At 39.6% G+C, this 72,089-nt stretch overlaps 3 protein-coding genes across 4 annotated transcripts in view; 2 read left to right on the top strand and 1 right to left on the bottom strand.

Moving 5' to 3' along the window:
- Nucleotides 1–8,951, top strand: part of LOC124966109 (WD repeat-containing protein 87-like) — a 13,485-nt gene extending 4,534 nt beyond the window's left edge. The window contains 22 exon segments of the mRNA XM_047527183.1: nt 1–42; nt 863–1,128; nt 1,500–2,801; nt 2,871–3,119; nt 3,122–3,424; nt 3,427–3,633; nt 3,636–3,682; nt 3,684–3,843; nt 3,846–4,099; nt 4,101–4,212; nt 4,215–4,586; nt 4,589–4,683; nt 4,686–4,733; nt 4,736–5,003; nt 5,006–5,375; nt 5,547–5,632; nt 7,366–7,965; nt 7,968–8,054; nt 8,057–8,400; nt 8,402–8,537; nt 8,540–8,593; nt 8,596–8,951. The exon segment at nt 1–42 is cut by the window's left edge and continues 2,843 nt beyond it. Of these exon segments, the coding sequence (XP_047383139.1) occupies nt 1–42; nt 863–1,128; nt 1,500–2,801; nt 2,871–3,119; nt 3,122–3,424; nt 3,427–3,633; nt 3,636–3,682; nt 3,684–3,843; nt 3,846–4,099; nt 4,101–4,212; nt 4,215–4,586; nt 4,589–4,683; nt 4,686–4,733; nt 4,736–5,003; nt 5,006–5,375; nt 5,547–5,632; nt 7,366–7,965; nt 7,968–8,054; nt 8,057–8,400; nt 8,402–8,537; nt 8,540–8,593; nt 8,596–8,951 (5,758 nt within the window).
- Nucleotides 8,952–35,411: 26,460 nt separating this feature from the next.
- Nucleotides 35,412–46,684, top strand: LOC124966108 (WD repeat-containing protein 87-like). The gene is given in 8 exon segments (XM_047527182.1): nt 35,412–35,514; nt 35,917–38,196; nt 38,199–38,797; nt 39,431–39,602; nt 44,191–44,372; nt 45,305–45,644; nt 45,906–46,223; nt 46,226–46,684. Coding segments are annotated over 8 exon segments (4,377 nt in total). The 5' UTR covers nt 35,412–35,487.
- Nucleotides 38,412–71,766, bottom strand: LOC124967181 (zinc finger protein 420-like). 2 transcript variants are annotated; one of them, XR_007105477.1, is made up of 6 exons: nt 71,208–71,766; nt 67,762–67,832; nt 66,286–66,412; nt 64,472–64,567; nt 55,075–59,945; nt 38,412–38,765 (listed from the first exon to the last, which is right to left on the bottom strand). XR_007105477.1 is itself a non-coding variant. In XM_047529280.1 (5 exons), exons 1-5 carry the CDS (start codon nt 71,215–71,217, stop codon nt 58,507–58,509), a joined length of 1,743 nt encoding a protein of 580 aa, XP_047385236.1. In that variant the 5' UTR covers nt 71,218–71,766; the 3' UTR covers nt 54,632–58,506. The 2 variants fall into 2 exon arrangements, 1 of the variants encoding a protein (XP_047385236.1); XM_047529280.1 differs by lacking the exon at nt 38,412–38,765 and having other exon boundaries at nt 54,632–59,945.
- Between the last annotated feature and the right edge of the window lie 323 nt (nt 71,767–72,089).

The following is a 72,089-nucleotide window of genomic DNA, read 5'->3' as shown; positions in this document are numbered from 1 at the left end:
CTTAAACTTGATCCAGAAAAGAGAAACTTACAGAGATATGCAGTAAGTTTTTTGTGCCTTCCTCAATTATTTACTACTACTAATACTATTTGCAGTCTGGGAGTTGAACCCAGGAACACTGATCTAATCTCCAGCCCTTTTTATTTTATTTTGAGATGAGGTCTTACTAAATTACTAAAGCTGGTCTCAAACCTGTGATCCTCCTGCCTCAGCCTCCCAAGTTGCTGGGATTATAGATGTGCACCACCACACCTAGCTCTTTCCTCAATTCTTTACCACCTGCTAATTTTATTTTCCCCTTTTCCGATTTCCCATTCCCTTTCATTGCTAGTTTCCTCATCCCTGTTTATTAGCTCTCCCTGATCTCTCTTTTCTTTCATAACCTTTTTCTATTCCTAGACTATTCTTCATGATCCCCCAACTGCTCATTTATTTCTCCTTTTTAAAAATTTTTTGATTAGTTTTGATGGACCTTTATTTTATTTACTCATTTATATTTGGTGTTGAGACTCAAACCCAGTGCCTCACACATGCTAGGCAAGTGCTCTACCACTGAGCCACAACCCCAGCCCCTCGTTCTCCTTTTCTTTGCCTATTTCTATCTTCTGTCCTCTATTCCCTTCAAGTTTCACTTTCCATTCTTTCCCCCTCCTGCTAGAACCCTCATACAGTCTCCTCCAGTCATGGCCATCTTGGCTTCCTGGACTTTAATCTTTCTTTTTGGCCTTCATTTACCTCTACCTGTGCTATCTCTGTGGTTACTTTGCCAAGCCCCCTGCCTGTACCACAGCAGTTCTTTCCTTCCCATTCTCCCTCTTATTCTTGATTCAGTAAAGTCCTTCCTCTCCTTTGACTTTCATAGGCAAGAAATGGTTGGGGAGGAATCCCTGGATCATCTTCTGGGGATGCGACCCACAGACCTCCAAATTCTTCACACTCAAGTGGAGCAGCGACTAAATGAAAACCTGACCTTGGCAAAAGGAGATAAAAAGCCTGATTTTTCTCTGGATGTCTCAAAGGTTTCCGAACATCTATACCCTCCCACACAACGTCCCTCATTTTCTGAAGAGTATGAACTCAAGCACAGCAAAGGCCCAAAACGAAGCCGAGCAGCAGGCAGAAAGCAAAGTATGTACAGGGTGATCTGCTCCATGTCTCAGGGTCTCTAAGAGGCAGGGTAGTTAGGACTATGATGGGTCCAAGAGATACTAGGTGGGAAAAGAGAGAAATGGAAAGACCTTGTCACAGAAGAGAATTCTCTTTGGAATAATCCACCCAAATCCAGGAAGGCTCCAAGGCCTATCTCTCTACAATTGTGAAGTATGCTGAGAATACAGCAAGGAGAATGCTTTTTTTTCTTTTTTCTTTTTTTTTCCTTTAAAGCCCTCTCTCTTGCTACCTCTTCTATGGGAGTTCCTCTTAGCTCACATTAGATTTGGGAAGAGTTTCATTTAGCCTCCCATGCTTTACTTACCTCCATCTCCTGACTTTCCTTGCAGCCCGAAAGTTGTTGCGAAGTCTCAGAAGGATAAAAGAGGGAGAGTCTAAACAGATAAGCATAGAGCCAGTTCCTGTAGAGGGTGAAAGTGAAGAGGTACCAGTTGAGATGGAGGACACAGTTTCCAAGTCATCAACTGTCAGTTTAATAAAAGGCTCAAAAGATGCTGAACAATCAGATAAAGATTCCTCAAAGGAACATATTGCTCTGACCCTGAAGATGCTGAAGAAATTACATGGCAAAAAAGGCAAGAAAGCAACAGCTCAGAAACCCACAAAAGTGCTCAAGAAAAAAAGAAAAGAAACTGAAGATTTCATCGAGGAACCTCCAGTTCCTGTAGTGGAAGAACCAGTTATAAGAAAAGTTAAACCCTCTGGGCGGGGTGCTTCTGGAGTACCTGGCCACAGGGTTATCCCTGGAGATATCTCATCATGGCGGGATGACTTGTGTCGTCTTATGACTCTGAGGATATCTGGTTCCCAAACAAAAATGTCAGAAGATCTAAACAAGGAGCTAGTGACGGTGGCTCGGGAGATGCTGGTGGATCGGCAACCCAGCTGGGAACTCTTTCAGAAGATCTGCCCAGTGCTGAAGAAAGAAAGCGAGGAAGTGCTTGAGGACACTGACTGGGATGTAGTCTGGCCAGAGGAAAAAACAATTTTTATCCATGAAGAAGCAATTAGAGAGGACATGGTGATTGGGGGTGAGAAAGAGATATCAGAGGGGCAAGAGCAAGAGAGAAAGGAAGAAAAGGATATGCAAGGCTTGGAAGAAGTGATAACAAAAAAAGGCAAAAAAAAGAAAGTTTTATTTTTAGAATCAGGTGATCAACTCAAGGGAAAACTAAAATCAAAGAAAGAAGAAAAGAAATCCTCTAAGAAGTTATCTAGGCCAGAAAGGACAGTAAGTCAGGAAGAAAGGAAAGTAGGTAAAAAAGAGAGGGAAATGATCAAGGAAGAGAGGGATGTGAGTAAGGAAGGGAGGAAAACATCCAAACCAAAAGAGGAAGTGGTTGAGCCAGAAGAAAAAACAGATAAGGCTGAGAGAAAGCTAACGTGGCAGGCATGGAAGAAGTCCTGGGATCAGTGGAAACAGGCCTCCGATGAAACGAAGATATCCTGGGATGAATGGAAGCAAGAATGGGACAGAAGCCATCTTCAGGAAGAGGAGGATGAAGAGGAGGATGAAGAGGAGGAAGAAGAGGAACCATACCCAGATGAGGAAACACAGAAGGGGGAGAAGAAGAAGCGGACATGGGATGAGTGGAGACAGATCTGGGAAAAAATGTCATCCAAATCCAAGGGTGAGAAAGAACTGACTCTGGAGGAAGAAGCATCCCAGGAGTCTGAAGAAGAAGAAAAGCCAGTCACAGAAAAGCAGAGAGAGATCTGGGAAAAAATGTCATCCAAATCCAAGGGTGAGAAAGAACTGACTCTGGAGGAAGAAGTGTCCCAGGAGTCTGAAGAAGAAGAAAAGCCAGTCACAGAAAAGCAGAGACAGATCTGGGAAGAACAGAAACAAGCCAGGATAAAGAGGAAACAAGCCAAAGCAGAAAGAAAACGAGCCAAACAAGAGAGGAAACTAGCACAGGAAGAAGAGAAACTTGCACAAGAAGAGAGAAAACTGCTCAGGAAGAGAGAAAACTGGCCCAAGAATATGTGAAAATGTTCCTGAGAGATGGGAAAATGGCCCAGGGAGAGAGGATATTTGCCCATAAAGAGGAACAACTGGCTGAAAGAGAGGAGAAGCTACACCAGGAAGCAGAGCAAGTAGCCCAGCAAAAGAAGAAACTGGCCAAGAAATCAGAGAAAATAGCTCAGGAAGAGGAGAAGCTAGCCAAGAAAGGAGAGAGAATAGCTGATATAAAAAATGCCTTGGACCAGAAAGCAGAAATACTAACTCAGAAGGAGCAAAGTCTAGGAGAGCAAGAAAGGAGCTGGCCAAAGAACTGAAGGGACTAGCATGGGACATGGAGGAACTGGCTAGGAAAGAAGGTGCACTGAATGAGGAAGAAGAGAGACTTGTTGAAGAAAAGGAGGAACTGGCTCAGGATGAGGAGACACTGGCCTTGCAAGAGGAGAATCTGGTTAAGGAAGAGGAGAAGCTGGCCAAGGAAGAAGAGCTGCTGATCCAGGAGAGGAGAAGTTGGCCCAGGACAAGGAAAAAATGCCTGAGAAAGAGGAAAAGACTGGCCCAGAGAAGGGAGAAACTGATGGAGAACAAAGAGAAACTGGTTCAGGAATGGAAAACACTGACCCATAACAAGGATGAACTTGAACAGAATAAGATGAGACTGGCCCAGAAAGAGGAGAATCTGGCTGAAGAAAAGAAGAAGTTAGCTCAGGAAATGAAAAATTGACTCAGAAACAAGATAATTTCCTCCATATTAAAGAAAAACTCGCCCAGGGGAGAGAGCAATTAGCTCAGTTAAAGAGTAAACTGGATGTGTACAAGGAGAAACTAGTTCAGGGAGAGAAGAGGTTGAAACAGGAGCAGGAGGCAGTGGCCCAGAAGAAGGAAAGACTGGCTGCTGTAGAGAAGAAACTGATTCAAACAGAAGCAATTCTGGGTGAAAACCAGGGGAAATTAGCCCAGGAAAAGATTGCAACTGGCTGTGGAGAAGGCGTCAATGTTCCAAGAGAAGAAATTGCTCAAAGAAGAGCAGGATATTGCTAAGGAGGAAAAGGCATTGAACACAGAAATGCAGAAGGTGGCCCAGAGAAGACGAGGTTGAATGAGACACAAATTCTCTCCATGGAGGGAAGGACTCAAGAAATCCCCAAACAGGCAAAACTGACTAAGCATGAGATGGCACTAATTAAGAAGAAACTGTCACTGGAGGAGAAGATACTAGTCTATGAAGATAGGATGCTGGCTACAGAGAAAAGGGACATTGCCAAAGAAAAACTGGAATATACTGGAGGGCAGAGACTATATGTCCAAGAGGAAAGGAAGTTAGCCAAAGCATTAAGGAAGGAAAGTAAGGCTATTTCCAAGCAACCAAGAAAAGTCAGCAGAATCTTAAAGGTTCTTCAAAAACTTATCCATGATGAAAGGGATTTAACCCAGGAAAAAATAAAGTTGACAAAATTAAGAGGTCACTCTTTGTTAAGGAGAACATGTTGACCATGGAACAGAACAAACTTGATAGCAAACAGTGGGATTTTTCTAAGGAACATGAAGAAGAATGACCACAGATGAGAAGAAACTGGCTAAGAAACAGAGGAAAACTGGCCAAGGAAATGAGGAAAAGTGATAAAACTAGAGAAAAGAGTGGCTGAGGAAGAAAGAAGATTGGCCAGAGAACATAGAGAAGTCACACAGGCTGAAGAGAGGGAAGGAATAATAGAGGAAATAAAAGAGGCAACTCCATTTCCTAAACAAGAGGGGAGAAAAAGAAAACAGTTGAAGGGAGTTGTTACCCCAAAGGGAAAGTTTTATGGTCAAACAGATGAGGTGGAAAGTGAAAAGAAATTTTCTAAAGAAATAGAAAACCTATTAGATGAGTAGAACAAAAGAGTTCATCTGGGGAGGAGGAGGAAGAGGAAGAGAAAGAGGAAGAAGGGGAAGAGAGTGAAGAGGAGGAGGAGGAGGAGGAGGAGGAAGAAGAGGAGGAAGAGGAAGAAGAAGAGGAAGAAGAAGGGGAAGAAGAAGACAGAAGGGGAAGGAGAAGGAGTAGGTGTAGGAGTAGAAGAAGGAGAAAAAGAAGAGAAGCAGCTAAGGAAGTGGAGGAGATGGAGGAGGAGGTGGAGGAGATGGAGGAGGAGGAGGAGGAGATGGAGGAGGAGGAGAAGAAGGAGGAGGTGGAGAAGGTGGAGGACGAGGAGGAGAAAGAAGAAAAGAGGGATGAGAAGAAAAGAAGAAAAAGAAAAAGAAGGTGATACAGGAGGAGGAAGAAGGGTTGAGGAGAAGGAAGAAAGAATGAGTGTGGAAGAAAGGAAAAGTTTGAGTGGGACAGAAGAGGTGGAAAAAGAGAGATTACTGGGAGAAGTGGTCAAGAAAAAAGAGATTTTAAAAAGAGACCTACTACTTAAGTTACAAAAGAAAGAGGGAAGGAACTACTAGGAAGGAAAATGATCCTTTCTGTTGTAAAAGGTATCCCTCCAGAAAAAGGCCAGTGCTATAAAACTGGATGTTCTCAAAAGCCCTTCCAGGGAAAGCATCTCAGAAGCTCTGGAGATGGGAGGGAGAAGATACCAGCAACACTGTTGGAAAAACAGATATCCTTGGGAGAAGAGGCCACAAGCCCTTCCAAGGAAAGCATCTCGGTAGCTCTGAAGATGGGAGAGAAGATACCAGCACAGTTGGAAAACAGATATCCTTGGGAGAAGAGGCCACAAGCCCTTCCAAGGAAAGCATCTCGGTAGCTCTGAAGATGGGAGAGAAGATACCAGCACAGTTGGAAAAACCGATATCCTTGGGAGAAGAGCCACAAGCCCTTCCAAGGAAAGCATCTCGGTAGCTCTGAAGATGGGAGAGAAGATACCCAGCACAGTTGGAAAAAACAGATATCCTTGGGAGAAGAGACCACAAGCCCTTCCAAGGAAAGCATTTTAGTAGCTTGAAGATGGGAGGAGAAGATACCAGCACAGTTGGAAAAACAGATATCCTTGGGAGAAGAGGCCACAAGCCCTTCCAAGGAAAGCATCTCAGTAGCTCTGAAGATGGGAGAGAAGATACCAGCACAGTTGGAAAAACAGATATCCTTGGGAGAAGAGGCCACAAGCCCTTCCAAGGAAAGCATCTCGGTAGCTCTGAAGATGGGAGAGAAGATACCAGCACAGTTGGAAAAACAGATATCCTTGGGAGAAAGACCACAAGCCCTTCCAAGGAAAGCATCTCGGTTAGCTCTGAAGATGGGAGAGAAGATACCAGCACAGTTGGAAAAACAGATATCCTTGGGAGAAGAGACCACAAGCCCTTCCAAGGAAAGCATCTCGGTAGCTCTGAAGATGGGAGAGAAGATACCAGCACAGTTGGAAAAAACAGATATCCTTGGGAGAAGAGACCACAAGCCCTTCCAAGGAAAGCATCTCGGTAGCTCTGAAGATGGGAGAGAAGATACCAGCACAGTTGGAAAAACAGATATCCTTGGGAGAAGAGATCACAAGCCCTTCCAAGGAAAGCATCTCGGTAGCTCTGAAGATGGGAGAGAAGATACCAGCACGGTTGGAAAAAACAGATATCCTTGGGAGAAGAGACCCCAAGCCCTTCCAAGAAAAGCATCTTGGTAGCTCTGAAGATGGGAGAGAAGATACCAGCACAGTTGGAAAAACAGATATCCTTGGGAGAAGAGACCACAAGCCCTTCCAAGAAAAGCATCTGGTAGCTCTGAAGATGGGAGAGAAGATACCAGCACGGTTGGAAAAACAGATATCCTTGGGAGAAGAGACCACAAGCCCTTCCAAGAAAAGCATCTTGGTAGCTCTGAAGATGGGAGAGAGATACCAGCACAGTTGGAAAAACAGATATCCTTGGGAGAAGAGGCCACAAGCCCTTCCAAGAAAAGCATCTCGGTAGCTCTGAAGATGGGAGAGAAGATACCAGCACAGTTGGAAAAACAGATATCCTTGGGAGAAGAGACCACAAGCCCTTCCAAGAAAAGCATTTTAGTAGCTCTGAAGATGGGAGAGAAGATACCAGCACAGTTGGAAAAACAGATATCCTTGGGAGAAGAGACCACAAGCCCTTCCAAGAAAAGCATCTCGGTAGCTCTGAAGATGGGAGAGAAGATACCAGCACAGTTGGAAAAACAGATATCCTTGGGAGAAGAGACCACAAGCCCTTCCAAGAAAGCATTTTAGTAGCTCTGAAGATGGGAGAGAAGATACCAGCACAGTTGGAAAAACAGATATCCTTGGGAGAAGAGGCCACAAGTCCTTCCAAGGAAAGCATCTCGGTAGCTCTGAAGATGGGAGAGAAGATACCAGCACAGTTGGAAAAACAGATATCCTTGGGAGAAGAGGCCACAGTACTCAAGACATCTAGAACATTCCCAAAGATGGATAAAGAAAAAGAACTGTTACCAATATATAAGCCCACATCGCTACCTGTTTTAGATTCAATTTTGGAGTCCCAAGAGCGGGACTACATGTTTAAGGGACCCACGGGAGCTCAAAACGCAAAACTACTACGTACCAAGTGGAAGTGGTTTTTGCAACGTCATCCATCTCTCATTGGACAGACTAAGGTACGGTTCTCTCTCTCTCAAGTCCTGGCAGAGAAATATCCAGAGGCCAGCCTCTCAGATGTCGAGTGGCTCCACCATGTCCTAGAACGGATGGAAGCAGGAGAAGAGCTTTCCAGGGATAGTTTCCACAGACTATGTCAGCTCCTCAAAGACCTCACCTCAAAGGGAGACTTAGAATGGCTGCACCGGGCAAAACTTGAAGCCATTGCATACTATCACAAGCAGGCCCTGGAATCACGAGGCACAGGGACCTCAAAATCCAGTTGGGAGTTCATGAGTCAAAACGCCTGAAAGTGATTCCTCCAATAAAAGGGAAGGAAAAGCAGAGTCTGCTAGAACCTTTGGCTGTTCCCACCCCAGAGTCCCCATAGTTACCAAGAGGTTACCAGACCCAAAGGCTACAAACTGGCATCTTCTAGGAGAGCCTTACAGAAGTCAACGAATACAGCGGTTATCAGATGCTCTCAAAGAGATGGAGACAAGACACTTTTATCCTGCCGAAGAGACATTTCAGAGGTGCTCATACTTCTGTGGACAACAAACCCTGGCACTAATGTTTCAAAAGGACTTATGGAATTTTAAGGGTAAGGGCAGGTTTCCCAAATTACCCAAGTTGGAGAAGGAGACACAACCCATTTCAAAAAAAAAAGAGGAGGTACCTCCATGGGAGACATTTGTAGCCCTGTACCATGTCTTGCGGATGCTACAGCAGCAAATATGCCAATGATACCACCGCATGGATGGAACAGTTCCACCAGCTCATGGACCTGTACCAGCTTAAGTCCCCCCGAATCCAGAGGCTGCTACAAGAGCTGCTTCTGAGAGAGGAACCTCAATCCCAAGAGATCGTCGACAAGAGGCCCTGAAGGCCATGGATCTAGTGCCCTGGGAGCGGTTGTTCTGTTGCTGGTTTGTGGGGGCTCTCACACCCCAAGAAGCCCTCTGAAGTTCCAGGGTGTAATACCCCTCCCTGGACAGAATAATGTGCGTACTCTCCTTTCCATAGGCATTGCCCAGTATGGAATCTTAGAACTTGCCTGGAAGAGCCTGCCCCAGGCTGATACTCACTCACCAAGGACTCACTCTACATCATTGCTCCCACTCTCTGATTCAGGATGGGGCTGGATTGCAGAACTTTTCATTCTCAGCTGGAGAAATGCCTGGTCATTAGTATGTGGACCCTCATTGCTAGGGGCCCACAAAGATTTTAGAATCAGATCAAAGCCTTTTCCAACCCAGATGTGGAAACCAGTTTCTATATGAGGAATAAGAGGAGATTCTTGTTTGCCACAAGTGGTTTGATGTGTTTCCTTTCCTCCAAGCTTTGTTTCTCTAGGAAGGTACTCCTAAAAATGGGAAACCTCAAAATCCAGTGGTGCTCACTCTGTGTAGTCCTGGAGGCAGAAGAGTCTGTCCTTGTCCTTTCCATCTTCCTGGCCTTCACCATCTTCCTCCAAAACTATATGATGGAAAGCACCTGTCACAAAAACTAATGTATTTTTTGTATTAACATAAGAAGTACTGATGCGGCTCAGTGGTAGATCACTTGCCTCATCCGTGTGAGGCACTGGGTTCGATCCTCAGCACCACATAAATAATATATAAGGGGCTGCGGAGATAGCTCAGTTGGTAGAGTGCTTGCCTTGTAAGCACAAGGCCCTGGGTTCAATCCCCGGCACTGCCAAAAAAAAAAAAAAAATATATATATATATATATCTATATATATATAGAAATAAAGGTATTATGTCCATCTACAACTAAAAAAAAAAAGAAGTATTGATATAGTGGAAAAAGAATGAATTTTAGAATCAGAAGACCTTTCTGCCCTTAGTATTTGGGGGCCTACAGTGGGAATTGATTCTTATTTGCCCAGTCATACCTCTGCATGCTGTTGACTTGAGTTCCAAATAACTGGGTGTTAGGAAATAAAGGAAAAAGTTTCACCAAGGTCTAACCAATACCATCTGGTGACTTCACCACTGGCTCATATTAAGGGGTAAGGCCATTTGAGGTTAAAGCAAAAAGAAAAGGAGGAAAACCTATGCCTTTCACTTCCTTTTTTTTTTTTTTTCCTTTTACTTACTTTACTACCAACTGGACATGGGGTTTGAGAGAATGATACAATGAGAATTAGTCTACATCTAAGTAAAGACTAGGTGTAGGTTCAGATAGGTCCCAAGTTCTCTAAGGACCAGAACTATCAGGATTTTTAAATAGTGTAAAAAATGATACACACAGATACACACACAAATATCAAAACAATGGTAAAGCCTGAGGCATATTTGAAAAGAGCCAAATAGAAGTTCTGGAAAGTAAATGTACTGTCATCACAAAATAAAAGCAGCGTGGCTGGGAATGTGGCTCAATGGAAGACTGCCTGCCTAGCATGCATCCTTGCACCAAATCCCCAGTACCACCAGGCGTAAGTGTAGTAGATTAGATCTAAGTGAAAGGAGAAGAGTGAACCAGAAGATACTTCTGAGAAATTATCCAAGAGCAGAACAGGGAGAAGAAGGCAACAATGGATCCACGGAAACATGTTTATAGTGCCCATGGCTTATACGAGGTACGTGGGTGAGTGAAGAGTGAAGTAGAAATGGTGAAGGAGAACAAAGATCATGGCCAGGTTACTCACTGAATATTGGTATTATTGGTTATGAATAATTTTATAAAGGAAATTAACAGCTTAACATCTTTTCTAAGATTTGACAAATATTTACTGAGTACCTACTCTATGACAGACTGTCCAAAGTATTGGACTATACATTAATATTAATATTAATATTCTGAGCAGCAAGGTTTCTACTCTTATGGAGTACCACTGTTATGATGGGGAAGGTCAGGAAACTGCTAGAATATATATCAGGAAAACTGTCAGCAGGATCTAAGAGAGGGAGGTTTCAGATGAGCTTTAAAAGGTATAAAGGAGTTAGAAAGTTGGGGTATATGTAGAGGTGAGAGAAAGCATGGTATATTGGAGAAACAGAAAAAAAGGCAAATAAGTATGAAGAGTAGAAAGAGAAAGTTAAGGAGGCTGGAAAGGGCTAGATAATAGAGGGCCTTGAAGGTCTCTTTAATGACATAATCTGATCTGTTTTGAAGATCCTTTTGGCTTCCAGGTATAAAGTAGAAAGAGACTGGAGATAGATGCGATATTTTTAAACATTTTTTAGTTGTCAGTGGATTTTTTTTTATTTATATGCGGGTACTGAGGATCGAATCCAGGGCTTCACATATGCCAGGCAAGTGCTGTACCACTGAACCACAACTCCAGCCCAAGATGCGATATTTTAGAGATTAGAGTGGACTGGGGCAGGAGGTATAAGAGGATTCCCCCCCACCCTTGGTATCTTTTTTAGACAGTTTTATTGAGAAATAATTTATGTACCATAGAGTTCACATTTAAAGTGAATAACCCAATAGCTTTTAGTATATTCACATAGTTGTACATCTACCACTACAATCAATTTTAATATTTTCATTATCCTGAAAAGAAAACCCAAACCCCTTCATCTCCCAATCCATCCCCTCATATCCAGTTATAATCGCGTGAATAAACACAATTTTTTAGTTTAAGTGTATCCCAAACCACATCTGAAATGCAAATTTAGTTGGGTATCAGATTCAAATTTAGCTGTATTTTATCTAGAGTTCTACGTTAAGGCATTAAGAGACAGTACAGGGGCTGGGGAGATAGCTCAGTCGGTAGAGTGCTTGCCTTGTAAGCACAAGGCCCTGGGTTTGATCCCCAGCACCCAAAAAAAAAAAAAAAAAAGAGAGAGAGACAGTACAAACAAGGTCTGTTTAAATCCCACCACTGCAATATACTGACTTTTTATCCCCATCACAAAGCATTAGATTCCAACGTCCCAGCACTAGGCGTTCACAAGGGATTTTCAGGTTTTTAGTAATACTGGTCACCTGACACAGCCTGATGCATTATGATGTTGGAGCCAGTGACACACTTCTATAAGAAGCTGTAAGAAGAGTTCATCTCTTCTGGAATTAGGGATATATACTCTCTGAAGGCATTTGAGCTAGGAGGGAATGGAAAGTGAATGGAAACACTATGATATTGTATGATGTTAATAATAGGTTTTCCCAGCTGGCAGAAAGTATAGTGAGTGGAATCCATCCCAGTGGGCTCATTAAACATCTACCATATGTGAAACAAGACTGTTCAGACTGAGAAATCTGAAGGAAAAAGGAAACAGAAATGGCAGAACCTAAAATTATAAATGTAAGTCTGACTCTCATGTTTCTGTTTCATTTCTCTTGATCCTTTCACAGTAATAACACCTTGAATTTATATTGCATTTTTTTACTATAAAGCCTTTTGAAGTTCATTCTCTTACTTTGTTTTTCTAAATGGGTTAGTAGGGGAAAAGAGAGAGGCCCACCTCCCTGAAGTCAAGAGGGATTAAAGCGAAATGCCTCTCATTGCAAACCTCATCAGGAATTTTAGCCTAGGATTTAGAATGAAGAACCAGGCAAGCCCTGTTACTCCAGTCATAACTCCTAGTCTTAAATTACAAGAGGAAACGTTAGGGAGTTCTGAGACTAGAATCTAATCTCCCTCTCTCTCTGTTTGTCCCTGTCTGTCTGTCTGTCTCTCTCTTTTCCCACATTGGCTTGCTGTAGCAGCGCTGGCCTAGAACTTGCGATTCTCCTTCCTCAGCTCCTGAGTAGCTAGGGTTACAGGTGTGAGCCACCACACCCAGACCATTCTCTCTTTTCTGTACTCTCACTCTCCCTTGCTAGTGCCTTCTTCCTCTTCACATTTAAACATTTGATTTTTTTTTTTTTTTTTTTTTTTTTTTTTTTTGTGGTGCTGGGGATGGAACCCAGGGCCCTGTGCTTGCAAGGCAAGTACTTTACCAACTGAGCTATCTCCCCAGCCCCTGATTTTCTTATAAAAACATAATTCTTTGCAGAGCCCAACCATGTGGTCTTCTCATGCCTGTCCTGGAAAGTTGTATACAGGATTTTGTAGAGTTCACTTGTGGTAGAAATAAAGGTAATGTGAAAGGAAAATTCCTGGAGTGGTTGAATTAAGAGTAGGAATCCCGAGGAGGTCCTCCACAGCCAGCACCCCCAAAAAGATAAGTACACAAATTCCAAGTAAGCCATTAGGAGCCTTCATAGAAGTTTTACAGATAAATCTTAAGTCTGTTGAACTTAATAATAAAAATCTATAGTTAAAAAATCTTTTATCGGAGAGTCTTTTCTTCCTCTCTCCCTTTCTTCTTTCTCCCCTTTCACACACCCAGTTGCTTCATTCCGAGGGCATTTCAACAAATCCAAAAGAAACTGATCTTCTTTTCTCCCTCATGCCTGCTCTTCCTTCTTTAATGCACTCGAATGCATCAAATATCAGACAGAGCCTCGTTCAGAAAGGGAAAATTCCAGATTTCTCTTCCTGTCTCTCTGGATCCAGTTAATCTTTAAGATTCAGAGATTTGGCCCACTGAACATTTTTGATCACTCTCATCCTTTGCCTCTCCTTTCCCACTGCTCTAAACCAGAATACAAAATTCTCTTTAGTCTCTACAATTGCAATAGTCTTCTGACTGATTTTCTTGCCTGATCAATCCAGTGCCAGACTGGTTGAGCATTCTAAAAGGTTAATCTGACACATCACTCTACTGCCAAATTTCTTTTCAGCACTTCTCTACCATTCATGATAAAAAATGAACCACTTAGTAAGTGGACCCACATGCCTGCCATATTTTCTTTTCTTTCTTTCTTTTTTTTTTTTTTTTTTTTTGGTACTGGGGATTAACCCAGGGGTGCTTAACCACTGAGCCACAACCCCTTGAATAACTGGAAGCTTAAGAGGATGGCAGTAGTGCCTGTTCTGAGTGCAGTGCCTCCAGTGACCCACGGACTTCCCAGTGGCCCCAACCTCTGAAGGGTACATTACCACCTCCCTTTGCCACATTGGAACCTTTGAGGGATGAACATCCAAACCACAGCAGAGGGATTATGAATGGAGCTGTTGTGAGCATTCTTGCACAAGTCTTCTGTGGATTTATGTTTTCATTCCTCTTGGGTCAATACTTCAATGGAATTTTGGCTCATAAGAAATATTTTTCCCAAAGAATTTGCATCATTTTATACTTGCCAAAACTATGAAAGTTCCAGTTGCTATATATACTTGTCAACATTTCTTGCTGACAAACTTCTGTTTGGTCCCAGGAATTGAACCCAGGGGTGCTTAACCACTGAGAAACATCCCCAGCCCTTTTTATTTTTTATTTTGAGATAAGGCTTTGTTAAGTTGCTGAGGCTGGCCTTGAACTTGCAATCCTCCTGCCTCAGACTCCCGGACCTCTGGGATTACAGGCATGTACCACTGTGCCCAGCTCTATTTTCTTCTTGAAATTTGTGTCTTAAGAATATTTAACTCTTTCGTGGTTTCTAGAACAAATCAAATTTTTGTGTTTCTTTGCCAGTCTCTCTACCTAGAATTCCGTAGTTAGCTTTATCTGTCTAAAAACTTCCTAGTACTCCTGTGCCAAAGACCAGTGTTTCCTCCCTAGTCTCCTGGAGTGCCCCATACAGCCTGCAGTGTTCCATGATAGCAACTATCAAATTTAATAACTGAAATCCCTGGAGGACAGTGACTTAGGATCTTAGGATACCCAGTGGATGGTATAATACATGTGTAGAATCTTAACAAATATTTGTTGATTCAATGTTTTGGAATTAGCACTTTTTTATTTTTATTTTTTATTTTTTTTTAACAGACTGCCTTTTGATTCGTTGTTCTTTTTCTTTATTTTTACAGACTGCATTTATTATTTTATTTTTATAGACTTCATAGAAATTAGCACTTTTGAAACTGAACAGACCTGGCTCAGATTTGAGCTCAATTCTGAATCATCTTGGACACACTTAATGTAAGCTCTGTGAGCTCAGCTGACTAGGAAGTCTGCACTGTTCTGTAGTTCAAAGCATACATTCTGTAGACATGCTGCTGGGTTTGAACCCTGGCTTTGCTATGATTAGCTATGTTGCTTTAGGCAAGCTAAATTCTGCAGAAGAAAATCTGTATTATCTTCTCATTTAATACTGTATTTTCTCATTTGATTCAGTGTTCAGGTTTGGGGTATAAAGTGAGATAATAGATGAAAAGTGCTTGCTACCTAAGTAAACTTTCAAAAAAAATGTCAGTGCCCATGTTAATTTTCTGTGGCCACTGTAACAAATTACCACAATATAAATTTATTTACTCACAGTTCTGAGGTCAGATGTCCAGGTAGGCATTTACTGTTTCCCTGGCTATACGTTTAGCGCAGCTGAGAGCTGGTTGGGTTCGTATCTGTAGGCTCTAGAGAGAATGCACTTCCCAGCTCATTCAGGTTGTTGGTAAGATCCGGTTCCATGTGACTATAGGACTGAGGTCTCTATTTCCATGCTGGCTGGCTGCTGGGGCTGGGGTGACCTTTAGCTCCTAGAGGTCTTTCTATAGTCCTTGCACTTGGGTCCCTACATCTGGTGCATCAAATCCTGTCACCTTGGAATCTTTCTGACTTTTGTGACCTCCCTCTTCTGCTTCTCTCTTCTGCCACATAATTCCAGCTAGAAAGTTTTCAACTTTTAAGGATTCATGTGATAAGATTGCCTGTCTCCAACCACATTTATACATGTATTGAATTATCACACCTTACCCCACAGGTATGTATGTGTTTTGTGTCAAGTAAAAAGGTTTTCCAAAATTTTCCCCATCTTAAGATTTGTGACCTTAGGCTGTGGTTACAGTTCAGTGGTAGACCACCTGCCTAGCACACAGGAGGTCATGGGTTCCATCCCCAGCACCAAAAAAAAAAAAAAAAAAAAAAAAAAAAAGGAAAGAAAAAAGATTATGTGGTAACCTTAATTACATTTTCATCTTCAAAGTCCCTTTCTCTATGTAATTTAACATATTCATAGGTTGTAGGGATTTGGTCATGGAATCTTTGTGGACCATTCTGCCTACCACAATGCCATGCTCCTGGGTGGTTTTGAGTATTGAATGAAGAGAGAGAGAGATACACAGATGTACAACACTTTCCACATGGTAGACCCTCGGTATATATTGGTTCCCCTTAGCTCTGGAGAAACTTTTTCCACCCCAAGAAAATATCCAGTGTTCAGTCAGCCCTTCCAATTACATACATCTGCCTTGTAAAGTGTTACTCCTTGTGAAAAAATAAGACCACTGATGTTCCAGGAAAGCTGAATGACCTCTGAAGGGTATTGTTTCAATGGGTGAAATTTGACATCCCCCACCGCCCAGGGCCTTGGCATCAGGTCCAACTGTTACATACCTATTACAACTGTCCTTGACATTTACCATAGCTGTCATTTGTTTTCAATTTAGAGGAGTTGCAGGAAAGTATCAAAACTAACAGAGCAAATTCTCATGTTTCTACAACTCAGAATTTCACATTTGAAATTTATTGTGGTTATTTTATATGTGTGTGCAATTATCATTTTGGTGACTAATTTACTGCTAGATTATAAACTCCATAAGCAATATTGCTTCAAGTACACATTTCTGGCTGTGTAGCAGGTTCCTTCCTCAAGGGAACCTGGTCTCCCCTTCATTAAGGGGTTCTGGTCTGCATACTGGCTCAAGTCTGGGAATTGACCGGGTGGCTATCACTCTGTTTTAGTGATTTAAGTTAGACTTATGTTCATGTGAATGAAATCATACAAAATTATTATTAGATACTGCATTTACTTAGCATAAGTTTTCAAGGTTCACCCACATTGTAACAAGTACCAATACTTTATTCCTTTTTATGGTTGAATAATATTTCATTGTATGTATATACTACATTTTGTTTATTCATCAGTTGATGCACACTTAGATTGTTTCTATTTTTTGGCTATTATAAACAATGCTACTATGAACATTCATGTATAAATACTTGAGTAAAGATGAATTTTTAATTCTTTGGGGTGTATATATCTAGAAGTAGAATTGCTGGATTGTATTATAACTATAGAATTTGATATGGTTACATTTAACTATAAGGGACTGTCAACCATTTTCCACAGTAATTACACCATTTTGTGGGGGCACTCAGGGGCACTCATGTCCACTGAGCCACATCCCCAACCCTATTCTGTATTTTTATTTAGAGACAGGGTCTCACTGAGTTACTTACCACCTCACTTTTGCTGAGGCTGGTTTTGAACTCACAATCCTTCTGTCTCAGCCTCCCAACCCGCTGGGATTACAGGTGTGCACCACCAGACCCGGCTTTAATTTGGCTTTTAAAAAGCTATTACAGGAGGTTGGATCCAAGATGGTGGACTAGAGGGAGGCTGCGTTCCTTGTCGCTTGGTAACTCGGTTTCAAGCAGAGGATATCTGTTTCTTTTGTGAGGCAGTTTTTGCTGATTATCGATTCCCTGGTGTTTACCCCATTTGTCTGCTGCAATCACCTGCAGTCTGCCAGCATATCGATGCCTTTTTTGAGTGCAGGATTGCTCACTGTCAGGCGCTATCATCCGCCATTTGCCTGCCTCTTGCCTGTCCATTGCTGCCTTACACTATCCATCACCCAACGCATGAGGTTCACCTCCTGATAGTCCGACAACAGTCAGCAAACTGATCACCGACCGCCAGTGGTGCACCCGCTGCCTGCTGTTGCCTGGAAGTTCTCTGTCACAGTATCTGCAGGTTGATACACGTGGCTGCCCCATTTTGAGACAACAGCAAGGCCCCATATGACCCCTGACCGGACTGACTGAGCCCCATCTCCCGGATCCCTCAGCCCGACTGATCACTCCCTGCCTCTGGGGCCTCACATTGACGACTGCTCCCTGCTGCCAGGACCCCCAGACCAACTGACTGCGCCCTATCACGGGACCCCCAGACCGACGCTTGCACTCGGCCTCCAGGATCCCGCAACCACACCAAACACACCCGACCTACAGGACCCTGCCTGACCAACCGCACTCCCCGCCTCCAAGACCTCCAGCTGACTACGTCCACACCCCAGAGCGCAGCTCACCATTTGCCAACACATTTCAAGCCAGAGTGGCCATCTTGGATAATCCTGGAAGCTGTAGCTCTGATCTTTAGGTGGGGCAACATCCATCCTGAGACCACTGCTGGAGGGCTTGAAGCTCATTTCAGGTACTCTCAGCATCAGGTACTGAACACTGGGAGGTTTCATTACTATATGACTGTTATACTGTAGATTTTCTTTTTTCTCCTTATAGAAAAAATTAAGTTTTTATTTCCTTACTTTTCTTGCTCTCTTTTCCTTTTGTTTAACTGTTCCCTCAGAGTCTCTTTCTCCCTTTTCTGCATGCTAACATCCAATTTCTTTGGATTACACTCTCACCCTTTCTGTTTTCTAGAACTCTGTATAATCTTCTTATCCCATTAACCGCCACATTCTATATCCCCTCTGATCCTCTTTGTCCTCCATTAGAACCTGCAGACCTTATTGCAAATCTGTTTGTTTTATTGAAGATCATATTTGAACTCATTTTGTTATTATGACAATTTTGTTATTTGTCCCCATAGGGGCGATTTGGTCTAGGATTGCATAGTGTCTGAATTGGGCACTGCTACTATTGATCTCCCCTTAAAGAAAAGGTTTTGGAACCTCTAGGCCCACTATAGCCTATAGGGGGAAATGTGCAATACCCAAGATCTGCACTGCTAGAGGGGAAGATACATGAACAACATGAAAAAAACAAGGGAAAGAGAAATGATCCAAACAAATCTAGATTCTATATTCATAGAATCCAATGACAGTATGTTAGAAGAAATGTCAGAAAAGGACTTCAGATTATACATGATTAAGATGATTTGCGCAAGCAAAGGATGAGATAAGAGAGCAAATGCAGGCAATGAATGATAATACCAATAAGTGAAAGAGCACCTGCAGGAAGCAAAAGATCATTTCAACAAAGAGATAGAGATTCTCAAAAAAACCAAACGGAATCCTTGAATGAAGGAGACATAACCAAATACAAAACTCAATGGAAAGCATCACCAACAGACTAGACCACTTGGAAGACAGAACCTCAAGACAATGAAGACAAAATATTTAATCTCAAAAATAAAGTTGCCAAATAGAGAAGATGGTAAGAAAATCATGAACAGAATCTCCAAGAAACTATGGGGACATCATGAAAAGACCAAATTTAAGAATTATTGGGATTGAGGAAGGCACAGAGATACAAAACAAAGGAATGAACAACCTATTCAATGAAATAATATCAGAAAATTTCCCAAGCCTGAAGAATGAAATGGAAATCAGATACAGAGGCTTACAGAACACCAAATGCACAAAATCACACCAGATCCACACTAAGGCACATTATAATGAAAATGAAGGTCATGACAGAAAAGCATCAGATTACATATAGGGGAGACCAATAAGGATAGCAGCTGACTTCTCAACCCAGACTCTAAAAAGCTGGAAGGGCCTGGAACACATATTTCAAGCTCTGAAAGAACATGGTTGCCAACCAAGAATTCCTATACCCAGCAAAACTAACCTTCAGATTGAAGATGAAATAAAATCCTTCCATGATAAACAAAGTAAAAGAATTTACAAATAGAAAGCCTGCACTACAGAATTGTTCCTCAACAAAATATTCCCATGAGGAGGAAATGAAAAACAACAATGGAGGTCAGCAAAGGGAGGAACTACCTTAGAGAAAAACCACTCAAAGGAGAAACCAAGCCAACTTAAAAACCAAAAATAAGCCAAATGACTGGGATACAGATCATATCTCAATAATAACCCTGAACGTTAATGGCCTAAACTCATCAATCAAAAGACATAGACTGGCAGATTGGATTAAAAAGAAAGGACCCAACAATATGCTGCTGCAAGAGACTCATCTCAGAAAAAGACATCCACAGACTAAAGGTGAATGGATGGGAAAAAACCTACCATGCACATGGACTCAGTAAAAAAGCGGGGGTTTCCATCCTTATATGAGATAAAGTGGACTTCAAGCCAAAGTTAGTGAGAAGGGATAAAGAAGGACATTCAACTGCTTAAGGGAACCATAAATCAGGAAGACATAATGATAGTAAATATTTATGCCCCAAACAATGGTGCCTCCCTGTACATCAAACAAATCCTTCTCAATTTCAGGAATCACATAGACACACAACACAATAATCTGGGTGACTTTAACGCATGCTGTCACCACTGATAGATCTTCCAAACAAAAAACAACCAAAGAAACCATAGAACTCAATACACAATCATAACCTAGACTTAACTAGACATATATAGAATATTCCATCCATCAACGAGCAGATTCACTTTCTTCTCAGCAGCACAATGGAACCTTCTCGAAAATAGACCATATGTTATGCCACAAAGCAGCCCTTAGGAAATGCAGAAAAATAGAGATACTGCCTTGTGTTCTATCAGATCATAAGGACTGAGAGTAGAAATCAATGACAAAAAAAAACAAATTACTCCAACACCTGAGACTAAATAATATGCTATGAATGAACATGGATAACAGAAAACATCAGGAAGGAGATAAAAAAATTCTTAGAGGTCAATGAGATGCCGATACAACATATCAACATCTCTGGGACACTATGAAAGCAGTTACTAAGAGGAAAATTCATTGCATGGAGTGCATTCCAGAAAAGAATGGAAAGTCAACAACTAAATGACCTAACATTACAGATCAAAGCCCTAGAAAAGAAGACAGAATAACAGCAAAAGTAGTAGAAGACAGGGAATATTAAAATCAGAACTGAAATCAATGAAATTGAAACAAAAGAAACAATTCAAAAAATTGACAAAACAAAAGTTGGTTCTTTGAGAAAGTAAACAAAATAGACAAACCCTTAGCCACGCTAACAAAGAGAAGGCGAGAGAAAACTCAAATTACTAAAATTCATGATGAGAAAGGAAATATCACGTCAGACACCACTGAGTACAGAACATAATTAGAAGCTACTTTGAAAATCGTATTCGAACAAAATAGAATCTACCGGGAGACAGTGAAAATTTCTAAAGACATATGCTCCTCCCAAACTGAACCGGAGGACATACATAATTTAAACAGATCAATATCAAGCAATGAAATAGAGAAGCCATTAAAAAACCTACCATCCAAGAAAAGCCCAGGACCAGGCGGATTCTCAGCCGAGTTCTACAAGACCTTCAAAGAAGATCTCATTCCAATACTTCTCAAAGTATCCAGGAAATAGAAAAGGAGGGTACCCTACCAACTCATTCTATGAAGCTAATATGACCCTCATACCCAACCAGGAAAAGACACATCAAGGAAAGAAAAATTTAGGACCAATATCCTTGATGAATATAGATGCGAAGATCCTTAACAAAATATTGGCAAACCGTTTCCAAAAGCATATTAAGAAAATCGTGCACCACAATCAAGTGGGGTTCATCCCTGGAATGCAAGGGTGGTTCAACATCATAAATCAATAAAGTAATCCATCATGTCAATAGACTTAAGGATAAGAATCATATGGTTTATTTCAATTGACGCAGAAAAAGCGTTCGACAAAATACAACACCCCTTCATGCTCAAAACACTAGAAAAAAATAGGGATAGTAGGAATATACCTGAACATTGTAAAGGCTATTTATGCTAAGCCATGGCCACATCATTCTTTTTTTTTTAATCCATTTTTTCTTTTTTTTTATTGTCAACAATGGGATACATGTTGTTTCTCTGTTTGTACATGGTGTAAAGGCATACCATGTGTAATCATAAATTTACATAGGGTAATGTTGTTTGATTCATTCTGTTATTTTTTCCCTTCCCCTCCACATCATTCTTAATGGAGAAAAATGAAACCATTCCCTTTAAAAACGGGAACAAGACAGGGACTGTCCTTTCTCCACTTCTATTCAACATTGTCCTCAAAACTCTAGCCAGAGCAATTAGGCAGACTAAAGAAATTAAAGGGATACGAATAGGAAAAGAGGAACTTAAGTTGTCATGTTTGCTGATGACATGATTCTCTATTTAGAGGATCCAAAAACCTCCAGAAAACTTCTAGACCTCATCAATGAATTCAGCAAAATAGCAGGCTATAAAATCAACACGCATAAATCTAAAGCATTTTCTACGCAATGATGAAACAGCTGAAAGGGAAATGAGGAACACACTCCATTGCAATAGCTTCAAAAAAAAATAAAATACTTGGGCATCACTCTAACCAAAGAGGTAAAAGATCTCTACAATGAAAACTACAGAACATGAAGAAAGAAATTGAGGAAGACCTTAGAAGATGGAAAAGATCTCCCCAGTTCTTGGATAGGCAGAATTAATATTGTCAAAATGGCCATACTACCAAAGTTGCTATACCGATTCAATGCAATTCCAATTAAAATCCCAATGATGTACCTTACAGAAATAGAGCAAGCAATCATGAAATTCATCTGGAAGAATAAGAAACCCGGAATAGCTAAAACAATCCTTAGCAGGAAGAATGAAGCAGGGGGTATCACCAATACCAGAACTTCAACTATACTACAAAGCAATAGTAAGAAAAACGGCATGGTATTGGCACCAAATAGACAGGTAGATCAATGGTACAGAATAGAGGACATGGACACAAACCCAAATAATACAATTTTCTCATACTAGACAAAGGTGCCAAAAATATGCAATGGAGAAAAGATAGCCTCTTCAACAAATGGTGCAGGGAAAACTGGAAATCCATATGCAACAGAATGAAATTAAACCCCTATCTCTCATCCTGCACAAAACTCAACTCACAATGGATCAAGGACCAGAGACATTGCATCTTATAGAAGAAAAAGTAGGTCCGAATCTTCACCTTGTTGGCTTAGGATCAGACTTCCTTAACAGGACTCCCATAGCACAAGAAATAAAAGCAAGAATCAACAACTGGGATAGATTCAAACTAAATAGCTTTCTCTCAGCAAAGGAAACTATCAGCAATGCGAAGAGAGAGCCTACAGAGTGGCAGAATATCTTTGCCACTCATACTTCAGATAGAGCACTAATTTCCAGAATATATAAAGAACTCAAAAAACTCTACACGAAGAATACAAATAACCCAATCAACAAATGGGCTAAGGATATGAACAGACACTTCACAGAAGAAGATCTACAAGTAATCAACAAACATATGAAAAAATGTTCACCATCTTTAGTAATGAGAAATGCAAGTCAAAACTACAGTAAGATTCCATCTCACCCCAATTAGAATGGCAATTATCAAGAATACAAGCAACAATAGGTGTTGGAGAGGATATGGGGAAAAAGGTACACTCATACATTGCTGGTGGGGCTGTAAATTAGTGTAGCCACTCTGGAAAGCAGTGTGGAGATTCCTCAGAAAGCTTGGAATGGACCCACCATTTGACCCAGCTATCCCACTCCTTGGCCTATACCCAAAGAACTTAAAATCAGCATACTACAGAGGTACAGCCACATCAATGTTCATAGCTGCTCAATTCACAATAGCCAGACTGTGGAACCAACCTAGATGTCCTTGAATTGATGAATGGATAAAGAAACTGTGGTATATATATACAATAGAATATTACTCAGCTATAAAGAATAATAAAATTATGGCATTTGCAGGCCAATGGATGAAACTGGAGAATATCATGCTAAGTGAGATAAGCCAATCTCAAAAATCCAAAAGGCGAATGATCTCACTGATAAGCGGATGATGACACATAATGAGGGTTGGGGGGGGCAAGAATGGAGGAAGGAGGGACTGTATAGAGGGAAAAGAGGGTTGTGGGGGAGGAAAAAATAACAGAATGAATCAAACATCATTACCCTATGTAAATGTATGATTACGCAAATGGTATGCTGTTACTCCATGTACAATCAGAAACAACATGTATCTCATTTGTTTACAATAATAAAAAAAATTACTTAGAGAATGTCCTCCCCCGTGACTGTGCGCTCTGTGTGCCCCCTCCTGGCTCCAGAGCTGAGCTTTCAGCTTCTCTGAATGAGTGGAAAATAAACAGCGGCGGCCCAGCCCCTAATGACCAGGTTTACCAGGAGCTTATTGTATCTAAAGAAACAAGACAGCAGTTGGTGTTGTGAAAAAAAAAAAAAAAAAAAAAGCTATTACAAGAGATGCATGCATAGTGTAACATGAAAATTTGTATTTGGAGACATGGTCTCACTAATTTTTTTTCTTCCTCATGTTTCTTCAATTTTTTTTTTCTTGTATTTGTGACATTTTCCTTCTGTTTCTGCCTACTCTCCGTTTACCTTGTTCTTTCTTGATCTCTTCCCTGGTTTCTTGCAATTTTCCTTTGTGATCTTCCATCATACAGACAATTGGATCAAAGGTGGTTTTGTTTTATTTTTTCTGTACTGGGGATTGAACTAGTAATACTCTGCCTCTGGGCTACTTTCCCAGCCTGCTTGCTTTCTCTTTTCTCCTTTTTTTTTTTTTTTTCTCTCTTCCCTCCCTCCTTCCTTTCTTTCCTTTAAGGAAGATTGAATCCAGGGTGCTCTGCCACTGAGCTACATCCCACTTATTTATTTTTTTAAGTTTATTTTGTACCTGGATTTAACCCAAGGACTCTTAACTGTTACGGGAAATACAGAAAAATATGGACAGTTATGTCACTGGAATGAGGTAAGTGGCACTTGGAGATACAGAAGAGCAAGGTTTATTGAGCACTGCTGTGGGCTCAATGGAGTCTTCTCCAAAAGCAGAGTATCGCCTCTTTGTTCTCAGTGTCTTTTATACAGTACTGACTTCCTGTTTCAAGACTTTCTAATGCATGTAACCTTGATTTGTCCCCCTTTCTTCAGGTGGCTCTGGTTCCTGCCACAGTTACTAAGAAAGCATCATTACAGAAGCAGAAACTAGCAGGTTGCAGTTATTAACAGAATAATAATTTAACAGAGATATAAAGAAACATCTTAGGAAGGAGTTGCTGCTTCATAAACACTGAGCTGCATTCCCAACCTTTTTTATTTTTTATTTTGAAACAGAGTCTGGTTAAGTTGCTTAAGGCCTAGGTTGCTGCAGCTGGCCTTGAACTAGCAAACCTCTTGCCTCAGCCTCCCAAGCCACTGGAATTATAGATGTGTGCTGCCGTGCCTGGCCCTTTCTTTAAATTTTGAGACAAAGTCTGGCCAAGTTGCTTAGGGCCTTGCTAAGTGGCTGAGGCTGGCCTCAAACTTATGATCTTCCTTCCTCAGCCTCCTGAGTCTGGGATTATACACGTGAGCCACCATGTCCTGCTTTCATTTTTTTATTTTGAAACAGGGTCTTTGAAATTGCTGAGGCTGGCCTCAAACTTGCGATGCTCCTGCCTCAGCCACCAGAGTAGTGGAGATTACAGGTATGTGTCACTACACACAGCTTCTTTCATAGTTCTTTTGTAGCTTTGGATTAATATAGAGCCACTTCTTTATTTTCTTACACACATTGCTTGAGTTGAGTCTTCCTGGATTGGTTCTTGTTCTTGAGTGTGTCCACAGGGTCAGGGTAGAGTTCCAGGCCAGCTGGTTTTCACAGCATAAAGCTCACTTCTTGTCTTCTGCCATAAATATGGGCTTTCCCAAGTGATTAATCAGTTCTAAACCCTCTAACCCCCATTTTCTTGCAGTTGTAGTTACAAATAAGAGGTAAATATGTTTTATCGTATGGTAGGCCTTTTTCGGAAATTTAATTTTCCTGGCAGTTTCTTAGAATTTTCTCTACTGGTCCCTCTTTCTACTCAAATTACTCTCCATAGTTTCCTTTCTCCTGTTCCTCCCTCATAGTTGTTCCTAATTTGAGCTACTTTTCCCAACCCTTACCAGTGATTTGGTGTTTATGGATTTTACTCTGATGAATGTTGAGTTTGCGAAGATTCTTGTTTTCATTTTCATTATTGCTTTTATATGGTTTCGAGGAACAGAAGGCCAAAATAATAAGGTTTCTGCATTTGGCATTTTAGGTTTTCCTCTTATAAACAGCATGTACTTTATTCATTTAGTCTGATGGGTTGTTTTTGTTTGTTCTGTTTTGCTTTTGTTGCCAGGAATTGAATCCAGGGATGCTTAACCACTGAGGCAGCCCTTTTTATTTTTTATTTTGATACAGGGTCTCACTATGTTGCTTAGGGCCTCGCTAAATTGCCGAAAGCTGGCTTTGAACTTGCAATCCTCCTGCCTTATCCTCTCAAGATGCTGGGATTACAGGCATGTGCCACTGAATCCAGCCTTAACATTTTTAATATACCTATATAACAGGATATTAAGTGTGGCTTTCGGTATTCTGGGAGTATCATTTGAGAACAATAGGTGACAAATTATGCAGAGTATGCAGAGATTATGAAGAAAACTTTGTGTGACTCAGCTCATTACCCTCTTGAATACAGAATTGTTTTTCCCATTTGTAGTGCTGGAGATGGAACTGGCCTTGCACATGCTAGGCAAGCACTCTACCACTGAGCCATACCCTCAGCCCATTGGGTAGATATTTTAAATGATGATTTCATCAGAGAGAATTGTTGATATTCTCTGTGGTATTTTTCCTTCCCTGCTGCTTCTCTGTCTTCTCCATCTTAGTGAGGGATGTGTCAGAGAAGCATATGGAGAACTTGATAAGCTGGCATCCCATGGAATTTGTGGGCATGCAGCTTTCTGACTCATGCCTGCAGAAAAGTAAGGTGTCTAACCTTTCAGGAAGCTGGTTGTGTGCCAGCTGTCTGTCTATGGAAGTATCTCCCTCCAAGGTGTGTTTGTGTTTGTTTTTGTCAGGATTCCCAAGGCTTCACTGTGTGGGTCCAAGTCTAGCTCTTCTTTTTGCCAGGGTAATACTACCCTGGCCACTAGCTATGAGAGTCAATTTGGGGCTCTGATAACACCTCCTTAGGACCATCATAACAGCAGTTTATACTGAATGCTGTGAGGTTCTCCACTCTCCACTCCCACTTGACTTCTGACTTCCAGAGCTCAGCTATTTGTTGTTTTTATCCAGAATTTCTAGGAATTCATAGTGTAAGGCTTTCAGAAAGGTTATTTTAGATCTGGGCACCATTGAGTACACTTGAAATCCCAGTGACTCTGGATATTGAGGCAGGAGGATCACAAGTTCAAGGCCAGCAATTTTGTGAGACCCTGTCTCAAAATAAAAAAGGGCTCAGTGGTGGAGAGGCCCTGGGTTTAAACCCCAACTGCAAAAAACAAAAGTTATTCTAATCTGGCATCTTGCCAGAATTGGACAGCTATGTTAACTTGTTCACTCTCTGCCTTCTATACTATATAGTAAACTTCTTGCAAGTAGATAATCCTCCTTCTTTAGTATTTATCTTTAGCTCTCAGCATAGAGGCTGGCACATATTGAGCACTGAGGAAATATTTGTTAAACAGTGAGTAACTTTTAAATTCATGAAGGCAAGAAGATAATGGCTAATAGATATATTTACAAAAATGAGCTTCCCCATGAGGGGCGCTAAGGAGTACTGGGAAGCCAGAACTCTGTATTATTTCAGCTGTACAACAATTGACTCACCTAAGCACACCTAACAGCTTCTTCTTGCTATAGTTTTTCCTGTTTCCAGACCTCATAAAAAAACCACTTCACTCACTCCTACTTTTTTTTTCATTTATATAACATATATTTTAATTCTTTTTAAAATTAATTTTTATTGTCAACAAATGGGATATATCTTGTTTCTCTGTTTGTACTTGAAGTAGAGGCATACCATTTGTGTAATCATACCTTTACCTAGGGTAATAGTTTTTGATTCTTTCTGTTATTTTTTCCCTTCCCCCACCCCTCCCACCCCCTATTTTCTTAAAAATAAAATTTATTTAGATATAAATTTACACATAATAAAGTATATGGGGGCTGGAGTTGTGACTCTGTGGTAGAGAACTTGCCTAGCATGTGTGAGGCACTTGGTTCAATTTTCAGCACCACATAAAAATAAATGAATAAAACAAAGGTCCATCAATAACTGAAATATGTATGTGTGTGTATATATATATACACACACACACATTATATATATTTAAAAGGGTAAATGCAATTGAGGTGCATTTTAATGAATTCCAACTGAATGATAAACCCATGTAACCACTGCCATAGTTAAGATATAGAACATTATCAACACTACCAAAAGCTCACTTTTATCCCTTCCCATAAATCCCCCAAATTTTGTTCCCATACAACCACTAATCTGCTCTCTATAGCTTACTTTTTTCTAGAATTCCATATAAATGAACTCATACAGTATGTGCTCTTGTGTCTGTATTTTTGTACTCTGTTTTTGAGGTTCATCCATGTTGTAAGTATCAGTAGTTCATTCTCACCCGTCTCTTTCTTTTAATTAAAAAAATTTTTTAGTTGTTGATGGACCTTTATTTTATTCATTTATTTATATGTGGTGCTGAGAATCGAACCCAGTGTCTCATACATGCAAGGTAAGTGCTCTACCACTGAGCCCTGTCTTTTTTAATAGTTTTTTTGTTGTTGTTGTCGATGAACCTTTATTTTATTTATTTACATGTGGTGCTGAGAACCAAACCGAGTGCCTCACGTGTACTAGGCAAGCACGCTACCACTGAGCTACAACCCCAGCTCCTCACCCATCTTTTTAAAACAAAGGAGTTTCTCCTGTTGATAGAAAAGTCTTATGTTTCCCCTCTTCTCTGGTTCATCCTGTTCTTCCCTCTTTCTCAATTCCCTTAATTTCCATTGCAGCATCAGATATTGAGATCAAGTCATTCGTATCTTCCACAGGTTCTATAATCCAAGATGTCTGTAAAGAGCTGGAATATCCCTAGGATAGCATCTTCACACAGACTTATTCCTGAGTGGAAGGATTTGAAAGTCCTCATAAAAAAGACCCTGCAGGACGTAAAGGTAATGTGTGGGAGAAGTATGCATATGATGGGTTTGGACTAATGGCCTGTTGCTGCACAGGGGCTATGGCATGGACAAGATGTGAACAGCTCTGGAAAGGTCATCCCATATCCCCAGCTTTCCTTTCTACATTAAAATTAGCACATTAGGTACAATTAGAACACATTCTGTTGCAAGTATCAGAAAATAAACTTACATAGATTAAACAAATAGGAAGCATCTTGTCTTACCAGTCATAAGGATCTAGATTCTTTTTCTTTTCTACCATCCTTAATATGTTAACTTATTACCTTAAGGTTATAAGATAGTTGCTGCATTTCCAGATATAAACTTCAAATTGCAAGTAGAGGGAAGGGTTTTCAACATGGTAGAATAGAGGAGGTTGCTTTCCTGAATGCTCTGTGGAGTGAAACCGAAAAAGCCAGCAGGCAGCTTCTCAGCAAGGTGGATGAACAAACAAAAAAAGCGGGGAGACTTTACTGGAATTTAAAACTGGACATTCAAAGCAAATCAGGCACTCAGGAGGTTAGATATAATAAAATAAGGAAGAAATCCCCAGAGACACTGCCTTGACCGACGAAGCTCCAGCCAGAGCCGTCCCCCTGTAAGCATAGTGGAGGGGTAAGGGAATGAAAAGAACCTGCGTTTTGGGGAGACCCAAGGCGTGTCTGGGTATGGTGTGTTTAGAGAACAAGGACATTGCCCAGCAAACCTGAAAGATGCACTGCACAATATCCATGCCCAGGGAAAGAACCGCCATCTCTCAGGCAGTGTGCGGAGGACAAGGGAAGGAACCATTTTGCAGCCTCTGTGCAGGGATTGGCAGCTGAGGGGACGGATTTCTGCCAAAACTGTTTGGCCTAAAATACAGGCCCAGTAAACACACACTGCAAGACTTAGTGTGTGCCTAAGTGACCAGGATAAAATCAAACGTGGGGAGATGTTTACAGAGGGGACAACTGGTTGTGGAAACCCACCTGGCTCTACTCCTCCTCCTCAATCCTACTGCTTGCAGGACCTGCTGGGAGAGATGCATCTGGCCGGGAATTTGGAAGGGCAGCGGGTAGGAGAAACTGGAGACTGAATCCCAGACCAGGAAATGTGGGGTCTGAAGGTGACGTAGAGGACTAAGAATTGGGTCCCTCATCGCACAAGTGGAACCCAGGGAAGATCCCTGGGACCAGCAAGTACTGGGCACTGGAGGTGCCCTGATTTAAAATCTCCAGACCAGTTGACATTCAGTGAAGAGCCTGGATCCCGCCTAAGCCTAAACCCTGCCTCCAGGAATTCCGCCTACGGGATTACCTCTCTCTCTCCAGCAATCCAGAGGGTGGAGGATCAAGTTCCAGATGACCCCACCTAAAAATGCTGAGAAGAGAAATCGAGAATCTTTTGAACTCCAATGGAAAGAATTCTTTATTTATCAAGATCTTTGTTAAAAATTCTTTTTCTGTTTAATTGTGACCTTAATGGTACATGGACATTTATACATATTCATATTTGTTTTTTTCTCATTTCTAGCATTTTTGAGCCAGTTAGTTTTCATGGATTAGTTTTTTTGTGAATTAGGATGTTGATTAGTACATTTTAGTTTTGTTTTATATTATTTTTATTTTTTTAAAATTTATTTTAGGGCTGGGGAGATAGCTCAGTCGGCAGAGTGCTTGCCTTGCAAGCACAAGGCCCTGGGTTCGATCCCCAGCACCACAAAAAAAAAAAATTATTTTATTTTTTAAAATTTTTACTTCATATATGGTTTTCTCCTATTTCCCTTGATTCTCTTTTCTTCTGCTAACAGCTAATCTCCATTATTCTCTCATTCTAACTTTAATTTGTTACTTCTTCTCTCCTCCTCCCTTATAATCATCACATCCTACATCACTTCTGTTCTCTCCCTGTCCACCATTGAAAACTCGCTGTTTTAATTGTAGGCAGTAACTGATCATATAATTTCTGTTTATTGTTATAATTAACATTGTAGATGTAATAGTAGGAACTATTTGGTTTAATGCTGTACACTGTTTGTATTAGTTGTTGTTATTATTTGTCTCCCCCTAAATAGCGAGGCACTAGAAACCTCTAGGGACACTGTAAGTCCACAGGGTAGATACTCTACTGTCTCAGATTCATACTATTAGATGGGCAGACACACAAACAACATGAAAAAGCAAGGGACAAATCACCCCACACAAACCAAGATACTCCAATAACAAAATCCATTGACATCACAATGGAAGAAATGTCAGAGAAGGAGTTTAGAATGAACATAGTTAAACTGATCTGTGAAGTAAAGGATTGTATAAAAACTGATATCAGAGAGAAAATACAGGAAGTAAAAGATCACTTCAATAAAGAAAGAGGGGCTGGGGTTTTGGCTCAGTGTTAGAGCGTTTGCCTAGCATGTGTGAGACACTGGGTTGGATCCTCAGCACCACATAAAAATCAGTAAGTAAAATAAAGGTATTGTGTTGATTTACAACTAAAAAAATTTAAAAAAAGAAAGAGGCAGCGATTCTGAAAAAAAAAAAAAAAAAAAAAACAGAAACCCTCAAAATGAAAGAAACAATAAACCAAATTAAAAATTCAATAGAAAACATCACCAACAGACTAGACCACTTGGAAGACAGAACCTCAGGCAATGAAGACAAAATATATAATATTGAAAATAGAGTTGACAACAGAGAGAAGATGTTAAGAAACCATGAACAGAACTTCCAAGGACTATGGGATAACATGAAAAGACAAAATTTAAGATTTTTTGGGATAGATGAAGGCATGGAGATACAAACCAAAGGAATGCACAATCTTTTCAAAGAAATAATATCAGAAAATTTCCCAAACCTAAAGAATGAAATGGAAAATCAAATACAAGGGGCTTGCAGGACCCCAAATGTACAAAATTACAGCAGACCTACACCAAGGCACATTATAATGAAAATGCCTAACATATAGAATAAGGATAGAATTTTAAAGGCTGTGAGAGAAAAGTATCAGATTATGTATGGGGGAAATCAGTTTGGATCTCAGCTGATTTCTCAACCCAGACCCTCAAAACTAGGAGGTCCTGGAACAACATATCTGGAAGAAAATGGATGTTAACCAAGAATCTTATATCCAGAAAAATTAAGCTTCAGATTTGTAGATGAAATAAAAACCTTCCATGTTAAACAAGTTAAAAGAATTTGCAACTAGAAAGCCTGCACTACAGAACATTCGCAACAAAATATTTCATGAAGATGAAAAAAAAAAAAGAAACCAGGAAAAAGAGGAACTACACTAAAGGAATAGTCAATCAAAGGAGAAACTAATTCAAATGAAAAACTAGAAATAAACCCAAATGACCAGGAATACAAATCATATGTCAATAATAACCTTGAACATTAATAGCTTAAACTCATCAATCAAAAGACACCGACTGGGGCTGGGGTCATAGCTCAGTGGTAGAGCACTTGCCTAGCATGTGTGAGGCACTGGGTTCAATTCTCAGCACCACATATAAATCAATAAATAAAATAAATGTCCATTGACAACTAAAAAGAAAATTAAAAAAACAAAAGACACAGACTGGCAGATTGGATTAAAAAACAAGACCCAACAATATGCTGTCTCTAAGACACTCACCTCATAGGCAAAGACATCCACAGGCTGAAGGAGAAAGGATGGGAAAAGCATCACTCACATGGATCACCTAAACAAGCAGGGGTTTCTAGCCTCATATCAGATAAAGTGGACGTCAAGCCAAAGTTAATTGGAAGGAAGAAGGACATTTCATACTTCTTAAGGGAATTATATATCAATAAGACATAACAATCTTAAATATTTATGCCCCCCCAAATGGAGCATCTACATACATCAAACAAACCCTTCTCAATTTCAAGAATTAAATAGACCACAACACAATAATACTGGGTAACTTTAACATGCCTGTGTCACCACTGGATAGAGCCTCCAAACAAAAACTAAATAAAGAAGCTATAGAAGTAAAAAATACAATTGATAATTTAGACTTAACAGACATATATAGAATAGTTCATCCATCAGTGACTGATACACTTTCTTCTCAGCCGCACACAGATCATTCTTTAATATAGACCATGCTATATAAGCTATCACATATATTGCCATACAATTATAATATTACCTTAATATATTTTTAGTATCTGTAGGTTTATTTGAATAGCTCCCTTTCCATTGATATTGTGCTTTTTTCTTGATTAGACTTGATTTTTATCAAATTTTAGCTGTATTATTTCTTCTCTCAGGTGTTTCTGTCCCTAGTGTTATTTTTTCCTTCCTACTACATAATTTGAAAATAATTTGAGTGTTATTCTGGATTCTTTCTTGTACAAGTACTTTTAAGTTACAAGTGTCTTCTGAGTACTGTTTCATCCCAGAGATCCTGATATTTTAAGCTTTTGTTATCACTTAGTTTGAAGTACTGCTTATTAACTTTTTTTATGCTTTTTGCCTTGACCTCTGAGATATTTATAAATGTGCCATTTAATTTTGAAATAGTTGTCATGTGGGGTGGGGTTCTTTATATCTTCAGGTGGTTGATTTCTAATGTAATAAATCATGCAGGAAACACAGTCTACATGATTTCAATTTTAAAAAAGTAAAGGAAATGCTTTTTATATTGATTTGTTAGTTACATACATGTCAAAACTGATCAAATTGCATATTCAAATATGTCCATTTCATTGTACTTCAATTTTACCTCAGTAAAACGATGGGAAAGAAAAAAATTGCAAGTAGAAAGAAGAGGGATGTCTACTCCAGCCATATGGGGATGGTAGTCCCTCTATGTTGCCAGAATTTCTGGGTCAATGGAATAGAAGAAAGGGAAAGGAAGGAAGAACAACTGATAGAGTAGGCAGCAGTAATATCAGACACAGATACATTGCTTCAGTTTAAGATATTTTTCGTCTTTTAAAGTCCTCTATAGAAGAGCCTTCATATATTTGAATGAGTAAATGAATTGTATATAATGAATGGGAAGAAGGAAAGGAATGGCAATTAATAGAATAAGGAAATGTAAATGAGCTTTCTGATTTAGTTAACAGGAATGGGCAGTTGTGAGCTCAGACATGAGGGTCCTTTCTCTGAACTCTGCTCCTGCCACTGAATAAACAATGACAATGGGTACTAGAAACTCTTGAGCTATGAGAATGAATATGGGGAGATTGATTCTTTTTTTTTTTTTTTTTGCGGTACTGGGGATCGAACTCAGGGCCTTGATGCTTTCCAGGTAAGCACTCTACCAGCTGAGCTATCCCCCCAGCCCTAGGGAGATTGATTCTGAGTTACAGATTTGGCCTCAGTATAGTCTCAAATCCTTTGTGGATGCAGGAATCAGGCATGATGGACAATCTAAGTAAAGACATATAGTGCTTTAGTTTCATTTACCATTTTGATTTCCAGCTTATGTGGTCAGAGCACAAATTCTGATGCAGAGAAATGTGGAGAGTTAAATTCATGGAGCATTATTTAGGAGGCAGGTTTAGCACAAGTTGCTACTGAGAAGGGCAATTCATGAGCCTCAGTTTAGGTTGATTGGTATGAGGACTTCATGTACATGTATCATAGACATACGCTACATTATGGGAAGGAAGTATGTATTATTTTGTTTTACTATGTAACATATTAAAAAGTATGTATAACCAGGTGCAGTAGAGCACACCTGTAATCCTGGCTACTCAGGAGGCAGAGGCAGGAGATTCACAAGTTTGAGGATAGCCTAGGAAACTTAGGGAGACCCTGTCTCAAAATAAAAAGAGCAGGGGATGTAGCTCAGTGGTAGGGCACTCCTGGGTTCAACCTCCAGTACCAAAAAAAAAAAAAAAGATATGCATCTTCCTTGACATACACACTCCACTAGGTCAGAATACAGAGTTTTAGAGCTGAAATACAGCTAACCCCATATTGTGAATAACACCCATTCCCTTCGATACACAAAAGGGTAATGAAAGTAGTGCATGCCACAAGATCTAGCTGTCACACGTGGCAGGCGTTCTGTTACGTGTGTGAAGTATCAGTTCCCTATAAGCAGTATATAATGCATGTGTGATTGTTATAGGAACGTTCCTTTGGCTGTAGGCAGGAGCACTGAAAAGTTATTCCAACTGACGGGTATAGACATTTGCCATGTTTGGATTCCTGTGTCACACACATGGAGAACTGTATTCCTTTCTTTGTGTTCACTTATATGTTCAGTTGTTAATTTGTGTAGCATCTGTTTTCCCTGGATGAACTCTTTGTGTGTGTGTGTGTGTGTGTGTGTGTGTGTGTTGTTTGCAGTTCCCGGGATAGAACTCAGGGCAAGTGCCTGACCACAGCTATATCTCCAGCTCAGGACTCTTTACTCCTTAAGAGCCAAGGCCATGTTTGCTTTGCTCAGCATTGTATCACCAGTGTCTTTCACAGGTTTTATCAACCTTTCTCAACTGTGGTTCTTTATTTGAATGATGGAACACAGAAAATTATTTGAGGGGCTGTTTTCTCAATGTTACATAACTAGTAGTGTTCTAACTAACTGGGAGATAAATTAATTCATTACACAGAATGGATACCTTAGGACATTAGGACTTACTTTTCTTATGGAAACTTGGTTTAGAAAGCCTAGAAGGTGCTCTGATCAACAAAGATGTATTCTGTTGCAAAGTAAGGGTGCGGGAGAGATGACTCCTAAATAATATTTTCCAGCAGCAGGATGAATGAATCCTGCTTAGCTAAAATACAAATGATCACTAATCCCTCAATAAATATTTATTAAGTAAATGAATAAGTGAGGACTTATGCCTCTTAGATAAGGTCACTTCTTCTCTCTCAGATTGATGAAGAATCAAAGAATGATGTGGTTGTCCTAAGTGACTGGCCTGAGAGAGTATACCAGTCTCACCATCCCCAGAACAAGCCCTTTGTGTGCTTCTACTCCATCGATGTCAACTATTTTGTGTCCTTAAACTGGATGGAACTGTATGGAAAACAAATGCAGGTAAAGCTCCTTCTTTTTTCCTTCTCCTTAATCAAATTTACATGTACCATACCTAAACTGTCCTTATTTCAGGATGAAGAAGGTGACTCTGAATCAGTTCATTTTAGGGCCCATCTTCATATCCCAATTTGACCTGGATGAGTGCTCCTTCCTTGTATCTAGTTATCAGGCCCACAGAACTCATATTCCCTATGAAGTAGACCGATGGCCAAGAAAAGGGCCTTAAGCATGGTGCTTCTATCATATAACTAGTACCTAGGACAAGGAAACTCCCAAAGTCAAGTTGTCCTGTCTTTCCTTAATCTATGAGAGGTAATGGGATGAAATACTCAGCTCTTCCCTACCACACACTGTTGGGATGATCTGCCCCATGATCAGGCTTTCATCTATCATCCTTTTTAGGTAGTCCTTTGGATACAGAAAAGAGATACAGAAATGAAAGGAACAGTTGAGAAGAAGAAGTTTCACATCATGGCTCAAGTGCCACCCATCCAAGCAATGGTCCACACAGGTTCCTACCACATGTTAATTGCTTACTGTGGTGACATGCGCCTGCGGCTCTTTGGAGATCATCATCGAGCATTCACACCTCTGGATATAGTGCCTTGTCATTTCTCCATCAGCTGCCTCTGCTACGACCCAGAAACTGAGATGCTGCTGTCTGGCACCGTGGGGGCTGTGATTACCTGGTTTATCTTACCAAATGGCAGGGGCCTCCAGAAAGCTCAAACAGTGCCCATGCCAAGTCATGAGTTTGTACAAGGTTTTTCCCTGAATGGTCCCCAGGGCTCCCTACTGGCTCTGTGTGAGCATGTGGTAAGGCTTTTTACCCACCAGGGTCAGGGTCAACTAAAAGAAGTAAAGAAGTTCACTCTTGTAACCAGTGGCTCCCCCATCACTTGTTCCTTTGCTTGTGTGTCTCAGGGCACTTTGTATGCTGGAAACAGGGCTGGAGAGATCCATGCGTGGGGTTTAGACCAGGGTAACTTTCTCCACAGCTTCCAGGCCCATCCCTCAACAGTGATATGTGTCCACAATCGGCCAGAGACTCATACCTTACTAACAGCAGGCAGTGAAGGCATACTGAGAGAGTGGAATCTTGCTTCTGGAAACTTGCTGAGGCAGCTGAATATTGATGAGAAACTGCAACAACTGCAGTTTGTTGATAATGTGACTTTTTTCTGCAAGAGTAATTCTGCTTTCTCATTGTACTGCCTGCCATACTTTTACAGCCTCTTCAATGTCTGTGGTTCTGCTCCCCAGCAGATGCAACGAATCTGCTGTGGCCATAATCAGACTCGGATCCTATGTGCCACTGAGGATGGTTTATTGCGCTTCTTGTCTCCAGTAACAGGGGACCTTCTGGTTATTACCTGGCCTCTACTTGTCATGGATAAGTCTGTGACTTGGGCCTATGACTCAGTCAGAGAGGAGCTCTTTGTGGCAATAGGTGACTCAAAGGTGCTGGTGTTTGATACAACCCGCTGTCCTTGTACAGCCAAGTATCTTGTGTGTACTTCAGAAAACACTGGGGATAAAGTAACATGCCTGGCCTATGGGTGGCCTCATTTGGACAAGAGGCTAGAAGGACTGATGTTCTGTGGACACAACAGTGGCATTGTGAGAACCCTCTCCCATTATAGTTGGGCCCGAACAGAGAAGACCATTCACTCTGGAGCAGTGTTAGCATTGTCTACTCTGGAAGGTTCCCAAGGAAACTCCTTACTCTGTTCCTATGGCACAGATAACATTCTATATCTGTCAGAGGCTGTGTTTCATGTGAGCAAGGTAATCCTGAAGCCCATCAACAAAATTCTCTGTGGTCCCCTACTGCATGTGATACTCTTGCCAGGTTCTGTGAGTGCCATCACTAAGAACTGCCGTTGGTGTCTTTGGCGCTATGGAGACTTTCTGACATCATCAGAAACAAAACAAAACTTGATATTTGGAGAGAGAAAATGCCTGCATGAGTGTGCTATCACTTCATTTGATGTCTGCCTTTCCCTGAAACTTTTTGTCACAGGGGCCATTGATGGCTCAGTCCGGCTCTGGGACTTCCGAGGTAGACTTGTAACTGAGCTGGATTCAGCATTGCATTTTGGTCCAGTCTGCTTTGCCAATAATCGGGGTGACCTGCTTTTGACTTTCAATCAGAGCATCTACATAGTCTCCTGCTTAAAACTGCTCTCTCCACCTCGGCTGACTTACCTAGTTAGCCTAAACAATGTAGATGAAATACAAGAAGTCCCCAAGTCTTTCCTTCCCAGCTTCTTCTTTTTATTTAAAATGGTATTTGTACCTAAATTTGTCTACCTGGAACAAAGGGTGCAGGAATTACAGGGGCTAGAGGCCCTTATCAACAAACGGGTCATTGCCTTTGATAATTCTGTGCCCCATGTTGTAGAGGAAGAGACACATATGTCCCTTATTATTCAAAATGAACCCAAAGTACAGTTTTTGGAGGATGAGGATATTGATTTGTCTACTCCTGACCCCAAATATAATCAACCCCAACGTGGGCTTCCTGCTCAATTACAGCTGGCTGGCTGGGATGGATTAAACATCTACCATATGTTACGGTGTTTCTTTGGTCAAGGGCAGCAGTGGCTCCTTGCTCCTGATTGCTATATACCAAACTCAGTGATCCGTGCCCGCCTTTGGCCTACGCCAAAGGCGTAGTCTTAGTCTTCCTACGCCATGATCTATACTCACCTTACCTAGATAAGGACAGGGACATGACTGAACTCTTAAGCCCCCAGACACCATCACCTGTGACTCTAGAAGAAAGGAGAGTTTCAATGAGTAAGCAGAAGGATAAATCCAAGGAGCAGAAAAGAATTTCCTTGACTTTCCTTGAAAGCATGACAAACCAAAACTTGATGAGAAGAAAATGAAGTGAAGGATTCATAGAAAATTTAATAGAGACCATTCTCAACCTCACAGTTTACTGTCCTGAAGAGAAATACAAGAAATATTTTGATATCCTGGTACAAATTTTTGCCACTTACCATATACCTTCAAGCTTGCTCACTGATATAGCCTATCGCCTGCTGAAAGATACAACTCATTACAATCCACATATCCGTGAGCTAGCCTGGGAGATGCTAGCTAGGCTGGGCTTCATAAGCCATCTTTTTGCTATTCCATTGGCTGTGGGCTTGATGGACAGTGATAAGGTCGTGCGGACTAAGGTCTTATACCTTATGACAAGATTCACAGGCATCCAAACCAAGACCATGCTGATACACCTGCTAAAAAAACAAGAAATTCTTCAAGAATTGCAGTAAGTTGGATGGTACTCACCCCCTCTTCTGATTCCTTCTACATGACTAATTGCTTCTTACCCTTTTCCACAGTGCCCTTTTATTCTTTTCCTTCCCTTTTGTTCCTTCCTTCTATTTTCTCTTTTTCCCCAGTACCCACCTCTTTTCCTCTGACCACTATTAGTTTATTTCTCCATCATTTCCTCACTTAAGATTCTTCAAAACATATCCACAAGTCCCCCAATTTTGTGTCACTTGTTATTCTTCATTTTTTCTTCATTTTTGGCACTGCCAGGAATGCAACTCAGGGCTTTGCACATGCTAGGCCAGCACTCTTCCACAGAGCTACCCCCCCAACCTCTTTCCTTCTTTATCTATCTTTTACTTCAGATTGTTCTGAATGACTGTTTTCAATGACCACTTTATCTCCTGCCTTTTACATAGTAGCTTTCCTTCCAACTTTTAAAAAATATTTTTTAGATGTTGGTAGACATTTATTTTATTCATTTATTTATATGTGGTGCTGAGAATTGAACCCAGTGCCTCACACATGCTAGGCAAGTGCTCCACCACTAAGCCACAACCCAATCCTCCCCCACAATTTTGCTTATCACTAACTCAATATTGTCGGTTTCTCTCCTTAAATTTTGTAGACTTGAAATTATTGGGGAAGCCTCTCTGGGCCAGATGCTGGGAATTCAAGCTAGTGATATCCAGTGCTTGCTTACTCTGGTGGAATGGTGGCTAAATGAAAACCTGACCTTGTCACATAAAGAGAAACCATTTACTTTTTCTTTTGATATACCAGAGGATGATGAACTTGAAGTCATTGCTGAAGAAACACTCATACATTTGTCAGAACCTAAAAAGATCACTGAACTGAAGAAAAGGAAGAGACATATTCAAGCAAAGAGCAGAAATCTTAGTATGTATGGGGTGATGTATGGGGAATGTTTGGGGTCAACCACATGAAGGCAGGCCCAGTAAGACAAAGGTCTATAACAGGACACTAGAGGGAACAGTTAAGTGGGAAGATCTTATTCACAAAAAGTAGCCTTCCTGAGAGAGATTTACCCACAATAATAACAAGACCTTATTTTTTTTCTTTTTAAAATGTTTTTGTAGTTGTAAATGAACAGCATGCCTTTATATTTATTTATTTTTATGTGGTGCTAAGGATTGAATCCAGTGCCTCACACATGATAGACAAGCACTCTGCCACTGAGCTATGGCCCCACCCCGAGGCCTTATTTCTTAAGGATGTGGAAGCTGAAATGAAACAGCCATTTCTAAATCACAAATCCATAATCCTCTTTGCCTTTATATCTCTAATAACAGTTCACTGAATCAGCTATTACAGAAGGTCTCTGTTTGGATCTGAACTTTTTTTTTTTCTCCCAATATCTCTGCAGTCATAAAGGCCCTGAGAGCTGCCAGGAAGCGCAAAAGGATAGAATTGAAAAAGGTTAGCTCTGTGTTGGTGCCCTTGGAAGATGAAGGTGAACAAAGTGAGGCCAGGGAATCAGGGCAAATTGACACCCAGGATGTTGCCTTGGAGTCAGAGCTTCCACTAAGTGCTTACAGCCCAGTAAAACCCCAGGATGCTGCTGAAACAAAGGAGGCTATGCTAGAGGCTATAGAGGCCAAGGAGGCCCCTGAGGTCACGGAGACCTCAGAGACCACAGATCAATATAGCATGAAAGATGATGGAGGAGTGATCCCTAAGCTGGAAAGACAGGAACGCATTAAAAGGTTTTGGAAAAGAACAGTGAAAAAAGGCCAAAGAATAGCGAGAATGAAGTGGGAAGAGAAAAGGGAAGAACCACCCATCATAACAAAGGATATTTCAGAAATGACTATAGAAGAGCCCAAGGAAGAAGTCATACAGGTTTCTGAGGCAGATAAAGGTACAAGGAAGAAACAAAGACAGAGTAGACGTGGTTTAGCTGGGGTCCCTGGACATGCGATTCAGTCAGACACTAGGTCTGAGAGGGATGACATTTGCTATCTTGATACCTTAAGGATAGCAAGTTCCCATCCAGGAATGTTAAGGGATCTGAGTAAAGAATTGGTAGACCTGGCTCAGGTGATGCTTGCTGATTGACAGCCTAGGTGGCAACTCTTCCAAGAGATCTGTCCCCTTTTAAAGGACTTGAGCACACTCTCACCAGAATTCATAACAGAAAAAGTGGTTAAAAGGGATGCCAAGGATGACAAGACAGTAGTATTTGGAGAAGAGGCTACATATGTGCTAAAGAAACATACAAAATTTTCTCCAAAAATCAAAACCAAAAAAGTTGTTTTCTCAGAAGATCATCAGGTCTTAAAGCAAAGAAAATTTAAGGCAGCATTAAGAAAAATGACCAAGCAAGAAGAGGAAATAGTTGACAAAGAAAGGAAACTGACAAAGTCCAAGAAAAAATCAATGCAAGGAAAGGAGAAACTGACCCATCCAAAAGAAAAAATGGTGTGGGGAAAAGAAATATTTGCTCCTTCGCCAAAGAAACTGACTAAAGAAGAATGGAAGTCTGTCCTAGAAAAAAAAGGGAATGGCTGGAAAAGAGGGGAATCTACTTGGAAAAGGAAAGAAAGTGGTCTGGACAAAGGGGAAGCCAACCCTAGAAAGGAGAAAGGGGGACTGGAGAAAAATGATGCAGGCCCATGAGGAAGACATAAGGGCCAGGAAAGAGAAGTGGCTGTTTCAAGAGAAGACACTGACCCAGGAAGAGGAGGAACGGGGTAAGGAAGAGAAGGAACTGTCTGGGGAGGAAGAACAGACCTGGAAAGAGGAGGAACTCATTCTGGACACTGAGGAAAAGGTTGGACAAAGGAAAAAATGGTCCCAGAAGAAAAAGAAAGATGGTTGGGAAAGGGAGAAGCCTGAGGAGGAGGGGGAAGAGGAAGAAGAGGAGAAAGATGAAGAAAAGGAGGAGGAGGGAGAAGAGAAAGAGGAAGAAAAGGAGAAGGAGGAAGAAAAAGATGAAGAAGAGGAGGTAGAAGAGAAAGATGAAGAAGAGGACGAAGAGGAAAAGGTCTGGGAACTAAGCACATTGGATCAGGATCATTTGCCTGGAGAAGAGGAGGGACTGTCTGAGGATGAAAGAAAACAAGTCTCGGAAAGGGAGAGTTTGGTAGAGCAGGAGAATAAATTGGTCCAGAAAAAGAAATGGCTTGAAAAGAAGGAAAAAGAGGCCCATAAAAAGAAGCAAACCCATGTTGGGGAACAGGATGAACAGGAGAAGCAAGACCAGAAAGAGAGGCACACGCAGAAAAAGAAGAAAGAGGCCAAGGAGAAAAAAAAGAAACTGGACCTAACGGAGGATGAAAAGTTTGGTGAAAGGGAGAAATTATCACAAGAAGATAAGCAGGCCTGGAAAAAGGCAAGAAAAGCTTGGAGAGAGGAGAGAAGGGCCCAGAAAGAGGAGAGAAAGAGACAATGGTTCTGGTATAAAGAGAAAGTAGACCTGGAAAAGGAGGGGCAGGCTGAAGAAATGAAGAAATGGTCACTGAAAGAAAAGAAACAGGCTTGGGAAGAAAAGAGATGGACCCAGAGAAAGGAGAAACTGGTTCCAAAAGTTAAGGAGGAGGTTGAGAAAATAAAACAATGGCCAAGAGAAAAAATGAGACTAGTCTCAGAAGAGGAGAAAATGATGGAGGATACGGAGAAAATGTTCCCCCCAAAAAAGAATCAGGTTATGGAAAAAGAGAAACGAGCTAAGAAAAAGGAGAAATGGGTAAGGAAAAGTGAGGAAGCAATTGAGAAGAAAAGAGAATGGACTCAGGAAAAAGAGAAACTCGTCCTACAAGAGAAGAAACTGGCCAAGAAAGAGACAATACAGAGTCAGAAAGAGGAGAAAGAGGTTCAGCCGAAAGAACAATGGGCCTGGGAAAGAGAAATTGTTCCAAGAAGAGGAGGAACAGGCTGGTGAAATGGAGAAACAGTTCCAGGAAGAAAAGGAGGAGACCAAAGAAAAACACACAAGGACAGTGGAAAAGAGACTGACCTCAAAATGGGCCAAGGAAGAGATGCATATTGCTAAGGAAGAAAAGGCAATAGCAAGGGAAGGAATTGATATGACTATGAAAAAGGAAAAAGCAACCCAAGCAATAATCCAAGGGAAAGATATTATGAAAGAAGAAGATAAACTGTCCCAGGAAGAAAGGACATTAGCCTATGACATTAGAAACAAGAAGCAGCATGATGCCAAGAGGGGGAAAATAACCAAAGAGAAAAGAACACGGCCAAGGAGGGAAGTGGATATAAAAAAGGGGATTAGTTCTGAAGAGAAAGAAGCTAGTTCCAGGGGAAAAAATACAAGATGAAAGAGTCAACTGTTGAGAGTCCTGGCTGAAGTAATTAAAGAAATAGGTTCACTGTCTTTAGGGGAGATAGAAATAACTGAAGAGAAATCATCCCTTATGAAGAGTGAAATGGATGGTCACAGGTGGGAACATTTTAAGGAACAGGAGGAAATAACCAGAGAGAGAGAACAGGCTCAGGAAGAGAGAAAACTATATCATGACAGAAAGGCCACCAAAGAGAGAACCCTGCCTTATAAAGAGAGCTTGGAGGAGGACCACAAGCTATTAGAGAAGGTCCAAGAATTTTTTTTTGAAAAAACCCAAGTAGAAACTATGCTCAAGAAAATCCAGGAGCAAAATATTTTAGAAAAAAAGCAGGTAGAAGACCTTCTGAAGAGCATTGAGAAGGACAAACTAGAAAAAACCCAGATGAAGTGGTTATTACACAATATCAGAGATAAACTCTTTGAGGACTCATCAGAGAGCTGGACTGAGAAGAAAACGGAGAAAGGTCTAACTAAGAAGGAAAAAGAAGAGGAGGAAGAGAAGCTTCTTTCCAAGAAAAAGAAAAGGAGACAGTTGATTCAGAAGAGAAAGATAAGCCTGAGTGAAGAGAAATTGGAGAACTTGGCTAAGAAGCATAGGAAAGAGAGTGTGACCCATGAAAAGAAAAAGGAAAAGAGTCTGACTAAGAAAAAGAGACTGAGAATGAAGAAAGAAGAGGGAGAGACAGAGCACCTCACTGAGAGGGAGCAGGGGTACCTGAGTGAAGAGATGGAAGAGAGTCTGAGTGAGGAGGAGAGTGAGGAGGAGAGTGAGGAGGAGAGTGAGGAGGAGGGGGAGGAGGAGGAGGAGGAGGAGGAGATCCTTCCCAAGAAAGAGAAAAGAAGACAGTTGATTCAGAAGAAAAAGATAAGCCTGAGTGAAGAGAAATTGGAGAACTTGGCTAAGAAGCATAGGAAAGAGAGTTTGACCCACGAAAAGAAAAAGGAAGAGTCTGACTAAGAAAAAGAGACTGAGAAAGAAGGAAGAGAGTCTGACTAAGGAGAAAAAGAGACCGAGTATGAAGAAAAAAGAAGGTGAGACAGAGCACCTTACTGAGAGGGAGCAGGGGTACTTGAGTGAAGAGAAGGAAGAGAGTCTGAGTGAGGAGAGTGAGGGGGAGAGTCTGACTGAGGGGGAGAGTCTGAGCGAGGAGGAGAGTGAGGGGGAGAGTCTGAGCGAGGAGGAGAGTGAGGGGGAGAGTCTGAGCGAGGAGGAGAGTGAGGGGGAAGAGTCTGAGCGAGGAGGAGAGTGAGGGGGAGAGTCTGAGCGAGGAGGAGAGTGAGGGGGAGAGTCTGAGCGAGGAGGAGAGTGAGGGGGAGAGTCTGAGCGAGGAGGAGAGTGAGGGGGAGAGTCTGAGTGAGGAGGAGAACCTGAGTGAGGAAGAGAGGAGACTGACTGAGGAGGAGGAGAGGCTGAGGGGGGAGGAGGAAAAGCTGAGCCAAGAGGAGAAAAAGGAGAGCCCACTTATAGAGGTGATGCTTTCAGAAAAGGAGAAAGTGTTGAAATCGGGGCTCTCAAAGGAAGGAATGGGCCTATCAAAAGTAATGATGGGGGGCTGGGGAGATAGCTCAGTTGGTAGAGTGCTTACCTTGCAAGCACAAGGCCCTGGGTTCAATCCCCAGCACCAAAAAAAAAAAAAAAAAAAAAAAAAAAAAAAAAAAAAAAAGTAATGATGGAAGGGAAGGGTCTTAGTAAGAAAAGGGAGGGCACAGCTAGAAGGAAAGTGCTTTTTAAGAAAGATACCTTGCTTGATGGAAAGAGAGACTCCCAAATTATGAAGCAGAGCCCCTTCAAAATACCACTCCAGGCAGCCCATGGGGAAAAGGGCAGAATGCCTCTGAAAGAGTTGGAGGATCTTTCGGATCTGAAAGACAGACAGGACAGTCCAGTTCTTGGCATACATCCCAGGAGTTCACTGGGAAGACATGAGAGCATGCTCTTGGACAAAGCTAGGGGTATATTTTTACAAGCCATGGAAACAGGCTTAAAGACCCAGATCCCAGAAGGTCTCCACAGGGCAGAATTCCAATTATCTGATATTATGGAACCACCGACACTTAAAAAGAGACCCAAAGGTGATGGGTGGAAGCGGGAGTGGTTAGGGTGGTATCAGGATTCTCTGATGGAGAAAATTGGGGGCCAGGCTCTAGCTCCAAGTCCAGCAGCAACCCCTGTCTCAGCCACAAAAGCCCAGTTAACTCAGAAGCAAGTATCTCAGATGAAGACTGGATTAACAACGCCTTAATAAGGCTGGAAGCAGGAGAACAACTTTCTAGGGACAGTTTCCATCAACTGAGGCAACTCCTCAGAGATTTTGCTTGGGAGGAACACTTGAAATAGATACATCTGTTCAATCTTAAGGCCATTGTTAAACACCTCAGGCAGAACCTAGGCTTAAGTCACATTGATAGATCACAACAGCATAGTGATGGTTTGAGTCCAATGCACTTACAAGTGATCCCTCCAATTAGAAGGGAAAAGAGAAAGAGCTGGCCAGAGCCATGTTCTATCCCTGAACCAGTGTTACCATCAGCGACCAAGAGGACTCAAACCCCACAGGCTCTCAGTGGGCATCTCTTAGCTGAGTCCTATAGGGAGAAGCAGACACAACAGTTACCCACTGCTGTCAAAGAGGAAAAGCATCTTCATCCAACCATGGGGGATAGTCCCACAACTGTCTGTCCCTTTGTGGATAAAAATTCCCTGGACTTGATGTTCCAGAAGGATTTTCTAGCCTTGGGGGGGAAGGTTGAGCTCCCCAAATTTTCAAAGGCAAAGAAGAAAGCACTGACCATCTCTGTACCAGCACTACCATCAACCACCAAGAGAATTCAAGTCCCAAAAGCTATAAACTGGCATCTTCTAGGAGAGCCTTACAGAAGTCAACGAATACAGCAGTTATCAGATGCTCTCAAAGAGATGGAGACAAGACACTTTTATCCTGCCAAAAGAGACATTTTCAGAGGTGCTCATACTTCTATGGACAAACAAACCCTGGCACTAATGTTTCAAAAGGACTTACGGGATTTTAAGGGTAAGGGCAGGTTTCCCAAATTACCCAAGTTGGAGAAGGAGACACGGCCCATCTCTAAAAAAAGGAAGAGGAGGTACCTCCATGGGAGACATTTGTGGCCTTGTACTGTGTTTCACGAATGTTGCAGCAGTGATATGCCAGTGATACCACCGCATGGATGGAACAGTTCCAACAGCTCATGGACCTATACCAGCTTAAGTCCCCCCGAATCCAGAGGCTGCTACAAGAGCTGCTTCTGAGAGAGGAACCTCAACCCCAAGAGATCATCTACAAAGAGGCCCTGAAGGCCATGGATCTAGTGCCTGGGGAGCGATTGTTCTGCCACCTGTTCTGTGATAGTTCCCATGCTCCTGCAGGTTCCAAGTTCCAGAATGTGGTATCCCTCTCTGGACAGAATAGGGTGCATACTCTCCATGGGTATGCATTCACCCAGTATGGGTTCCTAGAACTTGCCTGGAAAAGTCTGCCACAAGTCAATCCTTCTTCTTTGGAGAAGATGCCTAGAATCTCTACGCCCACTCTCTGATTTGGCCTTGAGATCCTACTGGAAAATGAGCTTGGGCCACAGATTTCAAACTTCCTTACTTGTTCATCTTTTCCAGGTGGGGCTAGATGGGGACTCATGTTCATTCAGCTCCATTAATCTGCTCCTGTGTAGTAAATAAAATGACACTGCTCATTTGTGAAAAATATTCTGGCTTGTCTTTCTCTCCAAGTTTAGAATTCCCTGAAAGTGGCTAAAGAATGCAGATATGCTTTGTTCTAAGGGGAACAACTTTTTTCAGTCAATGGGATACATCTTTGGAGGGCAAGGGCCACTATCTAATCACCTACCAGTTGAAAGAAAAGTCTGTCCCAGCACTGTATTTTTCCCTTTGGCTACTATTTACATTCCTCAGAGGGAGAGTGTCTGGCATAATTGGCCTTTTATTTATTTAGCATTAATATGAAAGAAAGCCCATTAATTTTATATCAGAACAGAGTCCAGAGAGGTGTCTCATTCCAAGGAAATGCTTGGGAGCCCAGGAGATCAGAAGCCTGGGAGTATTAGGAAGAAATCCTGGAGAAGGAGTCAGATCACAGAGCAAAGTCAGAAGTCCAAGAGGAATAATAGCTGGAGTTTGCAAGGTGGAGAAGCTACAAAGTCCAGGGACAATGTCCAGGACTCAGGGAAAGCATAAAAGAGGCCAGAAGAAAAGGATTCTGAGGTTGGAGGAGCCAGGAAACCTGGGAGGTAGAACCAGATCTCAGGTAAGATCTGGAAGCTTAAGAGGATGGCAGTAGTGCCTGAAGGAGGATGAAATCACATCACAAAACAGAAAGCAGGAGTGAGGCTCAGGTGAACTCACTCCAGGAGACCAGCATTCCATTCTGAGTGCAGTGCCTTCAGTGACCCAAGGACTTCACACTGGCCCCCACCTCTGAAGGGTATATCACCACTTCCCATTGCCACGCTGGGGCAAGATTCCAACACATGAACCTTCAGGGGATGAACGTGCAAACCACAGCAGAGGGATTATGAATGAAGCTGCTGTGAGCATTCTTGCACAAGTCTTCTGTGGATTTGTTTTCATTTCTCTTGGGTCAGTACCTCAAAATGGAAGTTTGGCTCATAAATATTTTTTCAAAGAATTTGCATCATTTTATACTTGCCAAAACTATGAAAGTTCCAGTTGCTCTATAGGCTTCTCAACATTTCTTGCTGGCAAACTTTTATTTGGTCCCAGGGATTGAACCCAGGGGTGCTTAACCACTGAGAAACATCCCCAGCCTTTTTTATTTCTTGAGATAAGGCTTTGTTAAATTGTTGAGACTGGCCTTGAACTTGCAATCCTCCTGCCTCAGCCTCCTGAGTCACTAGGATTATAGGTGTGCATCACCACACCCAGCAGCAAACTTTTTTTTTTTTTAATTTTACTCATTCTAGCAGGCATAGGCATTCAAGTAGGCATGATATGTATATCATCATGGCCTACTGCTGCTGAATAATGTTGAGTACTTTTTCAAGTGCTTATTATTGAAGCGTTTATATATAATTTGTGAAATGTTCAAGTTGTTTCTGATCCTTCTCCTTTCAACTTTTTAATGTTGAGTACTTTTTTGAAGTGCTTATTGGCCATTTATATATAATTTGTGAAATGTTCAAGTTGTTTCTGATATTTCTCAACTTTTTAAAAAAATTTTGACCAAGAGATATTCTTGTCTATTCATTTTCCTACTGATGTTTTTTGATGAACAGATATTTTATATTTTGATAAATCCCAACATATCACTCTTTCTCCTATGGTTAGTGCTTTTTCTATCGTGTTCAGAAAACTTTTGCTTTCTTCAACCAATGTCATAAACATACCTATATTTTCTTCTAGGTTTAGTGTTCTGAGTTTAACATTTATGTCTATGATCCATCTCAAATTGTTGTGTATGCTGTCAGTAGAGGCCAAGATTCACCTCTTTTCATAAAGATATTCTTTTTTTGTTTTAGTTTTTGTTTTTAAAGTCAGGGATTGAACTCAGGGATTTAAACAAATTCTCAATCCTTTTGAAAAAATATTTTATTTAGAGACAGGGTCTCTCTTCTCTTTCTTTCTTTTTTCTTTTTTTTTTTTTTGGTACCAGAGATTGAACTCAGGGTCACTTAACCACCAAGCCACATCCCCAGCCCTTTTAAAATATTTGTTAGATATAGGGTCTCGGTGAGTTGCTCAAGGCCTTGCTAGGTTGCTGAGGCTGGGTTTGAACTTGAGATCCTCCTGCCTCAGCCTCCCAAGCTACTAGGATTACAAGCATATACCACTGCACCTGGCCAGATAGCCAGTTGTTCTAGCAACATTTGTTATAAGACTTTCCCTTCCCATTAAATTAGTTTTTTTTGTCAAAAATTAATTGATAATAATTTCTGGATTCTATATTCTGTTCCACTGATACATCTGTCTCTCCTTACACCAATACTACACTGTCTTGATTACTGTAGTAAGTAAAATTTGGTAGTGTTAGTTAACTTTTCATCACTGTGACAAAATATCTAAGAAAAGCAATTTAAAAGAAGGAAATGTTTATTTTGACTCACAGTTTCAGACAATTGTCAGGTGGCTCCATTGTTTCTGGGCCAATCGTGAGATAATACATCATGGTGGCCATGTGTGGCAGAGCAAAGCTGCTTACTCCTAGCAGTTGGGAAGCAGACAACATGAGAAGGGACAAGATATACCTTTCCAGGGCACACCCCAGTGACCTACTTCTTCTAAGAAGGTCTTATGTCCTAATGTTCCATTCAGGTATGAACTCATCAATAGATTAACCCACTGATGAAGTTAATGCCCTTATCCAATCACTTCCCCAAAGTTCCACCTCTGAACATAGCTGCATTGCAGACCATGTATTCAACACATGGGTCCTTGAGAGACAATCCAGATCCAAACTACAGCAGACCTATACTGACTGATAAGCTTTAAATCAGAGTTCCTATACCCCTCTCCTCAGGCTCAATTAATTTGCTAGAATAGCTCACGGAACTCAGAAAAACAGTATACTTATATTTACTCATTTATTTTAAATGATGTTACAGAGGATACAAATGAAAATTAAGACAGAAAAGATGCATAGGGCAAGGTATGACAGAAGGGACACGGAGCCTCCGTACCACAACCCTCCAGATACCTCAACTTGTTCAACAATCTGGACACTGTGAACACATTCCTTTCAGATCTTGATGAACTACATTGTGTAGGCATGCCCAAGCAAATTGCTGGTCATCATCATCACAAACTTCAATTCTTCCCAGATGCTGGAACTTTCAGCCCCACTCCTCTAATCCTACCTCGCTCCTTCTAGATGCCAGCCTCCTCCTGAGGCTCTCTAGAGACTGCCAGCCACTAGCCATCTCATTAACATAGAGGAGACACATTATTCCAGGCATTCCAAGGGCTCTGCATCAGGAAATGGAGATGATTTACTTTTGTATCTTAAGGTACATCTTGTTAAAAAATACCAATGTCTGCATCCAAATTTTCTTTTTATAAGGATATCAGTTATATTGGAGTAGGACCCACTCCAACAACCTAATTTTAACACTATTATTTCTTTAATGACTCGATCTCCAAATACCATCATATTCTGAGGTGTTGGGGTTATGGAATTTGGGGGAAATACAATTCAGCCCTTAACAGTATCCAACAGGTTTCTGAAGTTCTTTTAACTTTATTTTATTTTTCTGTTCTTCATTTGACTAAGTATTTTCCTGTTTGCTGATTCTTCCACCAGTGCAAATCTGCTATTGAGCCCCTCTAGTAAAATTTTTAATTCAGTTTTAGTGCTTACCTCCAGGATTTTGAGTTTTAACTAATTTATCTTCATTGACATTCCCTATATGATTTCTTATTATCACAATACACCTCTTTAATTGTTTGAGCAGGTTTCCTCTAGATTTTTGAACATATTTACAATAGCTGTTTTCAAGTCTTTTCTTACTAAGTCCAACTTTTAGCCTCCTCAGAGCTCATTTCTATCTTCTCCCTTTTTTTTTTTTTTTTTGTTTCTGATACTGGGAATTGAACCCAGGGGCACTTTACCACTGAGCAACATCCCCAGCCCATTTTTGTATTTTATTTAGAGACAAGGTCTCACTTTGTTACTAAGTGCCTCACTAAGTTGCTGAGGCTGGCTTTGAACTCATGAGCCTCCTGCTTTAGGCTCCCAAGTCGCTGGGATTACAGGCACGTGCATTTAGAGACAAGGTCTCACTTTGTTACTAAGTGCCTCACTAAATTGCTGAGGCTGGCTTTGAACTCATGAACCTCCTGCTTTAGCCTCCCAAGTCGCTGGGATTACAGGCACGTGCCACCGAGCCCGGCACCCATTTTGGCAAATCTTTAAATTTTTGTACATACTAAGAACAAGAGTTTTCCCATACAATGTTGTAGCTATAATGTACAAAGCTGCTCTCCCAGCCCTTTCCAGTGCAGCCATTTTCCCCGCCTCTCAACCACTTGTCAGTCTGTGAACATCCTAGCTAGCTGTTGGTTCATCAGTCGGCTTGCAAGTATCCTTCTCCGATATTGGTCCCTTGTTAGCCCGTGGAATTCAACTGCCTCACGGTAGCTACCCTGCCATCTTTTCTCATGCTTCTCTCTCCTACTCACTTTCTCTATCCTCCTCACTTTTCCACTCTCTCTAGTGCACACCCTTTCTTGTTCCCTTTCTTTTCCTCTCTTACCCTGCAGGGAGATACTTTGTTTGCTTAATAAACTCCCATATGTGATTTTCCATGTCCAGCGTGGTTTTCGTGGGATTCCTTACAGTAGCGATTCTAGAATCTGATTTTCTCTCCTTGGGGATGGCAGTTATTGCTTTCTGTTTGAGTTGAACTAATTATGTAGAGTCTGTTTTCCCCATATTGTGCAGACTGGTATTTCTTGACTCATTTTTTAAATTCTTGTTATTTTTAAGCCTGGCTCCCCAGGGATTGCCCACATCAGGAGAGCCTAGTCAATTATTGGCTAGAGGTTATGTGTAACTATTTTGATAGATCAAGTCTTCTACCCTTCACAGTTAAGAACTGTACATACATGGCTTAAGGAACACTTTTAAAATTTGAGTTAAAAATACTGCATTGATTTTTGTTTTTTTGTGTTGTTGAAATTTCATGGTTAATGGGTAGCTAACTAGGGCCCTCAGTTTTCTCCCTTCCAGACCACTAGAAATGTGGGCGTTAACAAGACCCTCTTTTGCTATCTTATTCCCTGGATCTTCGGTAACTGTCAGATTTACTTTGATGATTACCTCAACCATTATGGACCTTAGGTTATTACTGGCATTCCCTGATAGTTTGCCATTGGGATCTCTCTTTTTTTCAGTGCTAGGAATTGAATCCCAGAGCATTACACACGCTAGGCAAACACTACCACTGAGCCATATTCCCAGCTGCCTATTATTTCTAGCACCCCTGGACATGGATTTTTTTCATGCTTGCTACTGATTAGTCTGCCTTCTCTGGTAGGGAAACACAATTGCTATTCCTCATGGTCGACTTGTAGGAGGGGCAGGACAGGATAGTAACAACACTAAATATTTATTCAGTTTCTGGTTTTCAACGATGTTCCAAGAGTGTAGGTTTATAATTGGTCAGTAAATAAAGACATTTGATTTGTTAAGTCTTTAAGATTTGATTTATTGGTTGTCTAATTACACAAGCATTTTAAGAAATGCTGATTGTTAAATGCTTAGAAAAGTGCTAAATGATAGATTAAAAATTAAAATTTGACTTTAAATAAGACATTCTGAATATCCCTAAGTTAGTGAGAATTTCTAATTAGTGAATATTGTTAAATATTAACTATTTCTAAAAATTCAGACATGAGTATGATTGCTGAGAAGTATCCAAATTTTTAAGCAGCCAAACTCACTTTATATTTTTTCAGGGGAGCTCTGGTGTCCCGAAAAGTATTGTTAAAAATACTTGCTGGGGTGGTGATGCACACATGTAATCCCAGTGCTTTGGGAGGCTGAGGCAGGAGGACTGCAAGTTCAAAGTCAGCCTCAGCAAAAGTGAGAACCTAGGTGACTCAGTGAGAGCCTGTCTCTAAATAACATACAAAATCGGGGGCTGGGGTTGTGGCTCAGTGGTGGAGTACTTGCCTGGCACCTGTAAGGCACTGGGTTCCATCCTCAGCACCACATAAATAAATAAAATAAAGGTATTGGGTCCATCTACAACTAAAAAATATTTTTAAAAAATACAAAATAGGGGTGGGGATGTGGCTTAGTGGTCAAGTGCCTCAGAATTCATTCCCAGTATCTCCCCATACCAAAAAAAAAAAAAAAAAAAAAAAAAGATACTTGACTTAGGGGCTCATGTAGAAAGATATCTCCTTTAGGGTGACTAAAACAAAACAAAAATAATAAAGAGATATAAAAAGCTCTGTAAGTTTTCGAAGACAAGTTCTATCTGAATTAAAAAACCCCCCGATACCTAGACTATCAAATATAAAGCATAATAAAAAGGAAATAACACAATCTCACATGTAAATATAGATTCAAACATCCTAAATAAAAGATTAACTGTCAGAACTGAGTAGGTATCAAAAGAATACTGTACCATGGCTAAACAAGGTTTATTCTAGGTATGTGTAAAAACCAAGAAGGCAGTACCAATATATCAATAAGTCAAAAGAGAATAGTATGTGACTATAGCAACAGATAATGAAATGGCATTTGGAAAAAAAATGAGGCATTTCTAACACAGCAAACTACTTACATACAACACAGACTATTTATCTCCAACCAAAAGCAAAGATCAGATTACTGTGAAATGTTGTTGTAATTTCCACTAAATAAGAGGAAAATACTGAAAGTCTGGTATCATTACCAATGCAAAATATAGCTAAACCTATTTCAATAAAATTAAAGAAATAATCAATACAAATGTCAGAAAAATAATTTTCATTTGGCTTGCAGATTACTTGATTATTTAGAAAACCAAAATGTATAATAAAATCATGAATAGAAATAAAAATACTTGGTAAGACTGAAAACATACTGAAATTTAACATGTTGGCAATGAGGGCAACACACAAACACACATACACACACAAATAATTAAATAAAAAATCTTGTTTAGGACATCCATGGTGACTGGACTCCAAGATTCCAAGGTCCCTTCTAAGAAAGACTTCTATAGAGTAGGATTTGAAAAATTAAAGCAAACTTGAACTCCTACAAATGTGTGGGATAGCACTATTCACTGTTCTCCTATCTATACTCCCTATCTTCCTTCCAAAAGTGTACTAAAACAGAGAAAAAGATAGGAAATTTTCTGAATCAAGTCCTTTTCAGTATAATACAACAGTTACAGAAGGAATCAGCCCACAGACCTGTGCAACCTGGCTCTAGTGAAGCACTAGGAACCTCTGAGTATCATTCCCAACAGAAGGCCCATGAAAGTCACATCCTCTAATTTCACAGAAAATGTCTTTTCATGGTGACTCACAAGAAATGATTTTCCAAGGAACATTTCTATCATAATATTTTATCCCTAAAAACTTTTCTACCTATATGGGAAGAGAAGTAGTCAAACACTGCCAAAAATATCTAGGAATCACTATTTCTAAGTAAAGAGCAGAATAGTTACTGAATATTAGAAATAAACTGCATACTAAACCTACGATCTGAACACAAGTAACACTGTGTATGTATAAATGCGTATGTATATATATTCATTGCATACTACCCATGTACCAGCTCTGTAATGGATGTTGGTGACTTGATAGTGGACAGGCAGCCCCAAAAGCCCTTCTATTCACTGTGTGTGAAAGATCCAAGAGATGATATCACAGATTAAATATTAAGAACAATAAAGATTTTTAAAAATTCTAAACAAGATTTTTTTTTTTAGATTTAAAAAAGTCTTGGGCTGGGGTTGTAGCTCAGTGGTAGAGTGCTTGCCTAGCATATGTGAGGCACTGGGTTCGATCCTCAGTACCGCATAATAAATAAATAAATAAGTAAATAAATTAATTAAATAAAGGTATTAAAAAGATTTATAACTAAATTAGAAAAGTTAAGTCCTGGATATTCTACATAAATGATTTTTAATTTTATATCCTCTGGTAGATCCTGTTTCAATTGGCATATAATGCATTAAAATTTTCTACGCTCAATTTCTTTTCTTTCTTTCTTTCTTTTTATTCAGAAGTTTTACGAGTATTAGACAAAAACTGGAATCTACCAAAACATCTTTCAGGGTTAAACAAACCATATAATGTTAGGGGACAGACAGATGAAGACGGTGGGAACATGAGATTAAGAGAATAATTCTACAAAATGGGCCTACTGTGCTGACCTCCACTTGTTCTCTTTTCTAAGAAACAATTTATCTGCAGCCCTGCCTAGCCTACTAAGACACATTCCTCAGCAAATTACCTGTTAACTGCAGGAAAAATGCAGGCCCAAGATAATGTTGAGAAGAGGAACCCAAGTTACCCTGAAAGAGAAGACTTTTGTAACCAGATCCTGAAGCTCTGGGAGATTAGGATAATTTCTCCTAACTATAAAATCTGTAAGGATGTATAATGAAGAATCCAATTAGAACCAGTCAGCATGGGCCACAGTTGCCATGACAGTGGGGACTTGAAAGTCTGTTGTCACCCTGCTGTCAGTCAACAGTTAAGAGGTGTCTATGCTCAATTTCTTAATATCATTTAGCTTTTGCTTTGTAGGAGTTATTCTCTTAGAGATGTTATACATATGTGATCCATGTAACAATTAGCTGGGGTAATTTTGTTAGAGATAATTTTCTGCTCTAAGTCTTACCTGAGGGTGTACATAGTATAAGTGCTGCTTTTAAAAAGGTTTTGTTTCCTCTATGATTTTAAAAAAATAAATTTCAAAAATGTCCATTATCTCCCCAGCACCCAAAAAAAAAAAATGTCCATTATCATCTTAAGTCAATTTTGATGAATTACATTTTTTTCTAGGAAGATAATTTACTCTGTAGATTTTTAAATATACTAGAATCTATTTAAGGATTACCTTATAATCAAATTTTTATCTTCTATTATTTATAAGCATGTCCTCTTTCTTACATAATGATGCCATGATGTAATCATTCTTAATTTTTTTCCCTAGGCCGTATTTGCCAATATCTACTTGATATTAATGTATTTTAGCAAAAAAATTAAAAATCACGGGTTAAATTACTACTTTACTGCAAAATTCCTAAACATGTAGATGTACTCATTGGTTTCACAGAAAATAAACAAACTTTTAAAAAGTCTCATGCTCTACCAAATGAGCTAGCCAGGCATCTATAAAACTTTTAAAAGGAGTATTGAATTTCCAATGAGTACAGGACTATTAATATTCCAAAGTTCTGATATATTGGCATTTTGGAATATGCCCTCATTTCTATATTAATTTCTTATTTTAGAGTTTATACATAAGTTTATAAATTTCAGAAAGGTGACAAAGTATCACCATGATGACTAATAAGTATAAACTGGATCTCTACAATCAAGTAGTCACTTCTATGATCAAATGATAATATCTAGCATCATTGATACAGGTTGAGTATCTGGACCAGAGGTGTTTCAGATTTAGAGATTTTTAAATTTTAAAATATTTGCATACACATAAGTGAGACATCTTGAGGATGGGATCCAAGTCTAAACTAAACACTAAATTCATTTTCCATATACACACAGCCTAACGATGTCTGTATAATACAGTCATGTGACACAATGACAGTGGTCCTGTAAGATAATATTACTTACTGATGTCATAGCTGCCTTAATTTGTGTAACTACTCTATGATATTTGCACAATGTTTAAACTGCCTAATGGTACAAATCTTAGAACATATCCCTGCCCTAAAATGATACATGATTTTATTTTAAATGCATGTTTTGACCTGTCACATGAGTCAGGTGTGAAATTTTCTACTGGTATCATTAAGTTAGTGCTCAAAAAGTTTCGATTTTGAAGCATTTCAAATTTTGTATTTTTTTTGAGGTGGGGGATTAAACCAGGAGCATTCAACAACTGAGTCACATCCCTAGCCCATTTTTTATTTAGAGACAGGATCTCCTTAAGTTGCTTAAGGCCTTGCTAAATTGATGAAGCTGGCTTTAAACTTGCTATCCTCTTGCCTCAGTTTCCTGAGGTGCTGTGATTATATATTATTGTACCACTGGGCCGGCAAAATTTGGATTTAAAAAAAATTCTTTTTTAGTTGTAGATGAACACAATACCTTTGTTTTATTTACTTATTTTATGTGGTGCTGAGGATTGAACACAGTGCCTCACATGTGCTAGGCAAACGCTCTACCTCTGAGCTACAACCCAAGTCCCAAATTTTGGATTTCTGGATTAGAGATGTTCAATCTGTACTAGGAAAACTCAACATGATATGTTTTTAATTTATAGAACATCAACTACATGAATATTTTTGTTAACTCAGATTTACTGGAACTATTAGGGACAGAAGAATAGGATAAATGGGCTGGGGGCTTAGTTTAGTTGTAGAGTACTTGCTTAGCATGTGTGAGGTCCTGGGTTTGATCCCCAACACCACAAAAACAAAAGCAAAACAAAAACAAAGATAAATGCTTTCTAAGAAAAACAATTTTAAAAATCCACAATGTTGGGTATTATAAGTATCTTGTACCCTTCAAAAATCCAAAGTCATGAAAAAATTATGTGGAAGTTGTTCTAAAATAGGAGTTGGCAATTTTTAAAAAAAATAGAGTAAATATTTTAGAATTTGTAGGTAATATAGTCTCTGTTGTAACTACCCAACTCTACTAGAGTAATGCAAAAGCAGACAATATGTACACAAATATATGTTGCAAGTGCTCCAATAAAACTCATGTTTTAAATCCTCTCTATTTTTTACATTCTACAGGGTTATAATCAGAAAGGATTATTTCAAACTAAAAAAAATAAGAAATTACATGAAGCTTTTCTAAATTTATTATCCCTATATGAACTTTATCTCATAATTCATCAATAGTAATATAGATAATATAAAATAGTATCAATTACTTACTGAACATAGACAACATGTGAAAAAATTTTCCATATTTTCTAATTTCCAATAATAGCACTATAATATATATATTATCGTTCTTTACACAGGACTCCCAGTAGGACAAATGTTATGACCAAAGTCATACAGGCTGTAAATAATAGAATGGAAACCACAAGTTTTTCTACATTTGTTAGATCAACAGGGGCTTCCTGTGGTGTGTTTTCTTGTGTTTAACAATAATTGATACAGGTAGAAGGCTTTTATAAATAAAACATAAAAAATGAAGATATTTCTACATTCTCTGAATTTTCCTCTAATGTGAATATACTGATAATTTATGCACAGAGAAATATAAAGGTTTTATGTTACATAAAATAAATTAGAAATTCTCTGAATAATAATAGTATTTGGATCACTGCTAAAAAATCTGAAATATGAATTCTGAGGGGTTTCACACCATAAACTATTTTAATGCCTTAGAAGAACTAAACCATATTTAAAAGCATTGCCATATTCTTCTCTCTTTTAATTTTTTTGGTACCAGGGATTGAACCCAGTGATGCTTACCCACTGAGCCACATCCCCTTTTTTACTTATTTACAGACAGGATCTCACTGAGTTGCATAGAACCTCCCTGTTGATGAGACTGTCCTTGAATTCATGATCCTCCTGCCTCAGCCTCCTGAGCCCCTGGGATTACAGGTGTGCTCCACCCTGCCTGGCTCACATTCTTTTTAAATTGTTTGTTATAAATACACTAATGTCCTACACACTGTCCATTGCATATATATGCCTTTTCATAGAACTTTCATTCCTAAGGTTTTTCTCTAGTTATGAATTCTTTGATGTACTTTAAGACTTGAACTAAGTCTAAAGGATTTCCCACATTTGTTACATTCAAAAGGCTTCTCATCACTGTGAGTACTCTGATGTCGAGTAAGTCGTCCACAGACACTAAAGGCCTTCCCACATTCCTTACATTCATAGGGTTTCTCACCAGTATGAATTCTCTGATGTACAGTAAGTTGATGACCACTCTTAAAAGCTTTCCCGCACTGTTTACATTCATAGGGTTTCTCACCTGTATGAAGTTTATGATGCATTCTAAGGCTTTCAATATGACTAAAGGCCTTACAACAGTCCTTACATTTATATGGTTTCTCACCAGTATGAATTCTCTCATGTCTAACAAGGTCTGAAGTACGACCAAAGGCCTTCCCACATTCTTTACAGACATAGGGTTTCTCACCAGTATGAATTTTCTGATGTGTCCTAAGGCTACCACCATGAATAAAGGCCTTCCCACATTCTTCACATTTATAGGGTTTCTCACCAGTATGCATTCTTTCATGTTGAATAAGTGCTGAGGCACGACTAAAGGCCTTTCCACATTCATTACATTCATAGGGTTTCACACCAGTGTGCATTCTCTGATGTGGAATGAGTTGATAGACACGACTAAATGTCATCCCACATTGTTCACATTCATAGGGCTTCTTGCCAGTATGAATTGTCTCATGTTGAACAAGATTTGAGGCACAACTAAAGGCCTTCCCACATTCCTTACATTTACAGGGTTTCTCACCAGTGTGAATTCTGTGATGTACTCTAAGATCTATACTACGACTAAAGGTCATTCCACACTCACGGCATTCATAGGGTTTTTCACCAGTATGAATTCTGTCATGTTGCACAAGGTGAGAGGCCTGACTAAAGGCCTTCCCACATGCCTTACATTCATAGGGCTTCTCACCAGTATGAATTCTCTGGTGTATTTTAAGTTTTCCACCTTTACTAAAGGCCTTTCCACATTCATCACACACATAGGATTTCTCACCAGTATGAATTTTTCCATGTTGAGTCAGGTAGGAAGCACGACCAAAGGCCTTCCCACACTCTTCACATTGATAGGGTTTCTCACCTGTATGAATTCTTTGATGAACTCTAAGGTCTATATTACGACTAAATGTCATCCCACATTCCTCACATTTATAGGGTTTTTCACCAGTATGAATTTTCTGATGTTGCAGCAGGTTAGATGCACGATTGAAGGCTTTTCCACATTCCTTACACTCGTAGGGTTTCTCACCAGTATGAATTCTCTGATGTACTATGAGGTCTGTATGACGAGTGAAGGCCTTCCCACATTTGTCACATTCATAGGCTTTCTCACTATTATGAGTTCTTTGATGTAGAGTAAGAGATGAATGTTTTCTATAGAGGTATACTTTCCCAGAGCTGAGTTTTTCATATCTTGACTTCAAATCTAAAAGAAATAAAAATGTTTTGTTTTCCTGGATGCCAAAAAGTAGATGTTCTAAAGATTTTTAAATGCTACCAACTGGAGATGAATATTTGAAAGAACTCTAAAATCGGCTATTTAACTTGTAATTATTACTGACAATGTCTCCATAACCCTCACTTATCACATTTTACTACAGTGATCGAATGTACTCTTTTCTATATCAATTTCCATATACAATATAAATATATTAAAAGCAACTATTTATTGATTTTCACTGATTATATTTCTCCTTTAAAATACAGATGTTGTGATTCCTTCCTATGCACAGCTATGTGAATTTTTTGTAGTTTTCCATATCGAATGAAGCACTAAGTTTTTACCATTCTTGCTGAGATTTTCTTGTTCATTCTACAAGTGTTTTGTCTGTTGTATTCCTTCAAATCTTTTCTCAGGTCTTCTCTCACTTTCCCTTTTAATCAGGGTTGATCATTCTGGTAATTCTCAGAAGAGTCTTATCAGTGAGTTTTAAGGCAAGTACTAGGTTTACACCCTAATGAAAATCTTAAGGAATTCTGAGTTTCTGGGTATTTCAGAGGAAAAAAAGAGAAACTGACCTAAATAGTGAAGGTATCTAGAGGAAGAGTGCCAGGAAATATGAAAAAGAACTGAAACACTTACCCTGGAGGATAACAACCTAGAAGAAGGAAAAGCTTAGCTAGGCACAGTGGCACATGCTTGTAATCTCAGCTATTTGGGAAGCTAAGGCAGTAGGACTGAAACGTTTTGAGGGCAGCCTGGGCAACTGTGCAAGACCCTGACTCAAAATTTAAAACAAAATTTTTTAAAGAGCTGGGGATGCTATTGGGTTCAACCCTCAGTTCTGAAAACAAACAAACAAACAAAACTCCATTTATCCCACTCCTCAGTTTATACCCAAAGGACTTAAAATTAGTATACTACAGTAACAATGATTTTAACATCAGTGTTTGCTCATTAGAAACTGTGGAGGCCAGAGCTGAACATGGTGGTGCACACCTATAATCCCAGCTACTCAGAACACTGAGGCAAGAGGATTACAAGTTCAAGGCCTGTCTTGGCAGCTTAGTGAGAACCCATCTCAAAATTTTAAAAATGGGCTGGGGTTGAAGCTCAGTGGTAGAACGCTTGCCTAGCATGTGTGAGGCACTGGGTTTGATTCTCAGCATCACATAAAATAAATTAAAAAAATAAAGGTAATTAGTATTACAGGACTGGTATAATCCTATATCATGTACAATCCTATATACATGTACATTATATCATGTATAATCCTATATCATGAAGAATGGGAAGTTATACTCCAATTATGTATGATGTGTCAAAATGCATTCTACTGTCATGTATAACTAATTAGAACAAATTTTAAAAATTGAAAAAAATAAAATAAGTGAATTTAAGTAAATAAGAGCAAGTTTAAAATAAAGGTATGGTGTGCATCTACTACTAAAAATAAAAAAAGAATCTTTTCTAGTCACAATGGAACAAAACTAGAAAACAATAGAAGGGCAAGTGAAAAGTATGCAAATATGTAGAAGTCAAACAATACTCTCAAACAACCAATGGTTCAGACAAGAATTTGTCAAAAAAAAATCACATGAGGAACTGGAAATTATTTTAAGGCAAATGAATATGAAAATAGAACATATCAAAATTCATTGATGCAGCAAAAGCAGTGTTTTCAGTCTTTCATCACTGAGTATGATGTAAACTATGGGCTTTTCATATATGAATTTGTCTTAGCCTATTTTCTGTTGGTATAAAATACCTGAAACTTGGAAATTAATAAAGAATAGAAGTTTATTTTGGCACATGGTTCTGGAGGCTGGAAGACCACATATTTGTGAATTCCCCAAATCTGTTACTATTTTCTCATGTCATTCCATTATTGTTAGAAAATACACATCATACAATTTTAATCCTTTTAAACTTATTGAGACTTGTTTTATCGTCCAACATATTACCTGTTCCAAAGAATGCACCTTTTATACTGAGATGAATGTGTTCTCTGCTACTGTTGGGTGGAATGCTCCATAGTGTATCTTTGAGGTCTAGTCACTTTATAATAGTATTCACAACTTCTGTTTTTCTTTTTTTTTGTAGTATTTCTAGCTGCATGAAAGAAGTAAATTGAAGTCTCTAACAATTATTGTTGAATTGTCTATCTCTGCTAGGGTTTGTTTTATATATTTGGGGTTCTGTTAATAGATGACACATATTCTTTTTTTTTTTAATGGATTAGCTTTTATTTTTATTTATTGATTTATATGCAGTGCTGAGAATTGAACCCAGTGCCTCATACATGCTAGGCAAGTGTTATACCACTGAGCCACAACACCAGCCCCAATAAATGGCATATATTCTTTTTTTTTTAAATATTTTTTAGTTGTTGTTGAACCTTTATTTTATTTATTTATATGTGGTGCTGAGAATCAAACCCAGTGCCTCACACATGAGAGGCAAGTGCTCCACCACTGAGCTACAACCTCAGCTCCAGCATATATTCTTAATTGTTATATTTTCTTAATAGATAAATCATTTATCATTATAAAATGTATTTCTTCGTCTCTACTAATAGCTTTTGTCTGAAAGTCTATTTTGTCTAACCTTATGCTATTTTGTGTATAAAATTATATTATACATATAGTGTTAACAGTAACAAATATTATTGTACATATTAATAAGTAATTATAAAGGAAATATATGATAAAAAATAAGTCTAACCTTAACCATATCACCTAAATTTGTTACGATGAATATGAGATTAATACCAATTTTATTATACCAAAATTTGCTGCTATATAGCTCCAAGCTTTCCTGCATGACAGATTTTGAACACTTTTGAACACAAATAACAGGAGCTATAAAATCATGAATTTATAATATTACCTTGTGAATCCTTTCTCAAAGTTGAGAAAAAAATTTATAGGGAGATGATAACAAAGATGCCCAAAATCAAATTCCATGAAATAAATTAAAAGACTAAAAGGATTAAAAGTAGTACTAGAACCAACAAGTGTTCTGCTGCCCCAAACAGAGGAAATGGACAGCATGCTATTTAAAAATGGATTAAATGATTACTATAAGAAATGAAAGAACAACATACACCAGAATTAGAAAATTCAGAAGAAAATGACAGTTCACAAATACAGTACAGATAAAAGTATTTTCAGAATATTAACTTAGAAATAAGATAATTAATCTAAAAGATGGACACTGGAGGAAACGTTTAAGAAAATGGAAGAAATACACCAGATATGGTGGTATACAATTATAATCCCAGATACCTGGGTTAGGGAGAAGCACTGCAATTTTGGCAACTTTGTAAGACCCTTTCTCAAAATAAAAATGGCTGGGAATGTAGCTTAGTGGTAGCATGCTCCTGGGTTCAATTCCCAGGACCAGGAAAACACACACACACACATACACACAGGCATATATTAGAAGTCTATGAGAGAAAGTGACAATATTATTTATACCTGGAGTCCTATATGTCTTAAAATTAATAAATGTTTTAAATTTTTTAATAATTAAGCATATAAAATTTTAATCAAATCATGTATCCTATTTAATTTTAGCAAACAACTGTAATTTTTCTACTTAATGAATCATAATATCTAATATGATTTGATTCCTCATAAAACTGACTTCATATTTTGTCACTCATTCTTCAATGCTTTGATCTACCTGCTACTCCTGAAACACAAACACTCATGCCCTCTTTAGGATCTCTGCATGTGTTGTTTACTCTTCTTGGTATGCTTTGAAAAATACTCAAATGGCCTAAGTTCTTACTCTTTGCTCAAATATCATCTCCTCAGAGATGATCAATAGTTCTTGATCATCTTACTTTACCTAAATTTGTCCTGTTCCTTTTCATCCCCAGCCCTTTTTTCTATTTTATTTAGAGACAGGGTCTTACTAACTTTACTTATTAGGGCCTCAATAAATTACTGAGGTTGAATTTGAACTTCCAATCCTCCTGCCTCACCCTCCAGAGCCACTGGGGTTATAGGCATGTGCCATTGTGCATGACTGCCTGTTGTTGGTTAGTTTCCTTCATAGTATATTTCACTACTTGCTTCTATTTATCTATTTATTTGTTTACAGGGTTATTATATGTATTCCCTAATATACTAACTCCATTTTCTTTGCCAAATACAAGAATGAATATACTTTTAGACAATAAAACCACATATATAACTCTAAGTGAATACATGGGTTTGGAAATCAGTAGGGTCCAAAATACCAGTAAATGGGTACGAGGAAAGATAGGAAAGGATTCATGAACTGGGAGGTAAATAGGAGCCTAAAAAACTGAGTGGTTAATTAAGGTGAAGATGAAGTTCACTGTAAAGTTCATGAAGAGTATTTATCTCCCCTCCACATTAGAAGCCTTTTCGTTATTATGAATGGAGATTTCCAACCAACATTTCAAGCATGTTTTTTCCTTGACTACTCAGGCTACTGCCTACAGATGGCGTTCTATAGCCAGATTTACTCTTACTCACCTTTACACCATTTTCTTGTTTCTTCCTTTACAATCATCCAGGGCTCTTTTCCTTGCTCCAATAATGTGATAACATCCGGCTTAGAAATGGAATGGTCTGTTTAAAAAGAAAAAAAAAAGTGCAATGCAACATGATACAGAAAAATACATTATTGCCAGGTATGGTGGTGCATGCCTATAATCCCAGCAACTCCAGAAGGCTGAGACAGGAGGATCACAAATTTGAAGCCAGACTAAGCAAATTAATGAGACCCTGTCTCAAAATAAGAAAGAAAAAGGGCTGGGGATGTATCTCTGTGGTAGAGTGCATCTGGGCTCAATCCCTCGTACCGCAAAAAAAACAAAACAAACCCAAAATTTCATTAAAATAAAGGTCAAAATAATATTGAAGCCAGGCATGGTAGTACAAACCTGTTATCCCAGTGACTTAGGTGGATTGCAATTTTAAGGCCAGTCTCAGCAACTTTCTAAGAACTAGGTGTGGCTCAGTGGTAAAGTACACCTGGATTTAATCTCCAGTACCCACCCCCGCCAAAAAAGCAAAAAAACAAAAAAACATTAAATGAGATTTTTAAGAAGAGAAAGTCAGGAAATTAAAGAAAAACATTAAACTGGGCACAGTGGTACATGCCTGTAATCCCAGATATTTGGGAGGCTGAGGCAGAAAGATTACAAGTTTAAGGCCAGCCTCGGCAACTTAGAGAGACCCTGTCTCAAAATTAAAAAGAAAAAAAAAGGGGGCCAAGGATGTAGTTCAGTGTAAGACACCCTTAGGTCCAATCCCCAGTACTGGGAAACACACACACAAAAACGACATACACACTGTATCCTCTTTTTCAGCATATACAATACCATGGTTGAAAATATAGACTCCACTAGGTGCAGTGGCACATACCAGTAATTCCTGTGACTTGGGAGGCTAAGGCAGAACACTGCAAGTTTGAGGCCAGTCTCAGCAATTTAGTGAGGCCCCAAGCAACTTAATGAGAACCTGTCTCAAAATAAAATATAAAAAAGGCTAGGGATGTAGCTCAGTAGTAAAATGCCCCTAGGTTCAATATAACAGAAAAAAAGAAAAGATAAACTCTATAGTCTATTAACAATTTATATCTTTGCCACTTTCTAGCTATGTGTGACCTTGGACAGTCACTTAAACCCACTGTGTTGCAGCATTTTCATTTGGAAATGGGAATAATAATAAAGGTTGAATTTAATAAGGATCAAGTATATACATAAATATTTGTATATAAAGTGCTTAGAGCACTGCCTCTACAAACATATTTATAGATTACAATTTTTAACTACAAATCAGATAAAATTTGCCTAAATAAATGAAATGTATTTGCTTCAATTTTAAATGAACTCCATTTATTTAATACAACAAATTATAGAGGTTCTTTCAGTTATTAAAGCAATTTGGAACCCTCTGTCAAGCTATTATCCCTGTGAATGAATCATATAATGTAGTATACACAGTAATTCTGAACATAAATAGGAAACCTGGATCCTTTAACAATGATTATATAACATGTCACAGAATCCTAATGTAGTTTTTTCTCATAAAGGATGAGAGTCAACTCTAAGTAGAACCAGAGAAGATGTGAGTAACACTGAAAGGCAGGGAAGATGAATATGCTTATAATGGAATTGCCACTTCTAATCCAACAAAGCTCAAGTCACTTCTTTGGGGAAAAGGGAAAAGAAATTTAACCAGATTCCTAAAAAAACTAGCCTTGAAAATCAGAATAGAAAAAAACACAAGTCCTAGAGAGCAGATTCTAAGTTATCCTAAATTATTCAAGGCCAAAAACATACCCAGTGAGACCAAGTTACCATAGTTCTCCATCATCACATCCCGATACAAGGTCTTCTGGAAGGGGTTCAGATACTCCCATTCCTGCTGAGAGAAGTCCATGGCCACATCCCTGAATGTCACTGATCCCTGAAATGGCAAACCCATGTATTACTACAGAAATTAAAGGAACATTTTGAAGATGGACAGAGAAGAGTAGACTGCATTGCATGAAGAAAGCAATAAAACAAACCTGTGGGCTACACATCTATAACATGGGAGGGAACTGAAGCAGAAGGTATACATGGTTTTGAAGAAAACTGTCAAGGAACCATCAATAACCACTTGAGTCAGCTTTGGAAAATACCCATCCAAAGATGAGCCTTAATCTGACTATAGCCTTAACACCTTTTTAAGAGATCCAGAGGGGCTGGGATTGTGGCTCAGTGGTGAAGCACTCACCTAGCATGTGTGAGGCACTGATTTTGATCATAAAAATGAATAAATAAAGTAAAGGTATTGTGTCAACCTACAACTTAAAAAAAAAAGAAAAAAAGAGAGAGATCCAGAGCCAGAAAGGTAAAGCAAGCCATGTCTGAATACTTGACCCACAGAAACTGAAGTAAATGTTTGCTACTTTAAATCATTAGGTTTTGGGATAATTTGTTATTCAGTAATAGATAAAAAGTATATTAAACTAAAATATGCTGAGGAAGGATAATGCATTAATACATATCACCCAAATTTAATATGTCCCATTTAACATCAGAATACTCTTTTTTGTCTTTTGGTATTGAGGATTGAACCCACAAGATTTGGTCATTCAAGGTCAAATTTCTATCTTTACTACCTGGCAATCTCAAGTCTGTGAAAATTTAAGTTTTTCCTGTGTAGTCAAATATAACCATTTGTTTATCTCACCAAATTAGACTTGACCCAGAAGGTATAAATCTTTACTTCAAAGGACTTAGGTCCATCACTGTCCTTGATAAATGAATGGGCACTTAAGATATGCTGAATAATTTGGTAATTAAATGAACGCTCATAAGTTTACTATTTTTTTTTTTTTTTGGCACTGGGGATTGAATCCAAAGGTGCTTAACCACTGAGTCACATCCCCAGTCCTTTTATTAATTATTTTTTTATTTTTGAGACAGGGTTTCAGTAAGTTGCAGAGGGCCTCACTAAGTTGAAGTTAATTTTTTTTATTTTAAATTTTTAAGTTTTTCTTTCTTCCTGCTGTTGGGGATTGAATCCAAGGTCTCCATATGGTAAGCAAGCACTCTACTATTCAGTCCATTCTCAGCCCAACTAGTAAGTTTAGGATGGACAGGTAAGTTCAGGGAGGATGCGGGGTAATTTGCCATCACAGTTCAGTGGAAGAACAAAAGCTGGAAGCAGGTTATTTGAAGAACACTTTTTCCTGGTTGAAGACTTCAGGGAAATTAATCGGAATACCTATATATGTGAATTTCAACAAGGAGAGAACATCAGCTTACGTGGGTCATGGTTTTTGTCTGTAAGAGTGGATCAGTCCTCAGGGTTCCTCTACCAGAAAGCACAGCCAGAGCTGGAAGAAGAGAAAGATTTTGAGACCACTTTTGCCTTAGTATTCCTACACAACTTAACGAAACGTAAGTTCCTTAATAATGTTGTTACGCACTTCCATTCCAAGTTCCAAACTATTTCCTAACACAAAATTTGGGCAGATTAGGGTTCTAAATAAATTCACTGCCTCTCTCAAATCACAAGGGTTTCAGAGAACAGAATCATAGGACAGAGACATTTCTGCACTGAACTTGGCATACGTTAGCATAAGTTATACGGTCACTGAATGATTCTGGTGAGGCAGATGTATAGACCTGAAATTAAATAGCAGAGTCCTGCCCTGAACAGATCCTCTGCCTTCTATTCCTACTTTCCAAGACTGAAAACATCCCTAATCATCCAAACCACACCCTTTTTAGTGGCTTTGCAAATTGAAATTAGTTAAGATATTGGAAACACAAAGGCAGTGCTCTGTATTTTAAGTCTGGCAAAGCTTATTAGAATACAAAATAGACATAAAATGTGAAGTTGGGAAAAAATTTAAGGATGTGGAAAATATTCCAGATATATTGCCAGAGAAAAATCAGACTGACCAACATAAGTATTGTTGTGAATTTATGAATATATCAATCAACAGAAAGAAAAGGTAACAGACCACTGAAATCAGTTGACAGAAATCTAGAACGTTATATAACCATCTATTAACAATGTTTTTCTTTTTGTTTTGATCTTGATTTTTTTCTTATTTTTCTTTTTAAAGTTTTTCATAATAATTGTAAAAATGACTAGAGGTCACTTGAAATATGTAGTGTATTCTTAAAAACTTGTTAACGGGAAGACGTTCTCTCAAAATAAAAAGACTTTAAGAAAATTCTTTGTTCTCTAGATCTAGATTGTTTGACTTAATGGTTTAAATTGTTAGTTTCCTTTGGATACCAATATCTGAACTCACTTTATCATTTCTTCTCAAGTATGGTAGAGTTCTATCTAGAAAAAATGAAGAGTGGACTTCATTCAGCATCATAAATCTGTAGGACAGGATGTGGTAAAATGAAGAATCTTAAAGAAAGAATCTTATTCTCCTATACAACATGAGGATTTAAGTGAATATAAATATTACAGTCTTCAGAAAATATTATTTGTACTTGCAAGAAAGCTAGACAGCAGATATTGATGATATTTTCTCCCAAAGCTAAATTTAAAACACTATGAATTCTGAAAGAAAGTCTTATTGTTAATTGAGTTTTAAATAACATTTCTAACACCTAAAATTGTAGACTTTTCAAACAAGGAGATCCTTGGCTGCTTCTTTTCAATGCACACAAAGGTGTAAGTATACCTATGAGTGATTCAGATTTCTTTTGCTAATTAAAGAGAACTTTTTGCCTCCTTTATTTGATCAAGTCTTTTATGTCAAAACAAAACCACACAGAAATATGAACTCATAAAAATTGTAAATGTATAAGCCAAAATATTAAAAGTTATTTCTAGGCAGGGAGGTTAAGAGACTAGTCCTTACCTTCTTCTTCATTAATTCCTTAAGGAATGAATTTTTTTGCAAAGCTATATTATTTCCATCATCATAAATACAACATAAAGATATTCCAAAGTATTAAAATTATTTGTAGATATCACTATTGGAAAAGGCTAAATTTTTATCATTAAAGAACTCTGTGAATACCAGGTCTGTCATGAAAAAATCAAGGTGAATGAACCAAACAACATTTGACTGTTTTTTGTTTTTTTTTTTTTTTGGATACTGGGGATTGAACTCAGGGGCATTCAGTCACTGAGTCACACCCCCAGTCCTTTTTGTATTTTATTTAGAGACAGTGTCTCAATGAATTGCTTGGCAAGTCTCGCTAAGTTGCTGAGGCTGGCTTTGAACTTGTGATCCTCCTGCCTGAAACTCTGGAGCTACTGGATTACAAGCCTGTGCCACCACACTTGGCACAACACTCAAACTGTTCTTGAATATCTTTTAGCTCCATAGCACTGATAAAATTAGACACATTTCATTACAAGATTCTTCAATTAGTAGAGAGGAAAATGGCCTTTGTAAGCTAAAGAGAATGTGTATAGAAATAAACAGAAAAGTTTTGTGTATACAAAAGATGCTCAATGAAATGTCGCGACACTCCTATCCATTCTTCTCTGAATAGCTACTTAAAATAACATTCTGTATATAATACTTCTAAAATATTTTCAAAATTCTATTTTTAAAATTGTGTGGCATATATAATTTACATTTTTCTTGAGTCTTCTTTTTTTCCTAGTACTGAGGACTTGAATCCAGAACTAAGAAAGCATTTTACTACTGAGCTTTTTGAGACAGGTCTCATGCCCAAACTGGCCTCCAACTTAACCATTCTCTTGCCTCAACCTCCTGAGTATATGGTAGTATAGGCATGTCTCCACATGTCCAGCTATCTTGAGTACCCTTATCCACATCTGAAAACTGTTTAACATTAGCTGATTGTCCTTTCTTACTTAAAATGATTCCTATAAAGAGAAAATTTTATTATATGCAAAATATTCTATCCAATAGATGCTATGTGCTTTTCTTAACTATTCTCACAATCTTGACTAAATCTGTGCAAAACCAAGATATTATAATCTTTGGTTTTAGAACAAAACCTAGTCTTGAATCTTCTGGGTTATGTACACACTTGAAAAATACAAATTTTCAGCAATTTTCTATTCAAGTTTAAGGGGCTGTGGTTCCCTGTACACCTATAGAGACAAAAGAATGCCTGTTCTGCAAATTTCGAGCCAAACCATTACATACAAGGGCACAAGATAATTAACTTCAAATTTCGTTGCTTCTGATCTATAGAAACCTAAAAGAGACCCAGAAGTGGTGGGGCACTCCTGTACTCCCAGTGACTAAGGCTGGGACAGGATCCCAAATTCAAAACCAGTCTCTGCAACTTGGCGAGGCCCTGTCTTAAAATAAAAAATAAAAAGACCTGGGATGTGGTTAAGTACCCCTAGACCAATCGCCTGTACAAAAAAAAAAAAGAAAGAAAGAAAAAGAAAATGAAACCTAAAGGGAAGTGTTGCAGAAAAAAACACAATGCTCAATATTTATTACGTTACATCTTCCATGGCTACACCTGTATAACCTCATACAAAGAACTGGGTGAAATTAGAAGAGGGTGGAACCTATATCAGCGTTCACAGCAGTTCCTGGAGTGAGCGCTCAAGGAATGTCGCAGTTCTCAAACCCGAGAAGACTGCAGAGTTCTCCCAGGTAGGAATCCTATTTCTGTCTATTCCGATCTAGTTTCTAGGAGCCTGTTTCGGGGCAAGTCCCGACTTAAAATTCCCATCCTAACGCAGGTCTGTACCTTCTTCCTGGAAGCTGTTATGTAAAACTGCATATCTGATTTCCCACCTGGGATCATTTCTCTGTGGCAGTCAGTCAGTCTCAGTGGTTGTCACAGGATGCAGGAAGCAGCCGGGAACGTACAGCCTCAGGTCACAGGGGCGCTCACCAGTCTCAGCAATGCACGCTCACGTACAGGACACCCTGTGTCCCCTTCACACAAGGACAATCACGAACTGCCAGTTTCACAACCGTACCCACCAACACCGAGGCACGCGTGGCCCTGTCATGAGCAGCAACATCTCACCTTCCGGGGCCGATTACCCGCCGCTCCTCGGCAGCTGCAGCACCCACGGCCTAGTGGGCAGACAGACCCGCCCTGCGCGCTCGAGGCCTCCGAGCCTTGAGCGCCTCCCGCCACCCGGCTCCCGCGGCTACGCGGGGCCTGGGGCGGGCTCCGTCTGCAGTCTCTTCTGCAGTCACCCACTCAGACTTCTTCCTCAGGTGGGACCAAGTCACGCACAGCCTGCGAGGAAAGGTATCAGGATCGGAGCCAGAAGTCGTTTCCCGTACTTTACGGGAAACGTCGTCCACGCCAGACTATCCAGAGCCGTGGCCGCCTGTGGGAAATGGAGTCCCACGGTCACGAAAAGCGGAGGAGCGCGCGCCCCGCCCACCGCCGAAACCCGGAGCCTTCTGGGAGGGGCCTGCGGCACCTGGAGTGCGCACGCGCAGATGCCCTAGGGCTGGAAGCCCCGACCTGAGGGGCGGGGGCGGTGTAAGTGGTTCTCAGGAGTCAAGTATGGGTGGATCTGGACTGGGGTAGTCTGAGAAGGGAATTCTGCAGTTCTTATTCCCAGGGCTCAGCCTGATGTGTGAAGATCCCCCTTGTAGTCAGTGCTGTGAGCCTGAAGGTGATCTCGTGACTTGACAGGTGCGAGCTGGTGAAGG

Source organism: Sciurus carolinensis, chromosome 16, assembly GCF_902686445.1.
Source record: "Sciurus carolinensis chromosome 16, mSciCar1.2, whole genome shotgun sequence".
Taxonomy (NCBI): Eukaryota; Metazoa; Chordata; class Mammalia; order Rodentia; family Sciuridae; genus Sciurus; species Sciurus carolinensis.
Note: the sequence above shows the minus strand (reverse complement) of the source record. Positions and strands in the feature narration are given on the sequence as shown.

What these genes read in the sequence shown, in the direction of transcription:
- LOC124967181 (XM_047529280.1), bottom strand. An exon ending in AGACAAAAACCATGACCCAC is followed by an intron (nt 66,413 to 67,761) that starts GTAAGCTGATGT and finishes TTGCCATTTCAG; the next exon opens with GGATCAGTGACATTCAGGGA. An exon ending in TGGTAACTTGGTCTCACTGG is followed by an intron (nt 64,568 to 66,285) that starts GTATGTTTTTGG and finishes CTTTTTAAACAG; the next exon opens with ACCATTCCATTTCTAAGCCG.